Source organism: Xenopus tropicalis, chromosome 3, assembly GCF_000004195.4.
Source record: "Xenopus tropicalis strain Nigerian chromosome 3, UCB_Xtro_10.0, whole genome shotgun sequence".
In the NCBI taxonomy this organism is placed as follows: Eukaryota; Metazoa; Chordata; class Amphibia; order Anura; family Pipidae; genus Xenopus; species Xenopus tropicalis.
The window spans coordinates 129,966,201-130,038,289 of NC_030679.2; the positions used below are offsets into that span (position 1 = coordinate 129,966,201).

The 72,089-nt window shown below is 41.3% G+C and overlaps 2 protein-coding genes across 2 annotated transcripts in view; both read right to left on the reverse strand.

Annotated features, from left to right (window-relative positions):
* Positions 1–3,679: 3,679 nt before the first annotated feature.
* Positions 3,680–36,243, reverse strand: bin3 (bridging integrator 3). Its single transcript, NM_001030490.1, has 9 exons — positions 36,201–36,243; positions 17,684–17,729; positions 16,691–16,731; positions 16,369–16,430; positions 16,156–16,292; positions 14,939–14,979; positions 10,715–10,856; positions 8,380–8,514; positions 3,680–6,799 (listed from the first exon to the last, which is right to left on the reverse strand). The coding sequence occupies exons 1-9, from the start codon at positions 36,206–36,208 to the stop codon at positions 6,653–6,655; spliced, it is 759 nt and encodes a 252-aa protein (NP_001025661.1). The 5' UTR covers positions 36,209–36,243; the 3' UTR covers positions 3,680–6,652.
* Positions 36,244–61,724: 25,481 nt separating this feature from the next.
* The window catches only part of egr3 (early growth response 3), a 12,688-nt gene continuing 2,323 nt past the window's right edge, over positions 61,725–72,089 (reverse strand). The window contains exon 2 of the mRNA XM_002932703.5: positions 61,725–65,166. Coding sequence (XP_002932749.1) covers positions 64,172–65,166 — 995 coding nt within the window. The 3' untranslated portion in view covers positions 61,725–64,171. The remainder of the gene's footprint in view (positions 65,167–72,089) is intronic.

The window sequence follows — 72,089 nt, forward strand, 5'->3', positions numbered from 1 at the left end:
ACCAGCTGGTTTTATGGACAGCTGTGGTTACAGTTACAGTACCCACCCAGTCTTACTGCAACTATCCTGCCAAGATGAGCTGATCCTAGCTTTTTCTCCTGGACCAGGCCCTGCACATACATGGAATCATATCAGGGATAGGCCCTGCACATCCATGGAATCATATCAGAGATAGGCCCTGCACATCCATGGAATCATATCAGAGATAGGCCCTGCACATCCATGGAATCATATCACGGATAGGCCCTGCACATCCATGGAATCATATCACGGATAGGCCCTGCACATCCATGGAATCATATCACGGATAGGCCCTGCACATCCATGGAATCATATCACGGATAGGCCCTGCACATCCATGGAATCATATCACGGATAGGCCCTGCACATCCATGGAATCATATCACGGATAGGCCCTGCACATCCATGGAATCATATCACGGATAGGCCCTGCACATCCATGGAATCATATCAAACCAAACAAAACGTTATTAGAGATGCTAATTCATGAGAGTTTAGAATCAGGCTCTCAGACTTTGTAGTTTCACACCAGTAGCAAACAAAAGTAGGCTCCCCACAGAGATGAGGAATGAGCCATTGTCTTTTGTTGGATTACCCAAGGAGGAGCCGTTCGTTTTGCATTCACTAAGGGGATGTTTGGGGAAGGGCTACAAATCCTATGCTGGTTCAAAGATCCCCAGTAATTTACACACATGCACTAATACGCAGAACTGTCCTACTGTGTATAGAGCAGCATGGGCCAATAGGACAAGGAAGCCAAATGGAGGTCACGAGCATATGGACACCAGAAATAAGCCACACACAGGTGACACCTGGACCCTTCAAAATGATGGGGCTGCAATGTCTAAAGTGTAAGCCTGTATTGTATATTTCTGGTCCCTTTAACTATGTTCCTTCAGAAACGTGTCCTACCAGAGTTGGAAATTATAGCTGATATCTGGTTAGTTCCAGTACGACATGGCTGGGTTACTACCTAAGTCTGTAGGTAAAAGAGCCAGTAAAAATCTATAAAATATCCTTCTGACTCCAGATAAGGCAGCCCAGCAATGGTTGTTACTGTTACTCCCAGTCCCAGTACTGTTACTGTTACTCCCAGTCATCACACCCACAGCTCTATCTGACCAGTGGCATGGAATGGAATACAGGGCCTTATTCACTGGATCTTACACTGGACCCCCGTGGTGAAGTCCTTTTAGGGTGAAGACACACGGAGCTACTAGTAGAAGCTACTCTACGTGTGTTTAAGGCAATTCTCAGTATTGTCTCTGGCAAGGCCTTTTCTGGGGTTTAGTAGACATGAAAAAGTAGCTGCTACTAGTGGCTCAGTGTGTCTTCATCCTTAAAGGTCCCCTATACACGTTGAGATTCGCTCCCTTGGCGAGATCACCAAGCGAGCAAATCTTCACCCAATATCCCCACCTACGGGTGGGCGATATCGGAGAGAGTGTAGGCTATAATTCAATCGTTTGGCCCTGGGGCCAAACGATTGAATTATATTGGCGGAAATGGGGCAGTCGGTTCGGGGACCGCATCAACGAGCAGATGCGGTCCCCAATCCGACTGAATTTTCTAACCTGGCTGATCGATATCTGGCCAATTTCAGGCCAGATATCGGTCGGGCAGGCCCCTTGTTTCTGTCCCTACACGGGCCGATAAGCTGCCGAATCGGTCCAAGGAACAGATATCGGCGGCTACTATCGGCCCGTGTATGGGGACCTTAAGTCTTCGGTCTCCCAAATCTAATGAAAGATGAACTGTTTTCACCCAAATATTGAAATTTGGCACCAATCAGAATTCCCACAAGAGTCCTGCAGCAGGTCGGGTACTGGAAAAAATGTAGGAAATGCGTGTGAAATGGGTATGTTTATAAGGGTATAAGGGTTTATAAGGCTGCCTATCTACATCTTTAAGTACACATTAAACAAAGAACTTCTGTCAATTCTTTATAAGTAAAACAATAAAGAAATAAGAAAAAAAAAGGGAAATAAGAATTCCATTAATGGATTAAGCCTTGCAGTTAGTCATTTCTATTCAACTCCATAAATTTGAGGTCAGTCCTAATACAATGGGAAGCTCAGTGTAGATTTAAAATTGTACGATTGCCAGCTCCTTTGCAAAACCATGAATATGAAGTAACTTGTTCACGTGTATTTGCCCAGCTGCGCAGGAGCGACTCGGCGGGACAACAATGGCACTGGGCCTGAATACAGCCCGGCTACCAGCGCTGCCTCGCAGGGACCAAACTAACCAAGAACTGGCCCGAGTAACACAAGCACTATGGTCAGCCGCTGTCATACACATTCATCCCTCAGCTCTGTATGGCCTGGGGAGCTCAGTGTATTCACAGTCGATAATTAATAAGGCATGATATGCACCTACACTACTTCCTTTATGTATTCAGCATTGTCTGTTAACTAGAAACCCTTTGGATTGTAAGCTCTTGTGAGCAGGGCCCACTGATCCCATTTGCAGTCCTGGTATTTGTAAGATCTCTTGTTATAAATGAATGGAAAGTGCTGTGTGACTTGCTGGAACTATATGAGTAATTGATGCTGATGGTTTGTTCTAGTATATTGGTCATTTAGGTGGATAAGTGAGTGTAGAATTTTTCCATAGATAAGATATGCCCCTCCCCCTAGTCCTTTTTGTTTTATGGGTAAAGGGATACTGTCAAGGGAAAGAAAAGAAAAAAAAGGCATCAGTAAACATCATTACTCCAGCAGAATTCTGTACTGAAATCCCTTATTCTAAAGAGCAAACAGATTTTTTTTTTATATTTCATTTTGAAATATGATGTGAGGCAAGCCATTTACTTACCGTACTTTCCCAATAGCCCTCAGCTAGGGGATTGTGGGATTTGGAGGATGCAGGCTGAAGGCCGGCTTGGGACGATGGGGATGGAACGAGACCCCCAGTAAAATGCAAAAGCACAATGCATTACCCATTTATTATGGTGGCATGAACTTGATTTTTGAGGCTTTAATAGAGATAAAGTAAATATCTCACATAGTGTAACTAATTCAACACACTGGGTTATATTCATAAATTCTATAAAAAAAAACAAAAAACGCCAGCATTGCAGGAACTATTTGAACAACAGCACCATCTAGTGATAATATGTGTAAGTGCATCCAAGATCAGTGCTCCCATTTAGAAGGTATTCATTCACTTTGTTACTTGTTACTTATTTTTCATTACTTATCTTACAGGCCCTCTCCTATTCATATGCCAGCTTCTCAGTTCAAACTGCTTCCTGGTTGCTAAGATAATGTAAACCCTAGCAACCAGATACCGGCTGAAATTGCAAACGGGAGAGTTTCTGAACAAAAACTAAAGTCATTAAACAACTAAAAATAAAAAATTTCGGCCAATTGCAAATTGTCTTATAATATTACTCTTTATATCATACTAAAAGTTATCTCAAAGGAGAACAACCCCTTTAACTAAAAGATACAAATGCAGCTTTGTGTATAGAGCTATGTCTCTATATTTACATGAGTATATACGGAAGTTAAAGGGAAGATACACCGCAGTGCTTAATAATACATGTACACAAATGAAACAATCTCCTCATATGGGAAGGCAGTGTTCCTCTGAGGACAGACAAAGCAAGGACTCCCTTATTCCAAAGTACATTGGGAAAGAAAACAAGAAAACACCACATATGAGAGCATTTTATTTAAAAAAAAAAAGCTTTCAATCTGTAACAAGATTAGATACTAGTAGTAAAATAAAGGACCTTTCTGTACACAGTTTAATTACATAGAAGACATTGCAGTAGCAGGTTTGTAAACTGGCTTGTAAAGGCAAATTATAGAGGGGGGCTACAGAATGATATGTGTGGGAAGGCACAACGGAGATGATGGAGAAAGCAAGATAAAAGGAAAAGAGAACTGGAGGAATGTAGTGTGCATAGGGTTTGGGAAGGAAGAAGGCTGAAAGAGAATGCTGGGAACTATAATCCCCCAGCAGCCACAGGGGTGGCCATTAGTATGTAAGACAGGGCAGGAGAAGGGGAAGAGAGAGGAAAGTTCCGTGCAGATAATTCTGTGAGTGGACATGTGTGTATAGATGGCTGTATCTGTCTGTATGGGGTCAAGCAGCTCAGGTTTGTCAGTAGCACAGCGTGCATCAGTAGGTAATATCGGTGTGTGGATCACTGGACGGATGTGGGGTAATCTTCCTGATAGCAGGACACAGAGGAAAGGGAGTATTGTGATTACTAAGCGAGAGTCTCAGATCATATTGTACAGATACGGATTCAGTGGGACCAGCAACCCTTAGTTTAACCATGAATACCTCTCCAACCCAAGTAACAGGATGATGGAACACAAGGCTTTTCTGCTTGATTATTTCAGTCGGGGGTGAAGCCCCTGAAAACACCCAAGTAGCCCCTCACTGAGTTGGGAACACTGGGCAGTGGCTACACCTGCAGGAGGGAAACATCTTGTGCTCCATCAGCCCTGGGAACCTGTTCTCAAACAAACCCCCTGACATAAAGTACTATAATAAAATCACCTAGGAGAATATTGCCAATGAGCTGCTACAACTGTCTGTAAGCTGCCTGGGGCCCATCTCAGGTTACCCTCAGTATCTTCCTCTTCCCCAGAGCACCCCAAGACCAAGAACTGGTAAACACTTCATATTTACACAAAGATGGACAATTCCTCATTTCTAAATCTCATATCTGATTCCGAGGTGCAAAATATTAAGGCACATAGAACCATGTGTATTCATGAAACAGTCACGTGACACCCCCTAACCCCCGGGGGCCGAACACAATTCACTTGCAAACACTGATGGGCACTACAACATAACCTGTGTGACTGGAGCTCTCACAATTGGAGGTCTCACAGGTAAGCACCCATAGAAAGAGGTCCAATTCCCCAACCAGACAGCAGGGTAATGGAAGCTGCAAGCCTTACAGAGTACAAAACTGTTGATGTTGGTAAATGCTAAAAACAAGCAAATAGTTTTTCTCCAGGCCTATTCTACACTATATTCTAGTTAGTGTTCTACATAAACCGTCTATATAACAATGCTGAAATACATAACTAGGCAGTAATGTATAACTCGGTTAATGCTAACCAGTAGCCCTATACTAGCCTCCCAATAGCTGCCCAATTCCAAGAAATCATGAAAACTACAATTTAGCTAACAGTGGTTCAGTACCTTTGTAATAGGGCAATTTAGTGTTATAACATATCATTTCCCTATACAGGTATGGGACCCCTTTTCCAGAAACCAGTTATCCAGAAAGTTCCGAATTACGGAAAAGCCACCTGCCATAGACTCCATTATAAGCAAATAATTCAAATTTTTAAAAATGATTCCCTTTTCTCTCTAATAATAAAACAGTACCTTGTACTTGATCCCAACTAAGATATAATTACCCCTTATTGGGGTCAGAACAGCCCTATTGGGTTTATTTAATGGTTAAATGATTCCCTTTTCTCTGTAATAATAAAACAGTACCTGTACTTGTTCCCAACTAAGATATAATTACCCCTTATTGGGGGCAGAACAGCCCTATTGGGTTTATTTAATGGTTAAATGATTCCCTTTTCTCTCTAATAATAAAACAGTACCTGTACTTGATCCCAACTAAGATATAATTACCCCTTATTGGGGGCAGAACAGCCCTATTGGGTTTATTTAATGGTTAAATGATTCCCTTTTCTCTGTAATAATAAAACAGTACCTTGTACTTGATCCCAACTAAGATATAATTAATCCTTCTTGGAGACGAAACAAGACTATTAGGTTTATTTAATATTTAAATGATTTTTAGCAGACTTAAGTTATGGAGATCCAAATTACAGAAAGATCCCTTATCTGGAAAACTCCAGGTTCCAAGCATTCTGGATAACAGGTCCCATACCTGTACTAGGAGGCACCCTTGCTACCGGCCTCCACCTCCTATCAAACCTTTAGCTTAACAGTTCAAGCATCTAGTCCCAGTGACAGGTTAAGTCTATAGGAGAAGTTCTGAAAGCTGTAGCTCATCATTATCTAGACCAGTGATACCCAACCAGTGACTCGCAAGCAACATGCTACTCCCCTTGGATGTTGCTCCCAGTGGCCTCAAAGTAGCTGCTTATTTCTGAATTTCAGGTTTGGAGGCAAGAGCCAAACAGAGCCTCCTATAGGCTGTCAGACCACATCTTGTGTTGATCCCCAACTCCCCCCAAAAAGTTGGAGACCCCTGATCTAGATGGTCTCCAATCATCCATGCCTGCTTTAATGGGAATCAGTATCTATTTCAAACATGTTACACAAGCCCATCAATGTCTGCTAATCTGCTCTCTTTCTCTGAGTAATGCCCTATCCCTTTATCCTAATGCCTTGCAATTCCCTAAGAATTTACAGAAATCACCATAATGAAAAACAAAGTTAGATATGAGTAATGGGCAGTCGGTAGAAGCCAAACCCACCAGCTGAGCAATCGTTTGCCATTGCAGACGGATCCCTTTATATAATGGTGCAGTCTCAGCAATAGTACTGATTGCTCATTCAGATGGGACTGGCTGCTCCCAGTGCCTGACTGCCCTAGCTTACAGTTACCTGAGGGTAAAAAACTCTTTATCAGTTTATATTAATTTAAAGATGGAGTGCCTGTGGGGTTCAGTGGTCAGTCGTCTGCAACTATGGAAAGTGAACGCAGCTCTGCCAGTCTGGCTTCATTCTCCTGCTCTCGCTCTGCATCAGATAGCTGCACCTCATCCACCTGCTGTGCCAGGTCCCCGAACACTCGGGACATCTCTGTGTAATAGACTACCTGCAAAAGTTTAATTTGTAATGATTAGCAGGGGCAACAGGAGTAATTATAGGGAAAGGACATATGGAGTAATTGGGAGGGGCTATATGGAGCAATAAGTAATGTTATAAGGAGGGGATGTATAGAGCAACAGTAGGAATTATAAGAGGGTTACACACAATTATAAGGAAGAGATATATGTAGGAATAGGAGGAGTTATAGGGAGGGGTTATATGGAGCAATAGGACAAGTTATAGGGAGGGGTTATATGAATTAATAAGTTATAGGGAGGGGTTATATGTATAAATAGGAGGAGTTATATGTATAAATAGGAGGAGTTATAGGGGTAGAGGGGTTATATGTATAAATAGGAGGAGTTATATGTATAAATAGGAGGAGTTATAGGGAGGGGTTTTATGTATAAATAGGAGGGGTTATATGTAGGAATAGAAGGAGTTATAGGGAGGGGTTATATGTAGGAATAGAAGGAGTTATAGGGAGGGGTTATATGTAGGAATACAATGAGTTATAGGGAGAGGTTATATGTAGGAATAGAAAGAGTTATAGGGAGAGGTTATATGTAGGAATAGAAAGTTATAGGGAGGGGTTATATGTAGGAATAGAAAGAGTTATAGGGAGGGGTTATATATAGGAATTGAAGGAGTTATGGGGGGGGTTATATGTATAAATAGGAGGAGTTATAGGGGGGTAATATGTAGGAATAGGAGGAGTTATAGGGGGTAATATGTAGGAATAGGAGTTATGGGGAGGCGTTATATGGAGAACTGGAAGATGTTATAAGGAGGCATTATACAGAGTAACAGTAAAAATGATAATGCGGTTTTATGGAGGAATATGGAGGGTTATTTGGAGAAATGGAAGATGTTATGTAATGCTACACGGCGCAACATGAGGAATTTAAGAGGACATATACCCGTAAAATTTCTTAAATGGGACCCATCCCCCAAAGAAATAATTCCAAATTCTTTCCTATTGTGCTACAATATGAACAAAATATGCAAATAAACTTTACTTACACCATCTACATTATATTAATCTTTATTCCTTCAGTCTTGGAATTTACAAATCACAGAAAACAGGTAGGCACCATTTTGCGGACACTGCTATTTAAGAAAGTTTTGTATCATTTGAAAATGTTATTAATGTGAAAGAATTAGGGCCTGAGGCACACACCATGCCCAGGATACAATTATAAACAATGAGGAGGGAGGAGCAATGCAAGGAGTGCAGTGACATCTAGGAAGTGCAGAGTGGAAAGTGACTGACTGCCCCACAGGCAATATATGATTGACAACTTAGATCTCTAAATGGGTTTATAACAATAAAAGAATTTGGGTTTCATGTTTATTTTGAAAAGGACTTTTTTTTAATACAGTTTATGTCTGGGTTACAGGTCCCCTGACAGCGCATGACAGAGGCAAGGGGGAATTATTTGTTTAAGCAGTCTAACAATGTATAATGTTATATTAATCTATAGAATGCAGCCTTCACGGGGAGGCTGAGCCTTCATTATTTCTCATTATTATCTGGCTATTAGGAACTTGAATTTCCATGCGAATGACATGTCACAGCATCCTTACCTGCGCCCGGATCAGCGACTGGAAACTGGGTTTGAAGAAATCTGTACGACTGTTATAAAACTTTGGCATCTCATCCAAGAGCTGGCGATTCTTAGCCTCAAAGTCTTCACGGACAGGACGCAGCTCTTCCCGAGCCTAGAGAGATGAGAGCAACATGGCACGAAATAAGCTCAGAGTGTGTTTTGCACTAAAACAATTGTAAGTGATTTTTTAGTAGACTTGAGGTATGGAAGACCCAAATTACAGGAAGACCCCTTATCCGGAAACCCCAAGGTCCTGAGGATTCTGGATAACAGGGCCAATACCTGTACATACAGGTGTCTGTACTTGGCATAAATCATATGTAGCATCCTGTAACTAAGGGGTCTTCCCCATTTGGGACCTTTTGAACCGTGCACCTGTTCTTCCTTATCCCCCTTTTCTGCTCTGCTGGGCCCCCCTCTATGCAGGGGAGAAGTTGCACCTATTTGGTACCAACCAGACTGCACTGGCTCCTTGAAATGCATTATGCATTACCAAATACATTTGGTCTGTTCCATATAAAAAGATTGGATAAACAGGTAAAGCTAAGAATTTAGAATTGGCCCCCAATAGTTACCCCGTATGGCCACCGACAGCACCTCTTTAGACTTATAAAACAATAAAAAGTGTTTATTCAAGCTTGAAAAAGGCCAATGGTAGCCTCAAACGTTGCTATTATCTAAGGTCTAAAGCTGGCCATACACGCACCAATATTCGGTGCGTGTATGGCAAGTCGGCGAGTAAACCGATATCGCAGGAGGCTGCTGATCGACTCGCCGATCGAGCGGGTTAAAAGATTTTGATCGGGCGCCATAGAAGGTGCCTGATCAAAATCTGCCTTCAGGGCTGAATCGGCAGAAGGAGGTAGAAATCCTATTGTTTCTACCTCCTTATCTGCCGTTTCAGCCCTGAACAGTTAGTGGCTGATTGAACGATCTTTCGTGCGACCGATGGTCGCACAAAAGATCGGAAATTGGCACGTGTGTGGCCACCTTAAGCCATGTGTTTTGAATATGGGCAAAGGCATTTTTACGTTGCTTTTTTAAAAACTTGGGTTCAAGTGTAAATACACAAATAAAACCACATTCAACTGATAATGTGCGTTTCCCAGCCAAATGTAGTGAGGTAAGGTGGCCCAGCGTTATTACATAACATAATTCCAACAGGAAAGCTACACCACTAATATGTACGGGCACAACCACCTCGCAAGAGTTTTGCTGCCATTTTGCAAATGTGCAGTGTATTTCAGCTTAGTGTATCTGCTGCCATGTGGATGCCGTGTTGATCTAAGGAACAGAGTTTTGTAGACATATTGACGTTGTGATGGCATAGCCTGGCGGATGTTGGCTTGTAAGCAGCCTGTGTGATTACAATGCTGTATAGCCCATCATTGCCTATAGGGGCTGCATGATGCATATTTACACTTGAATTCCTGGTTTCAAAAAGGCGGCATAAAATCACCCAGTGTGCCCTTGTCCTATAGAGTTTTTATCAGTTTATAAGCCTGGAGAGGAGCTGTTTGTTTGTTCTATAAAGTACTAAGTGATGGGTTATGGCTATTTAGGAAAGTACACCTAACTGTGATTCTGCGTAGATATAAGAGCTGATTCTGAAGTTTGTGACATCCACCTGACAAGAGAACAAAATACTACCTCCAAGTAAGATCCAATTGTATGGGAGCCATTGTTGCATTAGAATAGCAGCCCCAGCCATATAGAGCTGTGACTAGTTGCTTAATAATAGCAAGCCAAATAGTCCCTAACAACCTATGAACATATCATATACGTAAATCATGGCTCACTGACAGGCAGGCACAAATATTAAGGGTGTGGGTTGGATTAGCTACAAGTGGTATTAGCTCCTACACAAAATAAGGTTCCAGGCACCATGCATCACTATGATTCAGTTCCAGCATAAATGAGATATGACTCGCAAACCTATCTGGAACATTTATGTGTATCATGCACTGGGCTGGATTTACAAATGACACATTGTTACAATTCTACTTTTTTTTTTTTATGCATTTGTGTTTTTTGATAATGTAACCACTGACACTTCCAATTCCTGCTGAAACAACACTCCCAGTATCGCAGGGAAAACCCCAGATGGATGCTGTAAGCTTACGCTCTGAAGGCATGATGTTAGGCCTCCTTGCTGACCATAGACAAAAAGCCCCTATTAGAATATGTGGTGTGTACTAAGCAAACCACTCAACTTGCAGTCATTACTAGTCAGGCACCACTCCTTGTCACTGACCCCATCATATATCCCTAGGATGTTTGTAGGATGTTCCCTTTGCCATTCCAAATCTTACCTGGTGCAGCTTTGCAATCATTGCTCCGGTTTTATCTTTTTCCTCGTATTTCTCCACCTTGGTCTGAAGTCGCTTGTACTCCTGAAGAGCCTGCTCCCTGCGCTTAACCGCCATGTTTAGGGAAGGGAAGACACTGCTATACCTGTGGGCCAGATTCTTAGTTTAAAAACAAGTATGGCAGCTGATCTACAAAAGGCATTCACTGACTAAATTAAGTATTCCTCTTATTTATCGTTCCTAACCCTCTTTGTTTAGCAAAGTAAGGGACGTAAGTACAAGCCTTACCCTTAAACAAAGAAATAGCTCAAGGTTATTGATGAAATTACAGAAGAAAAAATAATTTTTCTTCTCTTTTCTCTTGATTGTATAATAGTTTATTCTCAGCCTGTCTAAAGGTCAATGTTCCATAAGGCAATTCTCCATTACCACAGATGCACCCAAAATCAAACAACCTACCCTTATTCTTAGTTGATGCAACCTTAGTTACACTGTTGGTACTGGCAGTTATCGGCCTATATAACATTAATCTAATGCTTTAGCTTTCTGCCATTTTTCCCCACAGTTTTACTGTCCTATACTTATGTAACATTTGAAATCCTGGCAGGGGAGGAGAGACTAAAACAGTTTACATATAGCAGGCAGGAACTATATAACCCACAATACATTGCAGTGTGATGTTCCTTTCCTCATTGACATCATGTGTACAGGGAATTGTGGGATTGGGAGAATGCAGGCTGAAGGCAGGCCGAGGACAGTCGACTACGGTTACATTTCTCAAATGTCTCAAAGTAGTCAGCCAGATCAGCAGGGGAACAGGGGACCAAGCTTAGAGAAATTTCCAAATCATATTATTACATTAAAACCATGAAAAGGCTGTATATTTTTTAATTGATGTATATTGTAATGTTGCTTGAAATTATGTTGACATTTCAAAAAGCTTAAGTTGTGTTTGGGTGGCGTTTCCCTTTATAGGTCTGGAAAGGAGAACTAAAAGAAGGGGAAGTAGACTGAGCCAAAAGGAATTTTAAAGTAAGAGAACTGGCATAGTAAATATAGACAGTGCCACAACCCGAGTTTGCTCACAGTCTGTATTAGAAACCAAAATCATGCTGTGTAATCCCCTCTAATATGTACAAATCATCTTTAAACTTTTTCAGTCCAGACAACCGACCACTAGTTTAATCCATCACACAACAAACCTACACGTTACAATTATGATCTTTCCCACAGTCATAGGAAAGATTGTCTGTCTACTCTACTAACAGTTGAATCGTCAGATATCCAGGTAAAAACAAAGGAATTCTTTACCCCTATCTAATGATTCAGCATTAACATTATGAAGTTCGGGGGCACCTTCAAAGGCACCCAATCAACGAGATGGCCAATATCCAAGGCTATTACTGATATTGATCGGCTTGTCTCCCACCATACGCACACAGATTATATTGTTAATATAATATTGGTGCGTGTATGGCCACCTTTAGTGTTTCAGTTATTCTGATAACAGTAAAGTTTATTTGCAAGCTGGGAGCAATATGGGAGGTTTTTATGGAAACACACTGTGTATGTGTGTGTGTGAAATAAAAATAGGCAGTGTCACCAAAACCCTGTGAGTGCCGACACTGCCTATTTTTATTTTACTACTACAGCTCTGGCACCCAGGTATTGTTTAAGTTTTTCGGTGTGCTCTCCATTCTGTGTTTTGTATATATGTGTGTATGTATATATATATATATATACAGTGGTGTGAAAAACTATTTGCCCCCTTCCTGGTTTCTTATTCTTTTGCATGTTTGTCACACTTAAATGTTTCTGCTCATCAAAAACCGTTAACTATTAGTCAAAGATAACATAATTGAACACAAAATGCAGTTTTTAAATGAAGGTTTACGTTATTAAGGGAGAAAAAAAACTCCAAATCTACATGGCCCTGTGTGAAAAAGTGATTGCCCCCCTTGTTAAAAAATAACTCACTGTGGTTTATCAATTTCAATTTTCAATTTCAATATCAATTTCTGTAGTCACCCCCAGGCCTGATTACTGCCACACCTGTTTCAATCAAGAAATCACTTAAATAGGAGCTACCTGACACAGAGAAGTAGCCCAAAAGCACCTCAAAAGCTAGACATCATGCCAAGATCCAAAGAAATTCAGGAACAAATGAGAACAAAAGTAATTGAGATCTATCAGTCTGGTAAAGGTTATAAAGCCATTTCTAAAGCTTTGGGACTCCAGCGAACCACAGTGAGAGCCATTATCCACAAATGGCAAAAACATGGAACAGTGGTGAACCTTCCCAGGAGTGGCCGGCAGACCAAAATTACCCCAAGAGCGCAGAGATAACTCATCCGAGAGGCCACAAAAGACCCCAGGACAACATCTAAAGAACTGCAGGCCTCACTTGCCTCAATTAAGGTCAGTGTTCACGACTCCACCATAAGAAAGAGACTGGGCAAAAACGGCCTGCATGGCAGATTTCCAAGGCGCAAACCACTTTTAAGCAAAAAGAACATTAAGGCTCGTCTCAATTTTGCTAAAAAACATCTCAATGATTGCCAAGACTTTTGGGAAAATATCTTGTGGACCGACGAGACAAAAGTTGAACTTTTTGGAAGGTGCGTGTCCCGTTACATCTGGCGTAAAAGTAACACAGCATTTCAGAAAAAGAACATCATACCAACAGTAAAATATGGTGGTGGTAGTGTGATGGTCTGGGGTTGTTTTGCTGCTTCAGGACCTGGAAGGCTTGCTGTGATAGATGGAACCATGAATTCTACTGTCTACCAAAAAATCCTGAAGGAGAATGTCCGGCCATCTGTTCGTCAACTCAAGCTGAAGTGATCTTGGGTGCTGCAGCAGGACAATGACCCAAAACACACCAGCAAATCCACCTCTGAATGGCTGAAGAAAAACAAAATGAAGACTTTGGAGTGGCCTAGTCAACGTCCTGACCTGAATCCTATTGAGATGTTGTGGCATGACCTTAAAAAGGCGGTTCATGCTAGAAAACCCTCAAATAAAGCTGAATTACAACAATTCTGCAAAGATGAGTGGGCCAAAATTCCTCCAGAGCGCTGTAAAAGACTCGTTGCAAGTTATCGCAAACGCTTGATTGCAGTTATTGCTGCTAAGGGTGGCCCAACCAGTTATTAGGTTCAGGGGGCAATTACTTTTTCACACAGGGCCATGTAGGTTTGGATTTTTTTTCTCCCTAAATAATAAAAACCCTCATTTAAAAACTGCATTTTGTGTTTACTTGTGTTATCTTTGACTAATAGTTAAATGTGTTTGATGATCAGAAACATTTTGTGTGACAAGCATGCAAAAGAATAAGAAATCAGGAAGGGGGCAAATAGTTTTTCACACCACTGTATATATATATATATATATATATATATAGGTGGCAACCAAAGTCTGAATATATGATTAGTATATTGTTTGCATGCAGGCTCAGCTAATCTAATTCTCAGAAGAGAAGGCTAATTAAAATATAGCCTCCTACTCACAACAATGTGGCCACTGCCCAGGGGACTTCCCACTAAGTGGATAAGACCATTTTCGAGCACAGCTATCAGACTCTTTCTCTGTAACCTGGAATCCCCTGTAAAGACTGGCACAAGATATACCCTTTGCCTTGGAACAAGGAACGCTGCTCTCTAATTTGAGCCGGCAACTTCTCTTCTGCCCACTGCAGCAGGCTACAGCCTCTACCCATCACAGGGAGCACAAAGCACCCAAATGCAAAAAAGGGATGGGGAAATAAATACAATGCTTAGGAGGCAGCCTGGCTACTGTATAGCAGGAGTCAGATGCCACCGATGCAAATGCGGATACTAAGGTGGAATACTGTACTATGCTGCTAAAGGGTAGATAACCTTCATATGTCACTGACACTTGGGGGTTTCCATGTTTCCAAAAAGGGCACAGATCATAATAAGGAAAGGCCCCAAATTGTATCCATTTAGTGGGGAGTCCCCCTGGCTTCTTTATATCCCAAAGTAGAAAGCTGACTACACACCTCACACATGCCTTTCTATACAGCCGGCACAAACACAAATATTACATTTCATAAAGACTGCAATGATGTCTACTCTCTTTAACTCTCACTGAATGCAAACAACAAGCATGTCCTATTCGATGGATCAAAGTTATGGATATATATTTTTAGAAATGCCAATTAAACACAATTCTGAGCATTGAGTATTACAGTGGGGCTCCCCTTACCGCTTCAGAGGATCCATCACAGTCTTCTGGACCTGGTTAACCTGAGAAAGGGAGGCACATTTACTCATCCATAGTTTAAATATAAACCATACATATTGAACAAAAGGAGAAATTCCAGGTATTATATGGCTCCCATTACTCAAGTGTTTTACCCTCAAACAGGAATGCTTGTGAAAAAATATATCATGAATGGCTGGGCCGAAATCTTATTTTTCCTAACATTACTATGTATTTTGAGAGACTAATAAAAATAAACCTCATATAACCTGATGTGGGATAACAGAAATTTCAGGACAGCCCTGCATGTTGCAATTTAAAAACTGAATCTGAAGTTAAACATATATGCTGAGGCTGCCAAATAGAATAGAAACTGGGTAAAGTGGATAAACTGAGCAAAATAAAAAAATGTATAAAATCTATAAAGGCTGGAGTAGGCAGATATCTAACATAATGGCCAGAACTCTACTTTCTGCTTTCAGTTCTCTAAACGCAGGCCAGATTCAAATGCAAACTAACTGAATAATTTTGCCCCATAAGGCCCCCTTCAAGTCAAGGATTGGTTACTGATTGATAACAGCTTAGAAAGCTGAAAGCAGGAAGTAGTGTTCTGGCCATTATGTTAGACATCTGCCCACTCCAGCCTTTATAGATTACATTTTTGCCTAACTAACTACATGGAAAACATTTTTTATTTTGCGCAGCCTGTCTATTTTGCCTATTTTCATTTTTACACGGTTCCTTTACAATCTGTATAGTTGTGAGGAGGTACACATAGCAGAGAGAGTAAAGTATCATTGCCACATACAATGGTACACAAATGGTACACCTTCCTTTATTTGGTGATAAGGCAGAATAAAAACAGGAGATTCAGAAGAGAAACCACAGGAATAAAAGGATGAATGGATTGAAGGGTGGGGGTTAGAAGTGCTGATTTTTGGCTTGTAAGCTAAAATGCTAGCCTTCAGTCTCAGACCAGTGCATCTTAATTAGAAAAAAAAAACAAAACACAATTTATAGACAGGCACTTGACTGGGATTCAAAATAGGCCCTGGTATTTCAACTACGCAAATGACCAAACTGCCCCCCACCAGCCCAAAAAATAGTGAGTGTCTATGGCATGTTACAGCAGCCCCTCTGGCATTTGCCAGAACCCACAGATTGCCAGTCTGGCCCTGGAAGTGCATCAAGTGTACCAAGGCTAGTGATCAGTTATATACCTTTTCCTGGTTGAAGGCATCCATACGTTTCATGGCTGTGTCAAGTGCCGTTACCATCTGGAGGAAATCTGCATCTGGCTCACACAAGGGATTCCCCAACAGATCAGAGGAGATCCTGACTGCTGACTTAGACATTGCTAGGAGAAAGCATGAAGAATTATAAGAAAAGCCCTACTAAATCAGAATGTGTAAGAAATTAAAATTGAAATGTACCTAAATCGGCCTCAATACTTTTCTTCATGTCCTTCTGTAGTTTTTTGATCTGGTCTTCCAACCTGTGAGAAAAAGAGATATAATATTAATATATACATATAAACCAGATATAAATTAGGAAAACAGTAAAAAGCAGGGGAAAAGCTTGTCCTGTGGGTAAATAAGATACAGTTAGGCCGGGAATGTGAAATATAGACGCACGCATTAAAAACATATAGACATGCAGTTATTAGGAAGATGATACTACAAGCAGGCAAAGAAATGTGAATGGTATCAGTAGACAGCAAGGGAATACAGATTGGAAACATGGGATCATACTTACTGCTGGAGCTTGCCATATTCTCGTTCAAAGTCCCTTTCAACCTGTGTGTAAAGACAGTCGTTGAGAAATAATGAATAACAGAGTGCGATATTTGCAATATAATTAAGATACAGAGCCCTGAATCTGCTGGCTGTTTCCATTCCTTCTGTTGCTTCTCTCTACCCTGTGCATGTGTCCCTTTATCCTATCATCTCCATCTTCTTGTGCAAAAAAAACATTTTAAGTATTCATGCAGCCTTCTATTTTGATTAGGCATAACTGCCTTCTGTAGTGGGCATTTTGGTTTGTACCCAGTGACCATTGGCCATACACATTCCAATAATAATCTTTCCTGCAAAACTGTTTGTTTCCTCCATTGATGTTCAGAGATGATATGGAGGTAGAAACAATAGGGATTCTACCACCACCTGACGATTCAGCCCTAAACACAGATTTTGCTTCAAAATCTTTTGACCCGTACGAAACCTAGTTTTGTATGATACTATTGGTGCGTGTATGGCCAGCATAAGGGGACTGTGGATGGAACAATTAACTTGGGTGTAGGCTTTCCTTTTGCTTTCATTCAAATAGTGTGTTTTTATCATAAGGTTGATTATGCATTTGTTGTAGAAGGAACTAATAATAAATTTGCACATTTATAAACCTTGGTTTGGCTCCCTTATTAACCAGTCTGGGTGCCACTGAAATCTGGATGCTCTACTGGTCTATGTCAACAGTAGCCCCTCTAGCCTTTGCCAGTCCAAGTCTCGTTCATGTCTTTCTGAACTGACATGGAACCCCTCCATCTAAATCTAAGGCATTTACATTTAATAAAGCCAGTCTCCTAGAATGCACATGCATATTAGCTAAACTGAAGAAATTTGCTTTTACTTTTAGATGATGGTCTCTCCGTAAAATTTTTTGGATCTGTCACCGACCGTAGCAAACCCTCTAATTCTGAGGCAACTACACATGTATCTTTAATGCAGCTGACCAGAAAAGATAAGTACTTACAGTCTTGGGGACAATCTGCTTCTTAGGTCCACCCTTGAACAAATTCCTAAGGAGAAAGAGAGATACGTTACTTTAGCTGTACAAGTATGGGAAGTGTGAAATACTACTCCATGCACAAATGGCTTCTGATAGTTACTGTGTCGCTACAGGCTAAGGGGCAGATTTATCAAAATGTGACTTTAGAACTTAATAAATAAAATAATAAATAATTCCTATGGGATTTTAGAAGCCTATTTATCAATGGGTGAAAGAGGGAATTTTGGCTTCATTACATGGGGGGGGACAGGCACTGGAGGGTAAAACTGCCCTTGGGGAGGAAAGGACACTAAAGCTGGCCATACACGCACCGATAATATCGTACAAAACCTCGTTTCGTACGATATTCGGTGAGTGTATGGCAAGTCGGCGAATCGCAGGAACCTGCTGATATCGGTCAACTCGCCGATCGGGCGCCATAGAAGGCGCCTGACCAAAATCTGCCTTCAGCGCTGAATCGGCAGAAGGAGGTAGAAATCCTATTGTTTCTACCTCCTTATCTGCCTGTTTCAGCGCTGAAGGTTAGTGGCTGATCTGACGATCTTTCGTGCGACCGATGGTCGCATGAAAGATCGTCAGATCGCCACGTGTGTGGCCACCTTAAGAGAACAAAGGTTTTGACAGACCTCCCAGGGGGTCGGTCCGGCTGTCCCTGGCAGGCTACACCCCCTCCAGGAGGCTGTCCCTACCTAGAATGTAACAAGTAGAACTTTAAGTAGAACTAAAGAACAAAGATATTTCACCATTGTTAAATGTAAATTAGTGAAATGTGATTGGCTGTTGTTGGATCCGCCCACTTTACTAAATTTGGGACGTCACCCATTGCACCCATTGACTGCGCAAAGTTTGGGAACCCTGGCATTAAACCAGTAAAATTCAATAGGTGAAATCTGATCCGATTGGCTGTTGGTTGCCCCACCCATTTTCAAACCTAAAACTGCAGGTTCCAGGTGTTAATACTGTGAGAATGGCAGCAGGTTGAATTTCCCCATTGAAAGTCATTGGGTAAAATCTGATCTGATGGAATTAAAAGCAAAAGATTGGCTCTATGCACACTATCGGCTTACAGGGGGCTTTATTTGGTAGTAAATTTTGTTTTATTTATTTTAGTATCCTTATATACATAACAGAGGGGACTGTACCCCCTATATAATGTTTATGTGCTGTGTATTTTCACCCCCATGCTAGGGACAAGCAGTCAGTTCCCTGGCAGTCAGGCTGGCACTTCCGTTCTGTTTATTCCTAGCCCTGTCTCATCCTCTTCCCTGTGCCCACAGTACCTATAATTATGGGCAGGTAACCACTAGCTTTACCATGGCCTCCATCCTGTTTATTGTTACAGCTCTGTGAGATAATCAACAACTAGGTTCAAAAAAGCTTCCAACCCCATTGGTGTCAGACTGTAACCCTTTCCTCTCCAAAGAGCCGATGGATGCCACCCCTTCCATTTGTTCTGGCCTGAAACTATCTGTACACAGGCACTGGTAACTTTCAGATCTCTCAAATGAATGTCATGCTGTGGGGAGGCTTCCCCTATTAAGTGAAGAATGCAAAATCTATTTGCATTCCTAGACCCCATGTTACACTGAATTTCTATTAAGCAAAGATTACTCGGACAACGCTGCGCGCTGTAGCCTGGCACGATTCCCATTCAGCAGAGGTGTAAGCGGCTGCCTGTGGCAAGAAATATGTGTTATTTATGAAAAGAGTAGGAAGGGACATTAACCTATATTCCCATGTTTACTGCTTCATATGACTAATGAGAAACAGTGGGAGGGAGTGAGAGGGAGTAGGGAATCGGTAGCCAGGCATGGAGGTGGTACTGTACCCATCCTACAAAGGTGAGGGGCCGGAGCCATGTAGGAGTACATGTTTAGAGACGATACAAACATGGGGAATGATGGTAATTGTGGGGAAGGAACAGACAGAGAGCAAGGCATGAAGCATTAAGGCATATAACACATAGTGAGAGACAGAGGCTGAAAAATTATAACAGAGGTCCAAGAGAAGGGGATTAAGGGTAAGGAAATTACAAGGGTAAGGGTAATACTAGAATTGCTTATATTATATTGAAAAACCTAGACAGAAAGATCCTTGTTAAACATGGGCAGTAAGTCTAGGGACATAGAAGTCTAGAAGCATATTTTCAGCAGGCCAGACCACAAGGTACCAACAAATGAGCACCATGTAGCATATGAAGAATACTGTTTGGACAGACATGAGATCAAAATTCTGGAGGTCGGGTATAGCAGGAAGCGCAGGTTCCTGGAGGCCGGGTATAGCAGGATGCGCAGGTTCCTGGAGGCCGGGTATAGCAGGAAGCGCAGGTTCCTGGAGGCCGGGTACAGCAGTAATACAGTACGTTGCGGTGAAAAATTGATGAGATTATAATGAAAAGCAACCAGAAGGTTTTAGTTCTATTAGCTTTAGCTGTGCCTTCCCCCAGCTTTGCCTCTAGATCCAACATGGACAGCCAGCCAAAACAATATATTCTTGAGTAAAAAAACAATTAGGAGCGACATTAACAAGTATTTTATCATATGAATGGAGACACTGATGTCCTAGGTACGATTCCAGCCAGGGCACACTACAAGGAACCACTTTATAAAACAGCACTTTAAGGTGGCCTGAATTACAGAAACGGAGCCTGCTTAACTAACTAGACACAACAAGCCACATTATATGACTAAGTACAGGTATTGGACCCCTTATCCGGAAACCCGTTATCCAGAAAGCTCCGAATTACGGAAAGCCTGTCTCCCATAGACTCCATTTTAATCAAATAATTTAGAATTTTAAAACTGATTTCCTTTTTCTCTGTAGTAATAAAACAGTACCTTGTAATTGATCCCAACTAAGATATAATTAATCCTTATTGGATGCAAAACAATCCTATTGGGGTAAATTAATGTTTTATTGATTTTTTAGCAGACTTAAGGTATGGAGATCCAAATTACGGAAAGACCCCTTATCCGGAATACCCTTGGTCCCGAGCGTTCTGGATAACGGGTCCTATACCTGTAATACTATTCAAAAAATGTATTAAAGAAACTACCGACAGGAAATGTACTGTAGTAAATGACTGGAGTATACCTTAAAGGTATTTACTGTAACTTATTAATAGGTCAGATACACTGCATCACGTGAAAAATATCAGCACATTTTAGGCACTCTCCAAAAATACTCATTAGCAGTTCCTGGCAGTTTTCTGTGCAGAGCAGGGGAAACTGTGGATTTCCATTACATATTAAAGTCACTTAGATTCATGGCAAGCATGCGCTAAGAATGGAATGGGAAATCGCACAGCAAATTACACATAATTGGCACCCGATTTTCCTAATGTGTGATAAGCATCCAGCCACATGAGCTGCACAGAACAAAAGACAGAAGACAATGAGAGACTGCATAACATCTAGACACATACACAAAAGCTCAGTCTGCACCCAGTTTTTGTTGTCATAAACTGCTGAGTGTGTGTATATATGTGTGTGTATATATATATATATATATATATATATAAAATAAGTTCAAGAATGGACAGCACACACTAAAGTGCAAAAAGTATATTAAAAGATCAAATTCATACTGTACACAAAATGCAGTATACAGTGGTGTGAAAAACTATTTGCCCCCTTCCTGATTTCTTATTCTTTTGCATGTTTGTCACACAAAATGTTTCTGATCATCAAACACATTTAACTATTAGTCAAAGATAACACAAGTAAACACAAAATGCAGTTTTTAAATGAGGGTTTTTATTATTTAGGGAGAAAAAAAATCCAAACCTACATGGCCCTGTGTGAAAAAGTAATTGCCCCCTGAACCTAATAACTGGTTGGGCCACCCTTAGCAGCAATAACTGCAATCAAGCGTTTGCGATAACTTGCAACGAGTCTTTTACAGCGCTCTGGAGGAATTTTGGCCCACTCATCTTTGCAGAATTGTTGTAATTCAGCTTTATTTGAGGGTTTTCTAGCATGAACCGCCTTTTTAAGGTCATGCCACAACATCTCAATAGGATTCAGGTCAGGACTTTGACTAGGCCACTCCAAAGTCTTCATTTTGTTTTTCTTCAGCCATTCAGAGGTGGATTTGCTGGTGTGTTTTGGGTCATTGTCCTGCTGCAGCACCCAAGATCGCTTCAGCTTGAGTTGACGAACAGATGGCCGGACATTCTCCTTCAGGATTTTTTGATAGACAGTAGAATTCATGGTTCCATCTATCACAGCAAGCCTTCCAGGTCCTGAAGCAGCAAAACAACCCCAGACCATCACACTACCGCCACCATATTTTACTGTTGGTATGATGTTCTTTTTCTGAAATGCTGTGTTACTTTTACGCCAGATGTAACAGGACACGCACCTTCCAAAAAGTTAAACTTTTGTCTCGTCGGTCCACAAGGTATTTTCCCCAAAGTCTTGGCAATCATTGAGATGTTTTTTAGCAAAATTGAGACGAGCCATAATGTTCTTTTTGCTTAAAAGTGGTTTGCGCCTTGGAAATCTGCCATGCAGGCCGTTTTTGCCCAGTCTCTTTCTTATGGTGGAGTCGTGAACACTGACCTTAATTGAGGCAAGTGAGGCCTGCAGTTCTTTAGATGTTGTCCTGGGGTCTTTTGGGGCCTCTCGGATGAGTTGTCTCTGCTCTCTTGGGGTAATTTTGGTCGGCCGGCCACTCCTGGGAAGGTTCACCACTGTTCCATGTTTTTGCCATTTGTGGATAATGGCTCTCACTGTGGTTCGCTGGAGTCCCAAAGCTTTAGAAATGGCTTTATAACCTTTACCAGACTGATAGATCTCAATTACTTTTGTTCTCATTTGTTCCTGAATTTCTTTGGATCTTGGCATGATGTCTAGCTTTTGAGGTGCTTTTGGTCTACTTCTCTGTGTCAGGTAGCTCCTATTTAAGTGATTTCTTGATTGAAACAGATGTGGCAGTAATCAGGCCTGGGGGTGACTACACAAATTGATATTGAAATTGAAAATTGAAATTGATAAACCACAGTTACGTTATTTTTTAACAAGGGGGGCAATCACTTTTTCACACAGGGCCATGTAGATTTGGAGTTTTTTTTCTCCCTTAATAACGTAAATCTTCATTTAAAAACTGCATTTTGTGTTCAATTATGTTATCTTTGACTAATAGTTAACGGTTTTTGATGAGCAGAAACATTTGTGTGTGACAAACATGCAAAAGAATAAGAAATCAGGAAGGGGGCAAATAGTTTTTCACACCACTGTATATCTGAATTTTTATCTGACGTTGTATGGTATTATGTATATCTGTGATTTTCACTGTATTATGCTAATGCTGCTTAACACTTTTTCAGCCTGATGTTGCCTAACACTGTACACTTTCCAGCACCTTCACTCGCTTTATGGCTCCAGCCACTTTTTGGTAGTTCACGGTGAGGTCACTTCCTATTGGTTTGCTGGCTTTGGCTATTTAAGGATGTGTGTCACAAGGCATGGATACCTTGAGAAAGGTCCTGATGGGGACCGAAACGTTACGTCGGCTGTTCATGTTACTTTAAATATATGTTTTTCACTTTTCACAAGAAATCCCGGTGTTGCTGGTCTTTTTTACACTACTGGAACCTTTTACCGAGCACCCGAGGTATGTTATGTAGCGGTGTGCCATATATATATATATATATATATATATATATATATATATATATATATATATATATACACACACACACATATATATTATATATATATATATATATACACACCTTGAAAAAGGTCCAAAAAGGGACCGAAACGTCGGTTGTACATGCAATTATAATACACTAATATTTGTTTGAACCACAAGACCCTTGGTGCTGGTTGTGTTTGATTTGGTATCTATTTGGTATTCCGTGCACAGGGGCAGCTACATTGTAGCAACTTTCGGAGTGTGGCGCTGTCGTGTGGACTTACTATATATATATATATATATATATATATATATATATATATATATATATATATATATATATATATATATATATATAGAGATATATATATATATATATAGATATATATATATCAAACTCAACAGTAGAAAGCACTCACAGCTAGAGCTGGGCGGTATGACCAAAAATTTATATCACGGTATTTTTCAAAATTATATCGGTGTCACGGTATTTGACGGTATTTTTTTTTCCCCATGCATGATTAGGTGTTAACCCCATTTCCTAATAAATTAGAGAATAATTACTGCAGTATTGAGAATCAGAGTCAGGCAAGCGAAGGATCGGCAACAGAAAGTCGTAAGGTAAATCAGGCAGACTTAGTTTCCCAGGCAAGGCCGCACACAACATAGCACAGGAGGAGGCGTTTGATAGCTTTAAATACCCCCCCACGCATGCGCAGAACCGGCGCGGTCAGCGCGTCATGGACGTGCACGCTTTGACATGTACGTGCGCTTTGCGGAGGCGCGCAAGACCGGGCTGCACGGGTGAGTACCCTGACACCCCGGTATTGCGGTATCTGAAAAATGAATATAGTTTTTAAAAAAAACACCGGTATTCGGTATTAAACGGTATATCGCCCAGCCCTACTCACAGCTACAGCATCAATCAGGTCAGTGATTTATTTCAGCATACCATCTACGCGTTTCGATCACCACAGGATCGTCATCAGGATGATAGACAGGAAGTGAAGTGTCAGGTTAAAAACCCGCAGTATCCAATCAGTGTTTATACAACATTAACCCATTCTTTAGTCATGACATGTGACTTTGTCATGTGTCTTGATAGATTGACTCATATGTGTTTTAAAATTATATTTCACTATGAGTTGTGCCATGTGGCTTATCGCATTGATATATATGGGATATGTCCTATTTTATGCACTATTATGAGTTTAGATGAGTATTGAAGTTAATGGTGATATTTATAAATTCAATTTTTAGTCATGACATGTGACTTTGTCATGTGTCTTGATAGATTGACTTATGTGTTTTAAAATTATATTTCACTATGAGCTTTGCCATGTGGCTTACTACATTGATATATATGGGATATGTCCTAGTTTATGTATTAATATGTCTAGATGTTTGATAATAATTTTATTTTTGATCATATGGGGATTTTTTAAGTGCCTGGTATTTGATTACACTTTGCACATGTTATTGAATGGGTTAATGTTGTATAAACACTGGTTGGATACTGCGGGTTTTTAACCTGACACTTCACTTCCTGTCTATCATCCTGATGACGATCCTGTGGTGATCGAAACGCGTAGATGGTATGCTGAAATAAATCACTGACCTGATTGATGCTGTAGCTGTGAGTGCTTTCTACTGTTGAGTTTGATGCATTATTTTTGTCAGCACCCAGCCTGTGCCCGATACTGGTGAGTGCCGATTCTTTGCAAGACTATACAGTGGTGTGAAAAACTATTTGCCCCCTTCCTGATTTCTTATTCTTTTGCTTGTTTGTCACACTTAAATGTTTCTGCTCATCAAAAACCGTTAACTATTAGTCAAAGATAACATAATTGAACACAAAATGCAGTTTTTAAATGAAGGTTTACGTTATTAAGGGAGAAAAAAAACTCCAAATCTACATGGCCCTGTGTGAAAAAGTGATTGCCCCCCTTGTTAAAAAATAACTTAACTGTGGTTTATCACATCGGAGTTCAATTTCTGTAGTCACCCCCAGGCCTGATTACTGCCACACCTGTTTCAATCAAGAAATCACTTAAATAGGAGCTACCTGACACAGAGAAGTAGACCAAAAGCACCTCAAAAGCTAGACATCATGCCAAGATCCAAAGAAATTCAGGAACAAATGAGAACAAAAGTAATTGAGATCTATCAGTCTGGTAAAGGTTATAAAGCCATTTCTAAAGCTTTGGGACTCCAGCGAACCACAGTGAGAGCCATTATCCACAAATGGCAAAAACATGGAACAGTGGTGAACCTTCCCAGGAGTGGCCGGCCGACCAAAATTACCCCAAGAGCGCAGAGACAACTCATCCGAGAGGCCACAAAAGACCCCAGGACAACATCTAAAGAACTGCAGCCTCACTTGCCTCAATTAAGGTCAGTGTTCACGACTCCACCATAAGAAAGAGACTGGGCAAAAACGGCCTGCATGGCAGATTTCCAAGGCGCAAACCACTTTTAAGCAAAAAGAACATTATGGCTCGTCTCAATTTTGCTAAAAAACATCTCAATGATTGCCAAGACTTTTGGGAAAATACCTTGTGGACCGACGAGACAAAAGTTGAACTTTTTGGAAGGTGCGTGTCCCGTTACATCTGGCGTAAAAGTACCACAGCATTTCAGAAAAAGAACATCATACCAACAGTAAAATATGGTGGTTCTAGTGTGATGGTCTGGGGTTGTTTTGCTGCTTCAAGACCTGGAAGGCTTGCTGTGATAGATGGAACCATGAATTCTACTGTCTACCAAAAAATCCTGAAGGAGAATGTCCGGCCATCTGTTCGTCAACTCAAGCTGAAGCGATCTTGGGTGCTGCAGCAGGACAATGACCCAAAACACACCAGCAAATCCACCTCTGAATGGCTGAAGAAAAACAAAATGAAGACTTTGGAGTGGCCTAGTCAACGTCCTGACCTGAATCCTATTGAGATGTTGTGGCATGACCTTAAAAAGGCGGTTCATGCTAGAAAACCCTCAAATAAAGCTGAATTACAACAATTCTGCAAAGATGAGTGGGCCAAAATTCCTCCAGAGCGCTGTAAAAGACTCGTTGCAAGTTATCGCAAACGCTTGATTGCAGTTATTGCTGCTAAGGGTGGCCCAACCAGTTATTAGGTTCAGGGGGCAATTACTTTTTCACACAGGGCCATGTAGATTTGGATTTTTTTTCTCCCTAAATAATAAAAACCCTCATTTAAAAACTGCATTTTGTGTTTACTTGTGTAATCTTTGACTAATAGTTAAATGTGTTTGATGATCAGAAACATTTTGTGTGACAAACATGCAAAAGAATAAGAAATCAGGAAGGGGGCAAATAGTTTTTCACACCACTGTATATATATATATATATATATATATATATATATATATATAGATATATAGATATATACATACATACATATTGGGCTAAAATTTGTAAGTATGTAGCACCAACCACTTTTTCCTTCAATATTTAACCACATATTTGTATTAATTCAGATTTATATGGCTTACTCTTTCCTAGTTATACACACCAAACCCAGACACAACAGGCCAAGAAGGGGTGCGACTTCCCAAAAAAAAGAGAAAGGAAAGGTGAGAGTTCCGTGCACAGTCTGAGGTCTGACCACTAATGGGTGGTTATGGAACCACAGGAACTCTGCTCTTCCTTATGGGGAATTATTAAACTTCACATAGGGAGACATTGCTGGATGACTACATGCTGGCCCCTCTATAAGCAAAGGGGTGACTAGTATAAGGGGCTGAGGGCAAGCTGGTTACAAGGAATACAGAAGATTTTGCCTTTACCATATATAGTAATTACAAATGTTCAATCATTTTGACGGTATGTGGTTGTTTTAGGCTTGATAATCAGCAGGATTCTGCTACATTGTTTCACATGTCAGATTCATCAGGACAGAGAATAGCAATTATACAAATAACTTTATATTCATTGAAATTTGGTCACTGATGTTGAGAGCAAAGTTGCTCAGAATTAAATTTTTTTTTTTCATAACTACCTACAGATGATTTGATGGTATGTAATACTGGCCCCATACCTTCTGTGCAGGTTATATATTAAAAAATCCTGGCTAACCTATTAGGGGACAACTGACAGACGGGCAAGGGATCCTGTGCTAGCTCAGGTACAGAACCCATTATCCAGAATGCTTGGGACCTAAGGGTTTTCTGGATAAGGGATCTTTCCGTAATTTGGATCTCCATACCTTAAGTCTACTGAAAGATTATTTAAACATTAAATAAAACGATAGGCTTGTTTTGCTTCCAATAAGGATTAATTATATTTCCCGCAATTCAGAACTTTCTGGATAATGGGTTTCCAGATAACGGATCCCATAAAATTATGTATCCTTATACACAGAACTGGGGAAAATGTCGGCAATTTATGAATAAATAAAATGACAATAAATATATAAATGCCAAATTATTAAACAGCGAGAGACTATACAGCATTTAGACCAGGAAATGCCCCAGTGGAGTTTACAATCTAAGGTCCCTATCACATTCACACGCTCTATTGTCAGTTTTATCAGGAGCCAATTAACCTGCCTGTATATTTTTGGAGTGTGGGAGAAAAACTGAAATATATGATAAATATAGATAAATGAAGGGCAAGTGTATCCGCTTACCTGTGTGTCTCTTTTCGCCTGTGCACATTTTTGTGGTACAGGTATGGGACCTGTATTCCAGAATGCTCGGGACCTGGGGTTTTCTAGAAATGGGATCTTTCCATAATTTGGATCTCCATAACTTGTCTGCTAAAAATCCTTTAAATATTATAGAAAACTCAATCGGCTTGTTTCGCCTCCAATAAGGGGTAATTATATCTTAGTTGGGATCAAGTACAGGTACTGTTTTATTATTACAGAGAAAAGCGAATCATTTAACCATTAAATAAACCCAATAGGGCTGTTCTGCCCCCAATAAGGGGTAATTATATCTTAGTTGGGATCAATTACAGGTACTGTTTTATTATTACAGAGAAAAGGGAATCAATTAACCATTAAATAAACCCAATAGGGCTGTTCTGCCCCCAATAAGGGGTAATTATATCTTAGTTGGGATCAAGTACAGGTACTGTTTTATTATTACAGAGAAAAGGGAATCATTTAACCATTAAATAAACCCAATAGGGCTGTTCTGCCCCCAATAAGGGGTAATTATATCTTAGTTGGGATCAAGTACAGGTACTGTTTTATTATTACAGAGAAAAGGGAATCATTAACCATTAAATAAACCCAATAGGGCTGTTCTGCCCCCAATAAGGATTAATTATATCTTAGTTGGGATCTAGTACAAGGTACTTTTTTATTATTACAGAGAAAAGGGAATCATTTAACCATTAAATAAACCCAATAGGGCTGTTCTGCCCCCAATAAGGGGTAATTATATCTTAGTTGGGATCTATTACAAGGTACTGTTTTATTATTACAGAGAAAAGGGAAATCATTTTTAAAAATGTGAATTATTTGCTTATAATGGAGTCTATGGGAGATGGCCTTTCTGTAATTTTCTGGATAATGGGTTTCCAGATAAGGGATCCCATAGCTGTATGTATAACTTCATAATATCATGTATTATTTTCTGTATTTTGGTGATTAAAATTGACTGTTATTAAACCTTTTGCATATTATATAACTATTTTTTAATACTACCACTGTGCCTGTGATTATTTGTGTGCAAGACCTTATTCTAGTTAGAAAAACGGAAATACCCAGAAGATACCCACGCAGACGTGGGGAAAATATATATTACAAATGCCTAGTCTGGCCAGGGCATCCCTCAGATACTGATAGTTAGGCTGAGAAGGCTCTGTTTGTGCATAACCAGGCAAACCCTTCCCACCCAAGCTGGGGGCAGCACTTCACCTTCCTGACACAAGTAATGACCACACTGTACGATAAGGCAATAATATGCCGACAGCCTAGTCAGCGCAGTGCTCATATAATGCTATTTGTGCCTGCCGGCATGTAAAATTCACTTCGCATCCAGCTTTCATCAACCTTGGCCTGTTCCTGAGCCCCTGGACTTGAATTAGGAGACACACGGAGAGACTGTGGTCAGTCCCACGAGACAAGGTCAAGTGCAATGAGAATCCATATTCCTTCTCAATCTGTTTATGAGTTTTATCCCTATATCCCCTTTCCAAACTCTTTCCCCCGCCACCCTGAAAGGAAAAAAAAATAAGCCAGAGTTCTGGCAATTGGGGCTTTCTGGCAGCAAAGAATAATTAGAAAGAAAAAATAATTATTTCAGAAAAAAAAATGATGTACATGGCAACTGGCTTGCTAACAGCCAATGGGATGGCGGCACTGGCTGGACCGCTTTTTGGAGGCTGTCTGTGCCTCGGTATATTTAGAAGGCCTGACTCACAGCTTGTTTACAGTACAGATCTCCAGATGGACTCGTGGAAAGCACAATCCATTGCAAGTAAAATACACAGATATATCACAGCTTTTATCAAATCTCAAGAGAAAGCCACAATTAACCCTCTGATTGCCAAATGGGTGCTAAGCATTGCAAGCCCTGGCCCATAAGGCAGCAACTGGCAACGATGGCACTCCTGCACTTACAGAATCTTTCTGCAACTAAATTCAATGGTGGAATGCTGGGGGTTGTAGTTGTGCCACAGCCAGCGTGCCAAACGTTGCCCACCCCAGCAGTAAAAACTGGTACCTGAGGCACAGAAGGTAAAGTGACGCACACACTTACTGATGTCAATAACAATCAGCCATCGCACTCAAGGGATTCTCTTTCCAAGAAACCTTTATTCAATCATTGTTTCTATGCAGCCTGTACACAAGACAGACAGGCACTGCTAAATATTTGTAGGGTGTAATCCTAAAATAAAAATCATTTCAACTTGACGTGATGCCGAGTTAGAATATCACTTTGCCTGCATCCAGTCCTCACCATAATGGAGATACAATATGCTAAAGGGCATGACCAGCTTTCATAAATAGTACCCCTATGGCATTTACTGCCCACAAAGCTTGGGAAATGCTTCCGGAACTTGTGTCCCCATACCCCTTACTATAACTATACTACACCTATACAATAACTGTACTTACTATAACTAATACTATTACTACTACTACTATAAACTCAATAGGATTGTATATACACCAATATGGATTCATGATGCTTTGTCCCCATATGTTGGTTTATTATTAGAGAAAGGGGAAATATTACAGAAAATTACAATTATTTTCTTAAAATAGAATCTGAGAGATAGCCCCTAATTCATACACAGCTGAATATTAGACATATTCAACTGTCTGCTTTGGGAGAAGCAATGCCATAAATATTGCTTATTTCTGTTCTTTATTCACCTAAAATTCAATGGACATTCTCCTCCATCATGCTCTTAATTAGAGATTGTGCAGGTCTCCACACCTGCTGGCAATGGAGATACTCAGCATTATTATACAGCACATCCTGGTCATTATCAGCATATAGAAATACTCAGCATCATTATACAGAGCAGCCTGGTCATTATCAGTGTATAGAGATACTCCGCATCATTATATAGAGGTACTCAATCTTAATACAATGCAATTTGTTCACAATACTTATATATAGGGATATACTACGCAAGGCTCCGCCTGTTTCACAGATCACTTTAGAACAGTAGGGGGTGAGTAAGGAAAAATGCTGGGGAGGGGGATCTTGAGGGGGATTATGTTTGCCGAGTTTCTTTGGCTGCATTTGATATTTTTCATTTAGCGCTGGAGATGGGCCAGAAATATAGAAGAATGGGCTCTACATAGAAGAATGCTGTGTGTATGCTGGGATACGTAACCCTTGCACTGCCAAGAAATATATGTGCACGTCCAAAAGGCACTGAACATCAGATAGAAGGATTCAGAAGCGACCATACCTGCTTCAGTTAATTGCTTTCTCTTTCACTTGAGCTTTACATTATTATTCTTTGTAAATTGTATAGCTTTGTCATTTTTAAAAAAAGAAATCAGTGCAATAAACAGAAACTCCTATGTCCAAGCAAACATAATTAAGCACCGCTGCAAGCTTATTGCTGTTTCCCCAACAACAAAAGCATAGCTAAATACAATTAATAACAAATACAACCTACCTCTTCCAAAACTACATGTCCCAGCATCCTACTGCTAGCTCAGCCAAGAGCAAGGAAGCCTATGCCTACAGAATACTTCAGGCACCAAGGTGTATAATTTAAATAGACCAAAGTACTAACAATAAAAGAGAAGAATGAGAATAATACCTAATAATGTAGCTGATGTCTCAGGGAAAGGGATGCTATACTTATTTCAGCCTTATGGTGTTAAACTGCAACTTTTAGCAACCACAAGAGCTAAAATCTATGCAGATCATGTGACTTAGGATTCTATATGAATTCCAAGATCAGCGTAAATGGGAAAAACGTCTGTAGTGTGCCCACATAAAAGTAACCTGTGCGGATTTCTCTGTGCAATAGCAATTTGGGCTTGTGTGTCATACGATTGTAGCAGTTACTACTATCACACTTTATCTTCATAACAAACAATATGGCCAAATACCGAACTGAACCCAAATGCTGTTTTGCACAAAATCAAGATTAAAAAAAAAAACTTGCCACATCTGAAACATTGTTTTGTCTTCAGCTGTCCAGGGCTTTAAAATCTCTAAGGGTTTAGTAAACATTATGCTGAATCCAAATGCTGCGGGAAAGTGCTGCAATGCAGCCAGGTTACTAAATTCCTGGTTTGGTACATTCCTAGAACACATGGTACTGTTGTGGATCATTTGGGCTGACGAGCAGTTCCTGGCATTGCACAGAGCCATCATGCACTGCCAAAGGATAACTTATTGGATATGTAATTGTAAGGTAACATTCTAGTGGCAATTTAACTCACAGTCTATTTGTACATTACATAGTTGGACTAGCTCGAAGCGTCACTTTAACCGGGAAGTCCAAACATGTAGTTCCCCCCCTGGGTGTAATTAAAAAGTAAAACATATACAGGTGTAGGGTCAGTTATCCGGGAAACCAGTTATCCAGAAATCTCTGAATTACGGAAAGGCCATCTCCCTTAGACTCCATTTTAATCAAATAATTTAAATTTTGAAAACATTTCTGTAATAATAGAACTTTACCTTGTACTCGATTGAAACTAAAATATAATGAATCCATGTTAGGGCAAAAGAATTCGTTTGGGTTTATTTAATGTTTACATGATTTTTTAGTACACTTGGAAATCCAAATTAGGGAAGGATCCCTTATCCAGAAACCCCAGGTCCAGAGTATTCTGAATACCTGGTTCTATACCTGTATTGTAAGTAGTGAAAAATCGTTCCGTGCGCACTGTGCGACAAAATCCCGCCCCCCAACATTTAACCCTTCCGGATGTAATTAGCTAACTATTCAGTTCGGTCAGGCTGAAACCGAACCCTGGCCAAAAAGAATGAGGGGAATGAAGTAAACTGTATAGTGCTGGTGTTTGTGATCTACCATTTTCAATGGCTGATGGCAGGTACCCTAAGAAGATTTTTTGGCAAAGGGGTGCACGGGCCTGGGGACTGAACTAAGTGGTTATGATCACCTGGGGTGCTAACCAATTAACATCTACAAATGATTAAACCATTCTTTGTTCTTTGATATTTCATATTAACTGATCTAAGCAGCACCAAAACTGATGTAAAACCGATGTGAATGACACGTGGATTTGGGAAAAATAATAATGAGGAAACAACTAGTAGGACACTGTATTTCAAAAGCTCCAAGTCTGTGGGGCAAGAGCAGTGCGGTGCACATCAATGGATTTGGGGGCAATGAAGGCACAAGACTAGGGTTGCCACTTAGCCAGTAAAAATTATGTTTGGTGCCAATTTTATTAACAGGGAAAAAATATGGTATTTTTTCTCAAAAAAAGGTGGCAATCCTACAGAACACTTGGAGCAACAATTGCTCTTGCAGGCGCTAACTGGCAGACTTTTCAGGCATGCCAGAAACAGCAAGCTTGTGTTCTGTTGCCTCTTCATTCACTGTTGCAAATGGATGTCCAAGGACTAGGTCAGGGGTCCCCAAACTTTCTCACTCGTGAGCCACAGTCAAATGTAAAAAGACTTGGAGAGCAACACAAGCACCATAACATTTAATGGAGGAGCCAAATAAGGGCTGTGATTGGCTATTAGGGGCCTCTATGCACACTATCAGCTTACAGGGGCTTTATTTGGTAGCAAATCTTGTTTTTATTCAACCAAAACTTGTCACCAAGTAAGGAATTCAAAAAAACTACCTGGTTTTGGGCCACGAGAGCAACATTCAAGTCGTTGGTGAGCAACATGTTGCCCCTGAGCCACTGGTTGGGGATCACTGGGCTAGATGTACTGTTGGCACAGGCTACAAATGGCTGTTCTGACTTCTGCAGGGGAACCAAAAAAGCTTATAGCTGCAATTGCAGAGGCTCGATCTGGACAAATAACACAGATTCTGTTTATGCAAAGTCTGTTCTATTGTGGAAGCAATCCTTCAAATCTTGCGTTGTATATAAAAGAAGAGTTGTAGAACCAGAATGTTAAGTGACATGAATGCTTGTGGCACAATAGCACCCATGTTTTAAACACACAAAAAAAAACTTTTGCACAGGACAATTTTTTTTATGTTATAAATTGGTGAGATTACTGTGTCATAAAATACTGGGGGTGCTGAAACCAAAAGGGGTTTGAACCCAACTGAGGTACTTGATACAGATCTAGGAATGGTTGGTTATTAAAGCCTTTGGGGCCTTCACCTGTTGAAATAGTGTTCAGCAACAGCTGACAAACTACAAAATAAAACTCCCATACAATGGTGAAAGCAGCTGACAAAAAGATGAATCGGGATATTCTGGCCCAAGATAGTGTCAATATATTGAGATAGCATCAATATACAACTTTGCCAGCTCACTCTTCAGCGACATATTAATTGGTGACCACCATGGTGAACATGTACCACTACTAACTACCACCATGTTGAGAAAATACCATTACCAACTACCATATGCATTAATGCAGTGATCCCCAACCAGTGGCTCGTGAGCAACATGTTGCTCCCCAAACCCTTGGATGTTGCTCCCAGTGGCCTAAAAGCAGGGGCTTATTTTTGAATTTCTGGCTTTTGGGCAAGTTTTGATTGCATAAAAACCAGGTGTACTGCCAAACAGAACCTTCTGTAGCTGCCAGTCCATATAGGGGCAACCAAATAGCCAATAACAGGCCTTATTTGGCACCCCAAGGAACATGTTTCATGCTTGTGTTGCTCCCCAAGTCTTTTTACATATGAATGTTGCTCACAGGTAAAAAAGGTTGGGGACCCCTGCATTAATGTATATTCAGTGTGATTGCAATGGTTTCCCATTCCTTGCCATGCAGCACTAAGATCAGTTTGATTCCAACAGGGGCTATTACTGCTACTGTATGCGTGTTCTCCAACTGATATACAATGTGCAGCATCCTGAAACTGGAGAGACCTGATAAACTATCAATGCCTCTCAAAACTGGCTGGGTCAAGTCCAAACAAGTAGCGTTCCAGTCTAACTCTTTATATAAAATGAGTAACAGTAATTCTCTGAATAAAATGACTAACTGTGTCTATATGGAATATAAAAACATACTTCAGTGTAATTACCTCTCATTAGCATAGCAAGAAGCAATAGATATACAGATTTATACAGAGGGATGGGAGTCCATAAGAGGGTAGTGCTGGGCGGTATACCGTCATATACCGAATACCGTTTTTTTAAAAAAAAAACTGATATTCATTTTTTAAATACCCCCATACCGGTGTATCGGGTTGCGCCCCGGGCGTACGCTACGTCAGTACGCACGGGGCGCAACCCGAAGCGGCAACAGAAGCGGCACGGGCCACATCACTGGCCTGGAGCTGGCTAGCTTGCTGTATGGGGGGGGGGGTGCTTATAAATAATAATCCTAATTATAAGTAATAAGCAGCCAATGGTGCCCCCCAGGCTATGGCCACCTTTCTGTCGCTTTAAACATTTGGACTGGTTGCAAACTATTTAGGGGCCCTGGCCACCAATGTTAATTGGAAAAAAAAATACCGTCAAATACCGTGACACCGATATAATTTTGATATAAATTTTTGGTCATACCGCCCAGCACTATAAGAGGGTGGCCCTGGGGTCCCCATAAGAGGGTGGCCCTGGGGTCCCCATAAGAGGGTGGCCCTGGGGTCCCCATAAGAGGGTGGCCCTGGGGTCCCCATAAGAGGGTGGCCCTGGGGTCCCCATAAGAGGGTGGCCCTGGGGTCCCCATAAGAGGGTGGCCCTGGGGTCCCCATAAGAGGGTGGCCCTGGGGTCCCCATAAGAGGGTGGCCCTGGGGTCCCCATAAGAGGGTGGCCCTGGGGTCCCCATAAGAGGGTGGCCCTGGGGTCCCCATGTGAGGAGGGGGGTTACATAAAATTAAGGGTGCCTAACATTCATGAAAGGGCCCAACTTAAGAATGGGGGGCTAGAAACTGAGTGGCATTTGGCAATACATAACAAGTGGGTGACCAGTTGGGCAATTACCTGGGCATTTCTTTTAGTTCCCACCCCTCACCTTTGGGTCCCCAGTAATGCTAGGGGCACAAGGCTAATTCCCATTCTGACCCACCCTAAAAGTGACCCACACTGTATCTGTATTTTGGCTTCAGAATAATACGTATTAAATGAATATACACTTAAGCTGCTCTCTAGACCTCCCTAAACATTCCCCCTACCCTACAATAGGAATCTCCCGGCTGCCAAAGAAAATTCTGAGCTCTTAACTTTAACAACCGCAGCAAACCAGTCTGGAAAGGAAAACCTATACACATCGCCCCCTTACCAGCTCATTTCTACGAGGTTTAATCGGCTATCTCCGCTTTTCCCGATGTTTACCCCAGCCGCTCACTTCCGGGTTTCCATCAAACTACCTCAAGGAAGATCGAACACCTAGATGCACGTAGGCGGAAGTGACGTCAGACGTGCGGCGTTACAGCCAATAGAATGCTTCTGTTACTCTAGCGTCTAATCTCCAACTCCCCCTGGCAACCAAAAATGGGTAGCAATGACACCATTGGGAGGATATAAAATAAAGTACTGTTTGTTGTGTGCCACTCAACTGCTACCCATCATTCCTTAGCGGAGGCTGAAGTCTTGTTTTGTGTATCTGTGTTTTTCGTTGTGGGAACGCTTCTCCTCAGTTGGGCGGTGACATTTAGCTGTGCACTGTGGGAGTCAGTGAGCAAATAATGAGAAAATATTATTATACGCTGCCCTTGAAGAAATAAGTCACCTCAGAATTATATTTTAGCATGGTGGACACAGCATTTTTCTTTGAAAATGTGCATTAAGACTTAAAAGTTTTTTAAATAATACATAAAAGGTTTTCTTAAAATTTAATATGCTATCTGGTTGCTATGGCCTAATTACCTTAGCAACCAGGCAATATTTTGGAAGCCATGATAAAAGTTCTGTGGGACAAATGTTAGCAGTTACATATAAGAATACAACTGACCCTTCACAGTCTCAGAGACGCCAAGTAGCTTTTTTTATATTTCGGGGGTGCCTTGGATATGTCCTGTTACAGATGTGACCACCATATGCCCATTGATACCTGTTTCTGAGGGAAAGCTGATGCATTTTCAATACTTAACTGTAACTCAAGGGAGCAGGTTACTGTGTTGTTTTAGTGTACAAAACGGGGTGAGTCTGTGTGGCAATCTGCAGTCCATTTTCTTTACTGGATTTAGTGTCCCCAATAACCAAACATTTCCATTTGCGTGCTGGAAATAGGCATAGTAGGAAGGCCATTCAACATTCATACAAACTAAATAATCAAGAGTGTTTATTATATGTTCAACTGCATAATACTAAAAGTTGTTGTAAAAGTGCACATTCCCTTCAGTCTACAGTTTCTTATGTTTCTCTATCCATTTAAATGTCCCTGGTTTTGAAAATAATAATAAAAAAACTACAAAACACAAATACAAGAGTATTGTAGAAATGATACCTATATTGGCTAACAATAAAAATACATTGCAAGCTTTTGGAGCTCTAAGGCCCCTTCATCAGGCAAAATACAAATGAGAACTGAAATGGCACAACATTTATACTGATAGATCAGAGAGAAGTGTTCACAAGCAATAAATTAGGAAGTTACAGATAGATAGAGATAACTTGTGAAGATAGTAAAAGTAATTAAGGTTTATTAGGGTGGGTTGTAAATAGTCCAGGGGTCTGGATTCAGTCAGATCAGATAGTGTGACATTATTGTTAGCCAATATAGGTATCATTTCTACAATACTCTTGTATTTGTGTTTTTTTTTTTTTTATTATTATTTTTGACACTGGCTAACACGGTACTACAGTTTTTGTTTTGTGGTTTTGAAAACAAACCAGTTGTGTGGCTTTATGACAAGAAATTGGTGGCAGCTTGCACTGTTTACACAGCAGCAAGATAAACAATATTTAAATACAGGAATGGAATCCCATATCCAGACCGCTCTGAATTACAAGAGATCTCCCATAGAGTCCATTTTAAGCAAATAATTTGAATTTTTCTAAATGATTTTCTTTTTCTATGTAATAATTAAACAGTACTGTGTAATTGATAGTTACTAAGCTACATAAATCCATACTGGAGGCAAAACAATCCAAATGGTTATTATTATTAAATGTTTTTTCTTTTTAGCAGACATAAGGTATAGAGATCTAAATTATGGAAAATACTTTATCTGGAAATCCCCAGTTCCTGAGCATTCCGGATAACAGATCCTATACCTGTATAAATACAGTGATAAAGGATGCAACAAGTTGCATGCCTCAGTATACCCCCTGAGTATATTACAAGTCATATAGGGTTGCCACCTGACTGATGCTTAATGCATATGCATAATTGTCATGTGGAATAAAAACCATTAACACACTCACAATTCACTAAATATTTTGGTGTTAGGGCAAGTTTTTTGGTGTTAGGGCAAGGACCTAAGGGGAGATTAGTCGCCTGTGGTAGCTGAGTTTGAACAGTGGGTGACTCCCTGTGGACCATGCCCTTAAGGTGGTCATATATGTTGCAATCCGTTCGTTTGGCGAGGTTGCCAAATGAGCAGATCTTCTGTTATACCCACCTAAGCTGGGTGATATTAGGTTAATTCGATTGTTTGCCCCTAGGGCAGGCATAGGTGCCGTCGGACCGAGGACTGCATCAAGGAGCTGATGCGGTCCCTAATCTGATGAAAAATCAAACCTGCCTGTTTGAGATCCAGGGGCGGGCCAAGCCGACCGGGCGCCCTAGGCAACCCGGTCGGCCACCTCGCCCCTGCCCCTTCCTCATTCGCCGCCTCCCCGCCTCCGGCGCGCATGCGCAGTTGAACGCGCGGGGGGGGCGGACTTTCGCGTCGAGATTCTACGGATCATTGCCCCCACCGTGTAAGGACAAGCGGCGGGGGCAATGACTAAAGAGAGTGGACTAGAGGTAGGCAGGAGAGGCTGCCTGGCGCCCCCCAATCGTTGCGCCCTAGGCAGCTGCCTCTTCTGCCTACCCCTAGTTCCGGCCCTGTTGAGATCTGTCGATGGGGTAGGCCTGTTGGGGCCATACATGAGCATATAAACTGCCATAAATCTGCCTGTGTATGGCTATCTTTACTGTCACTCAAAGAGGTAATATGCTAAGGATTAAAGTGATATTTTCAATTTATCCAATAAACCAAAAAACATGTTTTTATCTGTCTGGGTGGGAGAGCTCCAAAGTATGTAGATAAAGGGAGTGGCATGGATTTCAAATAACATCATCGATATAGCTCTACTATAAGTGTTATGAGAATTTACTATATATACTGTATATAATATATAATATATATATTATATAACATATATGTCAAAAACACAGTACAAAACCAATTGCACATATATCCCTATCAACATTTGGCTATATACTTTGCTATAAGGGGGATATTTATATTAGAACTGACCTTGTGAATGACGTATGATGATATTCTCAGGCTGAAGCAGCTGGTCTTCCTTTTTTAAATTTCTTTTGGATTATGGATTATTTATATTTGGACTCTTTTTAACCTAAAACGTAAAAAAAAAACTTGTTGCCAGTGTTTCTGATTTCTGGAACCATAAAGCAGATTATTTCAGAGGATAGATCCCCATTGTTAGTATTAGAGGCCCATAAGCCAGGTGTGGCCCTCCAGGATTTCTTTGCTTCCAAAGTGAGCATTCCATGATTCTTGTCTGATGGCACCTGTGAGTGCCACCGGCAGGAGATTCAATGGAATCAAAAGGGCACTTTGACCACTGAAATTTTCCTAAAGTAACATGTCTGGACTTAGACAAGTAAACAAGTGCCTGAACAGTTCCACACAACCCAAACATAAATCGCTAGTCTATAGCAGTTTACAGTAGCCCCTCTGGCATTTGCCAGAATTTCCATATTGGCAGGACAGATCTACCCAGAGGGGACATAACACATTAGGGCTCATTTACTTAAGGGAGGCAGTAAGCAAAGTGAAAAATTGGGCACAGTTAGGCATTTGTTTGCCCTTTGCACACTGCCTTGCATTGTACTTAATTTGGGGCAGGTCTCTGCTCTCCGTTTTGAAACAGAGAAGCTTGAAGCTGCCCCGTAGAATGTAGCACTGGCTGCATTAAGCAGTGCTATATTAAAGAGGGGCAAGGGGAATATAATTTTTTTAGCTTTTTCATCATTACCATAGAGTTTATCTAAGGGAACAACCATTTATTTGCTGCGTATATAATACTTATACTTAACAGTAATGTATTTATTGAACATGATGTTCTTTCCGTTCTTTGCTTCCCCATAAATATAATTGCGTCAGACCATGACTGGACCAATTTACAGGGCTTTTGTGACAATATATGCCCTATCTTAGGTATGTTTACGCTCATTTTATTTTTCTAGAAATGTTTAATAAAGCATATTTGAATAGGTTATTCTTCCGAGTGTGGATAACAATTATTATTATTTCTGCAAAGTAAGCAGGATGGCAGCACATATCTGTAAACTATGCACAGTGCATCTGGTTATATCAGAATTAGCTGGCAGCTGAAGTTATGCACCTATGTTTCCCCATTGTCTCTCTATTAACAATTGTAGGGACCCATAGGGTTAAGCTCCCTATGGTGTTATCCCCTACCTCTTCACACCTTTATTGTTATTGGGTAATAGCCCCTGTACTTAAGTTACAGTTCTTACACTATTCCCCATAGGTCTATACAGGTTGACAACTCCCCCTGCAGACTGATAAAGTGTCTAGCAGGAGGGAGTGGCTTCCTCTTTGGCTGCTAATGCTTTCAGGCATCAGTCCACTGAGCCTGGAGCACTAAGGCCCCAGTAGCATTTCATCTGATAAGTCGGGGACAGGGCCCCATGAATGAGGAAAAGACAGCATAGCAGTATTTCTAATAGCACCCTCTAGGAGGTGTGAGATCAGTCAGACTTATTTAGTAAGGGCAGCCTTAGCCCCATCCAGAATACTAGGAAAGGAGTAGTCTTCCTACCAGGCCCTCATTGCCTTATTGAAGGGACACAGAAGTGCTAGGGAAGCAGGTTAGCAAATATGCCTTGCCCTACCTCTTGAAGAGAAGGGACTACGCCGGTGAGCTGCCTATACCTATCCTTCTGTTGGTGCTTTGCCTACCCAACCTCTTGAAGAGAAGGGATTACTAGGGAAACATCATATTCTACCTATTGCTCATCTGTGTTATCGATTGTACTTCTGTATGCTGGTCTACCTCAACTCTGTTTGAGTATTTGCTGATCCCTGCATTGATACATCTTGTCTTGGACAATAAAGCTTCATCTAGTTAATCTGCAAGAGCTCCTGGCATCCTATTCCTTTAACTCTTTTACTGCCAATGACGTATGGGATACGTCGTGGCAGTAAAAGGGCTTAAATGCCAACGATGTGTCCCATATGTCGTTGGCATTTAAGAGCTTCTAACAATGACAGCCCCCCTGGGCAATGTGCCAGGGGGGCTGTCATGAGGGTCCTGCGATCGATCGGGTCGCAGGACCCTCCAGGAAGCAGCAGACGTGATCGCATCGCGTCTGCTGCTTCCTGCTTCCTACTTCCCCCCAGCGCCGGCCCAACTGAAGAGGAACGATCAGGTCTTCAGGACAGGTAAGGACTTTTTTTTTATTCTTGCATTTACACACTTAGACACACATTTACATACATTTATACACACTTCCATACATTTACACACACTTACAGCACACATTTTAGCTTTTTTTTTTGTTTTGTTTTGTTTTTTTTTTTCACATTTTTATACACTTATTTACACTCATATACACACTTACACACTATCACACAACTTTTACACATGTACACACATGTATACCACTTTGTTTTTAGTTTCTTTTACCTAAAAACTGTTTATTTTGACAGCGTGACTATTGGATCAGATATTCTGACCACTAATTACACTGTCATGTGACTTATTTTGTTGTTTCACTGATTTGCACAATTTTTGTGGTTTTATCACATTTTATCCCTGTATAAGTGTTCCTAATCTGTTTTTAGCATAGCTTTGCCAGGTGTAACTTTGGTGTACAAAAATAACTTTGCCTATTTTGAATTCATCAGAATGTGTACTTTCCAAAAATATATGGTTTTCTGGGGGTCTCTGTATAGTTAGGGGGGGTTACTGCACATAATACACTGACAGGGGGCTCTGCATATTGAGCATCAAACTGTTCAGTAGGCCTCTGGTGTTCCTATTTGGGGTGACTTGCCTTTGTACGCAAGAAACTGTGTGAGATAAATGCGGCAAATTGCAACATTTTTAGGCGATTTTCTGAAATGTCATAAAAACCAATAACTTTAGGAAAGCTTTGCAGATTGGTACTTTGGTGTAGAAAGGACTCTTTACCCTTGTTGGATTTGTCAGAATGTGTACTTTCCAAAAATATATGGTTTTGTGGGGGTCTCTGTATAGTTAGGGGAAGTTTCGGCACATAATACACTGACAGGGGGCTCTGTGTGCAAAAGCTGAGTTGGCAGGCGAGAAATCCTTATGCGCTATTTTCATTTTGGGTTCAGTACATACCACAGACTTTGGTATATCTATGCATATTGGGCATCAAACTGTTCAGTAGACCTCTGGTGTTCCTATTTGGGGTGACTTGCCTTTGTACGCAAGAAATTGTGTGTGATAAATGCGGCAAATTGCAACATTTTTAGGCGATTTTCTGAAATGTCATAAAAACCAATAATTTTAGGAAAGCTTTGCAGATTGATACTTTGGTGTAGAAAGGACTCTTTACCCTTGTTGGATTTGTCAGAATGTGTACTTTCCAAAAATATATGGTTTTGTGGGGGTCTCTGTATAGTTAGGGGAAGTTTCGGCACATAATACACTGACAGGGGGCTCTGTGTGCAAAAGCTGAGTTGGCAGGCGAGAAATCCTTATGCGCTATTTTCATTTTGGGGTCAGTACATACCGCAGACTTTGGTATATCTATGCATATTGGGCATCAAACTGTTCAGTAGACCATAGGTGTTCCTATTTGGGGTGATTTGCCTTTATCTGATCTTTATCAAGAAATTGTGAGAGATAAATGCGGCAAATTGCAACATTTTTATGCGATTTTCGAAATGTCATATAAATCTGCAAACTTAGGAAAGCTTTACAGCTTGGTACTTTAGAGCAAAAAGAAATGTTTACCCATTATAGATTCGGGGGGATGTGTACTTTCCAAAAATATATGGCTTTCTGGGGTGAGCGTACTTTTTTTGTAGCATTATCCCACAAAAAGTATGTAAATGTGTTGATTTTGCAGGAGCTGAAATGATAGATCATATGGGGGTATGTTCCTATTGGGGCCCCTACATGCCACATACTTAGGTAAACCTATACATATTGGGCATCAAACTGTTCAGTGGACCCCTGACGTTCATATTTAGGGTGTTTTATCTTGGTACCTAATGCTATGTGTGAGATAAGATGCTGCAAAGTGGAAGCTTTGAGGGGATTTTTGGAAATGTCATCAAAATTGCTAACTTTAGAAAAGCTGTGTGGCTTGGTACTTTGGAGTAGAAAGACATGGGTACCCATTTTAGATTCGGGGGAATGTGTACTTTCCAAAAATATAGGACTTTCTGGGGTGAGCTTACTTTTTACTAGCTTTATCCCACATATAATGATGTAAATGTGTTGATTTTGCAGGAGCTGAAATGACAGAAATGACAGTACATATGGAGGTATGTTAACATTGGGGCCCCTACATGCCAAATACTTAAGTAAACCTATACATATTGGGCATCAAACTGTTCAGTGGACCCCTGGTGTTCAAATTCAGGGTGTTTTATCTTGGTACCTAATGCTATGTGGGAGATAAGATGCTGCAAAATGGAAGATTTGAGGGGATTTTTGGCAATGTCATCAAAATTGCTAACTTTAGAAAAGCTGTGCGGCTTGGTACTTTGGAGTAGAAAGACATGGGTACCCATTTTAGATTCGGGGGAATGTGTACTTTCCAAAAATATATGACTTTCTGGGGTGAGCGTACTTTTTTGTAGCTTTATCTCACATATAATGATGTAAATGTGTTGATTTTGCAGGAGCTGAAATGACAGAAATGACAGTACATATGGGGGTATGTTCACATTCGGGCCCCTACATGCCACTTACTTAGGTAAACCTATACATATTGGGCATCAAACTGTTCAGTGGACCCCTGGTGTTAAAATTCAGGGTGTTTTATCTTGGTACCTAATGCTATGTGGGATATAAGATGCTGCAAAGTGGAAGCTTTGAGGGGATTTTTTGAAATGTCATCAAAATTGCAAATTTTAGAAAAGCTGTGCGGCTTGGTACTTTGGAGTAGAAAGACATGGGTACCCATTTTAGATTCGGGGGAATGTGTACTTTCCAAAAATATATGACTTTCTGGGGTGAGCGTACTTTTTACTAGATTTATCCCACATATAATGATGTAAATGTGTTGATTTTGCAGGAGCTGAAATGACAGAAATGACAGTACATAAGGAGGTATGTTCACATTGGGGCCCCTACATGCCAAATACTTAGGTAAACCTATACATACTGGGCATCAAACTGTTCAGTGGACCCCTGGTGTTCAAATTCAGGGTGTTTTATCTTGGTAGCTAATGCTATGTGGGAGATAAGATGCTGCAAAGTGGAAGCTTTGAGGGGATTTTTGGAAATGTCATCAAAATTGCTAACTTTAGAAAAGCTGTGCGGCTTGGTACTTTGGGGTAGAAAGACATGGGTACCCATTTTAGATTCGGTGGAATGTGTACTTTCCAAAAATATATGACTTTCTGGGGTGAGCGTACTTTTTACTAGCTTTATCCCACATATAATGATGTAAATGTGTTGATTTTGCAGAAGCTGAAATGACAGAAATGACAGTACATTTGGGGGTATGTTCACATTGGGGCCCCTACATGCTACATACTTAAGTAAACCTATACATATTGGGCATCAAACTGTTCAGTGGACCCCTGGCATTCATATTTAGGGTGTTTTATTTGGTTACTTTATGACCTGTAGGAGATAAGATACTATAGACTGGAAGCTTTGAAGCGATTTTTTAAAAAAATCACAAATTTTGATAAAAGCCAATAACTTTAGGAAAGCATTGCGACTTGATAGTTTGGAGTAGACAGACAGTTGTGCCTATTCTGGATTCCCCAGAATCTGTTCTTTTCAAAAATGTACAATTTTCTGGGATAAACCTTCTGTTAGTGGAATTTTTGGCCTTGAAATCTAAAGTATGCAGCTTTCTGGAGCAGTGCTTTGGAAATTTGGTAGTGTACTGCTGGGAGTTTTTGACCTATACAAGTGAGAAATCTCCATAAAACTATATATATATTTGGTATTGGCACGTTCAGGAGACATGGGACTTTCCAAATCAGTTGTATATTTGTGCATAAAATAATTTTTGTTTCTAGTATGTGTGATTATATTATGGAAAATTTGGTTTTTTTTGCATTTTTAGACATTTAAAAGCCTATATCTTGTTACAGAATTGGAATTACACAAAAATTCTACCATATTTTGAAAGCTTAGGTTGTTCTGAAAAAAACAATATATTGTTTTCCTGGGTAAACTAAAAGTCCCCCCGAGGAAAGTCCCCTAAAGTGAAACAGTGCAAAATGTTCAAAAACTGTCTGGCAATACAAGTTCCGCTTTGACCAAAATGGCTGGCAGTAAAAGGGTTAATCTATTGCACAACACCAGTGTGAGTTGTAGTTCTACTACACCATATAGCCCCAGACACAGCTCCCATATAGTGGAGGCCCATCCTGGGAAACGGGGTTGCATGTAACACATGCTCTAAGTCCAACTAGCCTGGTATTTACCCCTTATTACAGCCAAACAAGTGTTACACAATCATCCAAGTTGGTCCTTTCCCTTACAATTCTACCTAGTACCCTGCAGGACTAAGATGCACAGGAATTGGATAAGGTGGTGATAAACCCACCCCTGCACTGCTCAGTTCTGCAGGGCACTTAAGTTTAGACATATGGGGGCAAGGTTACAGCAGGTACATTGGAGGTTTGCTGGGTGGGATTCAGTTAAATGCCCAAAAGCACCACTTGTAAAGCTGCAGAACAAAGTTACAGTATATAGTTCAAAAACAACATTTGTCTTATAATACCACTCTATTGTACTGAGAGTTACTTTTGGGGTAAAAGTTCCATTCAAGGGATTTCTTGCTTTAAAGCAGAAGGAAAGCCATTTTGGCATTTTACTGCCAATAGATTAGCCACATTAGTGCAAGCTAGAATGCTATTTTTATTCTGCAGAAAGCTTTACCATACCTGAGTAAAGAGCCCTAGAAGCTCCCTCTGTTTGTTTAAGATAGCAGCTGACATTTTTGCTTGATCTCGTAGAGGGAGGGGAGTGAATTCTTATGGGAGGGGAGTGCAGGAGAAGGGAGAGAGGAGAGAGCTGCGCATACTCAGGTTCAGAAATGAAGGATTTTTCTGAGGAAGTCAGATACCGAAGAACATGTTTAAAAAAAAAGAAGAAAATCCTGTGGTTTTTTTTTATAGAGGACTCGGTGCAGCATTTCTGTGAGTGCTTATGGCTGTATTTACATAGACCTTTCTGATAAAGCTTACTTAGTTTTTACCTTCTCCAATGGTCCTCCACCCAAAAATAGTTTTTACACAAACAATATATAATTCTAAGCAACTTTTTAATTTACATTACAGTTGCTGTTGAAAGCAGGATCTGTTTGTGAGTTTATATTCTATACCCTGCTCCTTGAAAATTGTAGCAGAAACCAGCTAATTAACAGGCCTGATAGAGGACCGAATTCTGATACATTGAGCAATGCAATATTTTAACTCAGTAATATTTTAATTCAGTTTCAGATTTCCTCATAGACTGCAATGGCCTTACCACCTTAGTTTTTCTAGTTGCATTGGATCTGGCCAATTGTTTCAAACAATTAGAACCAGATGACACAAAAGCATGCATAAATACTGCCTTCAGTAGCAAATTAATTTACAAATAACTTTAAAACCATTGATATTGTTTACTGATTGTATATTAAAAGGTTGCTTGGATTTATATTTTTTTTTATTGTGCAAGAAACAGTTTTTGTATGGCAAACCCCTTTTCTAGAAGCCTCCAAACAAAGTTTGCTTTAGTTTGGCCATACACCATAAAATGGGCTTGTATGGCAAGGTTGCCAAAGGAGCAGATCCCTGCCAGATTTAGCCACCCTTAAGCTGGCCATACACGTGGCGATCTGACGATGTTTCGTGCGACCATCGGTCGCACGAAACATCGTCAGATCCGCCACACACCATTCAGGGCTGAATCGGCAGGTAAGGAGATAGAAACAATAGGATTTCTACCTCCTTCTGCCGATTCAGCGCTGAAGGGAGATTTTGGTCAGGCACCTTCTATGGCGCCCGATCAAAATTTTCAAACTGGTCCGATCGGCGAGTCGGCCGATAAAATTTTCAAACTGGTCCGATCGGCGAGTCGGCCGATAAAATTTTCAAACTGGTCCGATCGGCGAGTCGGCAGCTTCCTGCGATATCGGTCGACTCGCCGACATACCATACACGTACCGAATATCATACGAAACGAGGTTTCGTACGATATTATCAGTGCGTGTATGGCCACCTTTAGAGTGAAGACACACAGAGCTACTAGCAGCAACTACTTGTCATGGCTACAGAAACAGACAATGCTGATCATTTACTGATAATTGTCTCTATGTGTGTTTTACCAGAGGCAAATCTCAGTTCTGTCTATATTAGGGCTCTGGCACACGGGGAGATTAGTCGCCCCCTCCCTGTTCGCGGGCGACTAATCTCCCCGAGTTGCCATCAGTTGCCATCCCACCGGGGAAAATGTAAATCGCCGGTGGGATGGATCACGTGGCGGCGCGATTTCAGTAAATCGCCGAAAATGCCTCGCGAGGCGATACATATCTGGAATATTTTGGTCCAGATTTCAGTTGTGCCATACAGGGACGAATAAGTTGCCGACTTGGCCTGGAAGGGTCAAGCAGGCACTTTTGAAACTAAAAAAAACACATAATAGGAAGCAAAATACATTTTCACACTTCTCTGCATACTACACCAATTATAAGCCTTTATGCTTAAATTTATGGCACAGGTCTGATTGCATAGCCCTTTATGTTGGTCAACATAATGTTAGCATTTTTGCCAGTCTGCTATAATATTATTCTGGGAACATTCTTGTGCTGGGCTAGAACAATATGGAGGACAGTGCTCGCTGAAATGTCATTTCATTTGGATAATACCTTTGCAGTCACCTAGGTAACTAAATAAGTAAAAAAATAAAAGAAGTGAAAGGAAAGAAATTGTGGGTTATGGGTGAGGTCACGGCAGCAGAATCTTATAGTTCCTCCCCATACAGGTTCTCATAAAGAACAGTATATCTGTCTAACACAGTTTTCGTTTTACAGTTCTTAACCAGTGCTTATAGGAACACGATCATGAATTTTCCATCATTTCAAATCTCACTGAGAGCCCGTTAACCCCTGTGTGAAAGAAAATGTAAAAGCATTTCAATAAATTAAAACATATCTGGATAAAGTAGGTACACGTAATTGTTATGTAAAAGTGAGATATCGGAAGCAGAGAACAGATTAATAAACACTTGGCTTTAAGGTCCCATGTAAACCAGTTTCTATGGTAATATCAGCTCCCAGGCACCACTTTCACTTATTATACGAAGCTTTACATTTAGTGTGGCAGCCATATTTAATGTAGCACTGTCTATCAAAATTACTAGCAACCGAAAGTTCTAATGCACAGAGTGACCTCTTGCTGGCTGACTGTCAGGACAAGTGCAAATAGTACTGAGTTTCTAGCGTGTAAGATTCTTTATAAGGGAGGGCTCAGATAGTAGTGAATATTCTGTTTATCACAGTGTAAGGTAATGACTACATATTATAAAAACAGACATAGAGGGCTACTTTGTGGTTTTAAGAGCATGTACTGTTACCCTTAGAGAGTCTATACTTCACAGTGAGTTCTGGCTGCAGATTATTAGAACAGGTACAGACCTGGCAGTGTTTTATCTAATGATGCTACGTGGCTGGACTCCAGACCTAAAAGAGCATGCTTAGACAGGGTCACCATCAGAAATCACTTGGGCTCCTTACCATTGGAACAATTTGGTTCCCTTGGGTCTTAGAAATGTTAAGGCATGACACCTGGAAAGCTTTTGATAAGATATCGGTCAGGTAGGACCATCAAGGATCCCCATACATGGGCAGATAAGCTGACGAATCGGTCTAAAGGACTCAAATTGGCAGCTTAAATCTGTCCGTGTATGGCCACCATAAGTTGCATATAACTACTGTAGATCAGCTAGCAGCCCTGTGCATTTAGCAAAAGACACTACCACCTTTGTACTCACCATAGAACATTATGGAATCATTTATCTAACCATTTCCTAAATCATATATTAATTTTTTTAGGATTTTGGCAGTTGTAGAATTACAAGGATCAGCACCCCTGCTTCCTGCCACTGATGCTGGTAAGGAAATAGTTATAGTTGCTCAACAGCTAGTATTGATTGCCAGCCTTTCTCATCTTACAGTTTCTCGAACGAAAATAAATTAGTGACTTCTTAGAGAATTCTTTTTGTCTAAATGCTGAACACATATATTTGTGGTATGTGTGTGCCTGTGTAGTGTCTGCCCTCTGATTCCATGAGCATTATGGGCAAAGGAACCTACCCTCTAGCTGGTGTTTCCCTTTGGGAATTGGAGAACTGGGAAGCCCCACTAGTGATTTGTTATATAACTGCCCTAGAGTATAAAACAAAGAGACTAAAGGTGGCCATACACGGTAAGATCGCGTCGAGGTTGGCAAGGGAGCGGATCTTCTGATATCCCCACCTACGGGTGGGCGATATTGGGCTAATTCGGTCGTTTAGTCCCAGGGCCAAATTATCGAATTAGAACTGCGGGTACAGGTGTCCATCAGTTTGGGGACCACATCAATGAGTTGATGCAGTCCCCGGTCCGACGAAAAATCAAACCTGCCCGATTGAGATCTGGGCAATTTCAGGCCAGTCATTAGTGCTCATACAGAGGCCGATAAGCTGCCGAATTGGTCTTAAGAACCGATATCGGTAGCTAGAATTGGCATGTGTATTGCCACCTTAAATCATATTCACTGTTGGATCAAGAGTGGATCGAAAGATAAGATGTAAGCGCAGAGCATGGGGTATGAGTTCTCAGTGGAGCCATAGATAAGAATGCTGATTCCTGACTTCTTTTGTAGTACTGCATTGCCCGTGTTAGTTTACTAAATATTTGATTTTAAGAACTGGCAGCCATTCATTAAATGCGACAAGGATGACTATACGCACATCCCCTGATAGAGATTATGTGAGAGCCCATTTTTGACTGTTAGGGGTCTAGAGAATTGTCAGCTTTCTAAAAGGGGCATCTTAGGACCACAATAGCAATGTATACACTCATAATCATATATGCTTGCTGTAAATATTCCTTTACTCATGTAATTATTAATACAGGGCGATACTTCAGTGCTTAAAACCTCACCTGTAACCATACTTCACTTATCCTCAGGAATATGCTTTGTTCGCACATCCTTTTATTTTCCCTCTTCACAAAAATCTTTACAAGTACACACTCGTACGGCCATTGCTTTATTTACAATACTGTAGAAACAGTTGTTGATTAGCTTTCTTCTTGCAACATTTCCTTCAGTTGCTACAGTAACAAAGACTTTCTGCACATGGGCAACCAATCACATTACTGGGATCTGCTTTTGGACCAGGCAGTGTGTGGTAGCACATGAATACAACCCTGACCTTATCAGTGTGGTCATACACAAAAATATTAATTAAGAAAAAAACCAGTAAAACAGTATTGTGTGATATTAGAACTGAGTTAAACTGTAATTAATAATTAGATTTTTAACCTACAGTCTCGGGAATGGGAATCTTTGGCTTTTTATGACATGTTAGTACTAGGGTAGGGCGATCAGATCACTTGAAAATTCAGGGACACATCTGATTGCACTGATTGCATTTAAAATAAACTGTAATTAATTTAGTTCAGCCCTGCTAGCTGGATTTTTTAGACGTGTCCCTGAATTTTCAAGTGATCTGGTCACCCTATGACCAAGGGGCATACCTTTTTAACACTTCTAGTGTATAACTTGGGACTATATAGACCACCCCTAGATATAACTTTATCCATTATACATGGCTTTACTGCTGTAATGTTTGTAATATTATAAACAAGGCCACATTGGCTTAGTACTGTCCAGAGTCTCTGTGTAGGGGTTGTATGTTGTAATGGGTCTCTATTTCACATTTTTGGGAATTTTAATCCATTTTTGCTTACCTGTATTGAAACTACATATCAGTCAGGACCTCCAAAGAGTCCCCATATGCCTGATCTCCAACCCCAGGCAGCTACCATGGCTACAGCGTTTTTCAGCTGATTTTCATGCAGTTTGAATGGTTATCTTGTTGCTTACTTTCCATATCACAACAAACAATTTAAGTGAACCTTTGCAACCAGGAAGTGGTTAAGCAACTGGAAGGGCCAAAATAGAAAGATAAACCAAAAGCCATTATTTTGGGATTCAGCCAAATCCTAAATTTTACATGAAGGATTCCATCAAATCCAAACCCTAATTTGCAAAAGCAAGGGTTTAATAAAATATTTTGATTTCCTTCTTCGCTTGACCAAATGTCACATCATTTTGGGTTTGGATTTGGTTCAGCCAAGCACTAGGCTTCATCCAAATCCTGCAAAATCCTGCAAAAAGGCTCAGATTCAGCCAATCCTAAACCGAATCCTGTATTCGGTGCAACCCTAAAGATAAGGGTTTTGGTCGTCAGGGTCAGTGACCCCCCCACCCCATCTGAAAAGTGGAAAGAGGCAGCAAACGAAGGCAAATAATTTAAAAAACTATCCCTGCACAGTACTCTGAATCTTTTTTCCTACCACTTTGTGTCTTGTTTTCCATTTCTGATTTCATAATGGTGAGGATCTGTAGTGTGTAAATAATGTAAATGTAATTTTTGAGGAGGAGACTGTATATAGCCAAGCAGATATCACGCACTGATCCTGGCCAGCAATTCATTTTAATGGAAAGTAAAACGTTGATAAAGAAGTACTAAGGCATGTGGCTATTTTTGGTACTCTGAAAGCTGCTCTCTGTACAAGAACATGCTGCCATGTTATTTGCAAGAGTTGCAATAGTTTTCTTTAGACAGCAGAGGGGGTTACTGCTCCAAAACAGGGGCTTCTTTCACTAAAACTGGGTACCAAGCACATCAGCTAAATATGGGGCATGATGGATAGGTAGTGTTACAAGCTCCAAGCATAAAATAGCCCAAAGGGAAACCATTTGGAGGGAGGGCACTGGTAACTTTTTTATACATGGTACTGTGTGCAGGTTCAGCTTTTTCTATTGTGTTCTCACAAGGACCACCGGTTAGTGCACAAACGGGACAATCCAGTAATTTGATTCATAACATGACATCACTGGGACATCGACAAAAATAGTACAGGCAGGACAGTGCTAGCAAGTACGTGGCATTTGGAATGGACCAGGAGCATGAGTGGGAGTATGGCCAGGGCAGACTGAGCATGTCTAAAACAAGTTGGGTCTTTAAAATGTTGACAGATATTCAGTAAACACCCATATAGCTGTACAAACAGGCATTTAAAACAAGTATTCTACTATACCAGTGGCTCTAGAGGGGGCTGGAGCAGTGTTGAGGAGCAGGGCTCAGCCTGAAGGACATTTTAGAATTAAGGCTTAAGGTGGCCATTTTCCCTCCCTAATTACCAATTTCAGTGCAATCTGTCTAATTATTGTAAGGTCAGTGGGCATATGTGTTGCCCTAGATATTCTTGGAATTGACTAATACACCAACGTCTTTCTATATCTCTAACTTTGTTACAAACTATATGGGGGTCCTGACCAAAGGCTGGATTTCCAAAGGGGGATTGAATTGGAAAGGTCTATACTAAGCAAAAACTATACCAAGGACTATACTAATCAAAATGAAATAAAAAAATGTAATTCATTAGATGCTTTTACATCTGTCAAACTAAGAATGCATTAACAGCGGGCACATGTATATACCCCACTGCAGTAGGAACCAATCAGACATTTACTTTATGTAGACTAATGAAAGCAAGTTGCTTGTTGGTTGCCATGGGTTACTCCATAGGCCAGGATTGAACAGTGTTCTTTGTGATGTTCTGATATTGTTTCGAAGTTAATTGTAGAGGAGCAATTTATTCATGTTTGCCAGATTTAATTTTTTTTTCCATGATTTGCCAATTCTGCAAAACTGCACAGTTTTTTGCAGGATTCATCTGACCTTAGGACCTGCATCAAGCGAATCCAAACCCTTGTTTTCTTGTAACCTTTTCAGGCACTGGGCAACCACCCTTTGCTCATATTTGTATGGATCATGTACAGCTCTAGGTAACTAAGGGGCAATTAAACCATTAAAGATGTCTCCCATGTAATAGCCCCTGCTTGGGATCTGTAGATCAGCTCTGTAATAATAGGAGACCCCTGAGAAATCACCCCTTTCTATCTAAGATGCACAGAAGCGTATTCTTCTTCCTGCACATTTTTAAGAGGTTCTTGAGTCAAAGACCCATAATCCAAATTTTTTTTGTTTTTTGAGAAACACATTGAGGAACTTTCCCAAGAACCACACAGAAATCATCCAAAATCATCCAAGGCAATCTAGAGGCAGGTAAGCACAACACCATCTCTCCCTACTATACCTGCTATCCCACAGCCCCAGTCCCTTCCCAGAGGCTATTATCCCCCCACTGCTACTATAGGCACCATCTCTCCCTACTATACCTGCTATCCCACAGCCCCAGTCCCTTCCCAGAGGCTATTATCCCACTGCTTCTATGGGCACCATCTCTCCCTACTATACCTGCTATCCCACAGCCCCAGTCCCTTCCCAGAGGCTATTATCTCCCCACTGCTACTATAGGCACCATCTCTCCCTACTATACCTGCTATCCCACAGCCCCAGTCCCTTCCCAGAGGCTATTATCCCCACTGCTACTATAGGCACCATCTCTCCCTACTATACCTGCTATCCCACAGCCCCAGTCCCTTCCCAGAGGCTATTATCCCCCCACTGCTACTATAGGCACCATCTCTCCCTACTATACCTGCTATCCCACAGCCCCAGTCCCTTCCCAGAGGCTATAATCCCACTGCTACTATAGGCACCATCTCTCCCTACTATACCTGCTATCCCACAGCCCCAGTCCCTTCCCAGAGGCTATAATCCCACTGCTACTATAGGCACCATCTCTCCCTACTATACCTGCTACCCCACAGCCCCAGTCCCTTCACAGAGGCTATTATCCCCCCACTGCTACTATAGGCACCATCTCTCCCTACTATACCTGCTACCCCACAGCCCCAGTCCCTTCCCAGAGGCTATTATCCCCCCACTGCTACTATAGGCACCATCTCTCCCTACTATACCTGCTATGCCACAGCCCCAGTCCCTTCCCAGAGGCTATAATCCCACTGCTACTATAGGCACCATCTCTCCCTACTATACCTGCTATCCCACAGCCCCAGTCCCTTCCCAGAGGCTATTATCCCCCCACTGCTACTATAGGCACCATCTCTCCCTACTATACCTGCTATCCCACAGCCCCAGTCCCTTCCCAGAGGCTATTATCCCCCCACTGCTACTATAGGCACCATCTCTCCCTACTATACCTGCTATCCCACAGCCCCAGTCCCTTCCCAGAGGCTATTATCCCCCTACTGCTACTATAGGCACCATCTCTCCCTACTATACCTGCTATCCCACAGCCACAGTCCCTTTCCCAGAGGCTATTATCCCCCCACTGCTACTATAGGCACCATCTCTCCCTACTATACCTGCTATCCCACAGCCACAGTCCCTTCCCAGAGGCTATTATCCCCACTGCTACTATAGGTACCATCTCTCCCTACTATACCTGCTATCCCACAGCCACAGTCCCTTCCCAGAGGCTATTATCCCCCCACTGCTACTATAGGCACCATCTCTCCCTACTATACCTGCTATCCCACAGCCACAGTCCCTTCCCAGAGGCTATTATCCCCCCACTGCTACTATAGGCACCATCTCTCCCTACTATACCTGCTATCCCACAGCCACAGTCCCTTCCCAGAGGCTATTATCCCCCCACTGCTACTATAGGCACCATCCCTCCCTACTATACCTGCTATCCCACAGCCCCAGTCCCTTCCCAGAGGCTATTATCCCCCCACTGCTACTATAGGCACCATCACTCCCTACTATACCTGCTATCCCACAGCCCCAGTCCCTTCCCAGAGGCTATTATCCCCCCACTGCTACTATAGGCACCATCTCTCCCTACTATACCTGCTATCCCACAGCCCCAGTCCCTTCCCAGAGGCTATTATCCCCCACTGCTTCTATAGGCACCATCTCTCTCTACTATACCTGCTATCCCACAGCCCCAGTCCCTTCCCAGAGGCTATTATCCCCCCACTGCTACTATAGGCACCATCTCTCCCTACTATACCTGCTATCCCACAGCCACAGTCCCTTCCCAGAGGCTATGATCACTGGCACTAGAGGCTTATGCTATTGAGTTTCAGTTCACTCATACTCATCTACAACTGCTGTTACACTATATCACTTTAAAAGAGATCTTACAGTGACTGATTCATTCCACTACTAGAATGCACCAAGCACACAAGACACAGCATCTCATATTCAATTAAATCAACAAGACATAAATGGATGCCATTTTTATGGCCCCCAACTAACATTATTTATTTATCAGCCCGATGAATCCGTTTTACAAAGGGAAAAAAAACGTGGGGTCTGACAGACTGGTCTGTACCTTAATAACCTTTTTCTAGCACAGGGAGGTGCTCAGAATACCCCTCTGCAGGGAAAAAGTTAACACATAGGTACTGTAAATATATATATATATATAGCACACCTTATTATAAGGTACATAAAATCTATCTGGGAATATAAACAGCCACAAAATATAGAAGACATCTTCCTTCACTTTCATACAAGATTATACAAAAAATAAGTGTTTTAAACAACTTTCTGCAGCAGTTCCCACTCTCCTTTCAGTCACCCATGAACATGAACCCTTGATTAGGGAATATCCAAACTGAGTATAGGTATGGGACCCCTTATCCGGAAACCCGTTATCCAGAAAGTTCCTAATTACGGAAAGGCCAGCTCCCATAGACTCCATTATAAGCAATAATTCTAATTTTTAAACATGATTTCCTTTTTCCCTGTAATAATAAAGCAGTACCTTGTACTTGATCCCAACTAAGATATAATTACCCCTTATTGGGGGCAGAACAACCCTATTGGGTTTATTTAATGGTTAAATGATTCCCTTTTCTCTGTAATAATAAAACAGTACCTGTGCTTGATCCCAACTAAGATATAATTTATCCTTACTGGAGGCAAAACAATCCTATTGGGTTTATTCAATATTTAAATGATTTTTAGCAGACTTAAGTTATGGGGATCCAAATTATGGAAAGATCCCTTATCTGGAAAACCCCAGGTCCCGAGCATTCTGGATAATAGGTCCCATACCTGTACTTATACAGTGCAACCTAGTTTTTATCAGCGTATAGAGATACTCATCATCATTATACAGAGCAGCCCGGTCATTATCAGCGTATAGAGATACTCATCATCATTATACAGAGCAGCCTGGTCATTATCAGTGTATAGAGATACTCAGCATCATTATACAGAGCAGCCTGGTCATTATCAGTGTATAGAGATACTCAGCATCATTATACAGAGCAGCCTGGTCATTATCAGTGTATAGAGATACTCATCATCATTATACAGAGCAGCCTGGTCATTATCAGTGTATAGAGACACTCAGCATCATTATACAGAGCAGCCAGGTCATTATCAGTGTATAGAGATACTCAGCATCATTATACAGAGCAGCCTGGTCATTATCAGTGTATAGAGATACTCAGCATCATTATACAGAGCAGCCTGGTCATTATCAGTGTATAGAGATACTCAGCATCATTATACAGAGCAGCCCGGTCATTATCAGTGTATAGAGATACTCAGCATCATTATACAGAGCAGCCTGGTCATTATCAGCGCATAGAGATACTCAACATCATTATACAGAGCAGCCTGGTCATTATCAGTGTATAGAGATACTCAACATCATTATACAGAGCGGCCTGGTCATTATCAGCGTATAGAGATACTCAGCATCATTATACAGAGCAGCCTGGTCATTATCAGCGTATAGAGATACTCAGCATCATTATACAGAGCAGCCTGGTCATTATCAGTGTATAGAGATACTCAGCATCATTATACAGAGCAGCCTGGTCATTATCAGTGTATAGAGATACTCAGCATCATTATACAGAGCAGCCTGGTCATTATCAGTGTATAGAGATACTCAGCATCATTATACAGAGCAGCCTGGTCATTATCAGCGTATAGAGATACTCAGCATCATTATACAGCACAGCCTGGTCATTATCAGTGTATAGAGATACTCAGCATCATTATACAGAGCAGCCTGGTCATTATCAGCGTATAGAGATACTCAGCATCATTATACAGCACAGCCTGGTCATTATCAGTGTATAGAGATACTCATCATCATTATACAGAGCAGCCTGGTCATTATCAGTGTATAGAGATACTCAGCATCATTATACAGAGCAGCCTGGTCATTATCAGGGTATAGAGATACTCAGCATCATTATACAGAGCAGCCCGGTCATTATCAGCGTATAGAGATACTCAGCATCATTATACAGAGCAGCCCGGTCATTATCAGCGTATAGAGATACTCAGCATCATTATACAGAGCGGCCTGGTCATTATCAGCGTATAGAGATACTCAGCATCATTATACAGAGCAGCCCGGTCATTATCAGCGTATAGAGATACTCAGCATCATTATAAAGAAGTATATAATGGTGACTGGGGATACTGGACTTTTGGGTACATCCTTTGACAAATATGACACACATATGCTGTAAACCAACACCTAATAAACGGCAGTATGTGGTATGTGGACATAAATTAACATATTTATTTACCCCTTCTCTGTCAGATTAATATCTCTGTGTATATGCTACAGACCCACAAAGTCCCTTAGTGCACACATATACATAGATTTGAGTGCAGCATATTTAGTCATAAAAAGTGTATGCAGAGAGAAAATCTATAGTGATGAGTAAATCTGTCCCCTTTTGCTTCTCAATGGGCGTTTTTTGCAGCAAATGTTTGCATACTCTGTGACTTTTTTTTTTTTGCTGCAATAGGAGTCTATGGGTGTTTTTTTTTTGCAGCAAAACCTGGCAAAAATGTTTACCCATCACTAAAATTCTGTTATCCAGACCTTCTGAAACAGAAGCGTATACACATCCACAGTATGTAAAGTGCAGCGATCACTCCCATGGAAAGCACAGCCTCTGTATCTAAGCAGGCTTACATTCCAAGCATTCAGGTACATTGCTGAGTATACAGAGCAGTACATTTATGTAGTAGAGGTATGGAATCCCTTATCCAGAAAGCTCTGAATTATGGGAAGGCCATCTGCCATAGATTCCATTATAACCAAATAATTTTAATTTTTTAAAAATGATTTCCTTTTTCTCAATAATAATAAAACAGTACCTTGTACTTGATCCCAACTAAGATATAATTAATCCTTATTGGAGGCAAAACAATCCTATTTGGTTAAATTAATGTTTTATTAATAGACTTAGTATGAAGATCGAAATTACAGAAAAACCCCTTATCCAAAATGGCCTTGGTCCCGAGCATTCTGGAAAATGGGTCCTATACCTGTACAGCCAATGCAGACAAACAGTACTACAAGGATGGGACTACAGTACAAAGTGCAATGTATATTCACAGCAGCTGTGAGGTGCCAAGACACACGGAGCTACTTAGTATCAGCTATTTGCCACAGCTAATCAATGCCAGAAAATACCCTGCCAAGACTGAGAATTGCCTCTGCTAAAACACATGTAGAGACAGTTATCAGTAAATGATCAGCATCGTCTATTTTTGTAGCTATAACAAGTAGCTGCTACTAGTAGCTCTGTGCGTCCTCACCCTTAGACATTACTCTATATATGAGGAAAATGTGTGTGTGGGAGTATAATGTACCAAGGCAATACACATGAAGTGCAGCATTCTGACCCCAGGGTGTAGATGGGAGACTCAAAGTATACAGGTAGGCTCATGTATAAACGCAAGCGCAAAAACTGAGCACACATTGATACTATTCAAAAAGGTACTTCCATCCATACGTGCTCCTTTGCATTTTGTGGCAAGTGTAAATATGCCCGTTCTGCCTCTTTATGAATTACACGCATTCAACTGCATGCAATGAAGCAAGATATCCCTGCAATTATCATGAGCCTACGACTGATTTCAATGCCAGGGTTCCCGAGTTCCCTTAGTGGGGGGACCCGTTGCTAAAGGGAGAGGAGACTGGTCGTGCAAGTGTCACAAAAAGTTTTGAAGCAGTGACTCTGTTATGGAGGCAGAGCATTTATACCAAGAACACAACATGCACTACAGGGATGGAAAGAGCAGAGAAGTGAGTGTGTAGTTAACCAGAGCAATGAATGTGCATAGTAGCATTATCTAACCTAGCTTAAGAGTGCAAAACTGCAGTAACCCATAGCAACCAATGAGCAATTATTTTGATCAGTCTAGTGCAAATTGGACTAATAAAAAGAAAGATCTGATTGGTTGCTATAGGTTACTACACTTGTGCAAATTGGTAACTGTGTTAGTATAAAAAAAAACCCTTGGTGCAATCTCTGATCCAGGCACAGTTAAGTTATTTTATTAGACTGACATTTATCTTGCTTTATATATATATATATATATATATATATATATATATATATATATATATATATATATATATATATATATATATATGAATCTCTTTTGTCACTTGTATCCCATGATCAAATCTCCTCTCTTCATATACTGCACTCAGGCTATTAAACCCTGAGATCTTGCTGAAGGTAGGGGGATGCTCCAAGAAGCAAGGCTGAGGTATCACATTGAGTTTGGACAACACACAGAAACAGAGAGATGTATGACCCCAATGAATAAAGGCAGGAAGTGTATTGTGTGTAAATTAATATGTTCTGTACATGGAGCAGCCCATGTGGATAAGAAGTGCAATGTTGGTAAATAGGAAGTGCTATACGTTGAGAGATAGGTGTATGCAACTGCAAGGAAGTGCAATGCATGGAGCAGCTTGTGGGTAGGTGTATGCAAATGCAAGCAAGTGCAATGCATGGAGCAGCTTGTGGACAGGCGTATGCAACTAGGAAGTGCAGTGCATGGAGCAGCTTGTGGATAGGTGTATGCAACTAGGAAGTGCAGTGCATGGAGCAGCTTGTGGAGAGGTGTATGCAACTAGGAAGTGCATTGCATGGAGCAGCTTGTGGACAGGCGTATGCAACTAGGAAGTGCAGTGCATGGAGCAGCTTGTGGATAGGTGTATGCAACTAGGAAGTGCAGTGCATGGAGCAGCTTGTGGACAGGCGTATGCAACTAGGAAGTACAGTGCATGGAGCAGCTTGTGGATAGGTGTATGCAACTAGGAAGTGCAGTGCATGGAGCAGCTTGTGGACAGGCGTATGCAACTAGGAAGTGCAGTGCATGGAGCAGCTTGTGGGTAGGCGTATGCAACTAGGAAGTGCAGTGCATGGAGCAGCTTGTGGACAGGCGTATGCAACTAGGAAGTGCAGTGCATGGAGCAGCTTGTGGGTAGGCGTATGCAACTAGGAAGTGCAGTGCATGGAGCAGCTTGTGGACAGGCGTATGCAACTAGGAAGTGCAGTGCATGGAGCAGCTTGTGGACAGGTGTATGCAACTAGGAAGTGCAGTGCATGGAGCAGCTTGTGGGTAGGCGTATGCAACTAGGAAGTGCAGTGCATGGAGCAGCTTATGGATAGGTGTATGCAACTAGGAAGTACAGTGCATGGAGCAGCTTGTGGGTAGGCGTATGCAACTAGGAAGTGCAGTGCATGGAGCAGCTTGTGGACAGGCGTATGCAACTAGGAAGTGCAGTGCATGGAGCAGCTTGTGGACAGGCGTATGCAACTAGGAAGTGCAGTGCATGGAGCAGCTTGTGGGTAGGCGTATGCAACTAGGAAGTGCAGTGCATGGAGCAGCTTATGGATAGGTGTATGCAACTAGGAAGTACAGTGCATGGAGCAGCTTGTGGGTAGGCGTATGCAACTAGGAAGTGCAGTGCATTGAGCAGCTTGTGGACAGGCGTATGCAACTAGGAAGTGCAGTGCATGGAGCAGCTTGTGGACAGGCGTATGCAACTAGGAAGTGCAGTGCATGGAGCAGCTTGTGGACAGGCGTATGCAACTAGGAAGTGCAGTGCATGGAGCAGCTTGTGGGTAGGCGTATGCAACTAGGAAGTACAGTGCATGGAGCAGCTTGTGGACAGGCGTATGCAACTAGGAAGTGCAGTGCATGGAGCAGCTTGTGGACAGGCGTATGCAACTAGGAAGTGCAGTGCATGGAGCAGCTTGTGGACAGGCGTATGCAACTAGGAAGTGCAGTGCATGGAGCAGCTTGTGGACAGGCGTATGCAACTAGGAAGTGCAGTGCATGGAGCAGCTTTTGGATAGGTGTATGCAACTAGGAAGTGCAGTGCATGGAGCAGCTTGTGGATAGGAAACGTAGTGCATGCATCTAGGAAGTGCTGTACATGGAGCAGCTCATGTGGATCAGGAGTGCAGTGCATGTAGAGCTGTTTATCTGTGTTATTAATTTTTTTTTTATATCTGCCTTTAGTAGTATGCCTTCAGAGTATGAAGCTGTGCAGCCAAGAAAAATACAGTTATGCTGACAGTGAAGGGGTTAATGCGATATCCCTTTTTTTGCACCAGAATCATTACAGCATAGCAGCCAAACTTACCAGGAAAAAGAAAGAGTTAATTTCTAGAGCTGTCATGCAGACATGCAAGAGAGAGAGAGAAAAAGAGAGAGTGGTGGGGAGATGGGGCGGCTCACCCCAAACCTGCCCCCACCCATTCATATCAAACTGACAAACACATCATTTTATAAAGAGAAAGGCAGGAGAGCAGGCAGACATATCCGAGGGAAGGAGGGGAGTGAATGACAGCAAGTGAAGAGGGACTGAGCAGTAATAAGTGCTAGTAAATGAGAGGGAGGGGAGAAGGGAGGAAGATAGGAAGCCCTCCATGTGGAACTACAACTTCTCTCATGCTCCCATTAGGACTGCTCATTTGGGGAAGATGAAATTTGTCCTTCTCTACCTTTCCTTCCGTTCCATCTGTCTGAAAATATAAACAGTGTAATGGAGAACTTTGTGTGACCAATGGTGGGATATACAGATAAACTAGTATGAAATGTTAATTGGGAATTTAAACAGAAAAAATCAGATCATTTAAACCCCAAAATGCTCAGCTTCCATTTACTCTGTTGAGGCTTTAAGCCTGACACCCACAGGTGCAGAGGTGTCTGTGGGCCCTGGCACCCACAACCCACAAAGCAGTTATTCCACTCTTACAGGAGTACAAGTCTGTTTTGCCTTGGGCCCTTCCCTTAAACCTTGCTTGAACCTTGCTTGGCTGCACTGGGATGCTACATTCTGCAGCGGAGCAGCAGCTACCATAGGGAATAATGAGTTAAATACAGAGATGGAGCGTGCAGATGTGGGCATAGATACACATTTTGCAAATCGTGCACCAGGGTGAAGTTTTCTTGAGCTGTGAGAATGGAAAAGAATGCAAGAATAGTAAGGAGATTTGGGAGGAACAATGAATGAATGGCATAAAAAGGAAAATGAGTTGCCAAATAATGACAAAGGTACAGACTTAAGAGCCAGATTGAGAAGGAAGGACAGGGTAATAGACAGGGTTATGGTGTACTATATGCTGTGGGTATACCAGGGGTACCGACATGCACACACTCAGCCATAACACTGGTCATTCCAGGATCCAACTATTATCATGATAAAAATGTAATCAATAACTAAAGCTTCAGATAATTTCACTAACATGTAGTGGATAGGCCTAAAATGTGTCACTGACCACAGCCGTAGCACTGATCCCACAGGACACACAATCACTGCCACGCTGTTGCCTGTTCACAGCCACAATCTCACACACTCACACACACACGGTGACTCAAGCTGTAGCTGTTTTCTTTTCCTAATAAAACTGTGTGACAGACGTTAAAAAGAAAAGCAGGGGGGAGCATGTACGAGAGAGAGAGAGAGAGAGAGAGAAGAAAATGAGAGTAAGAAAGGGGGATGGAGAGCGGAATTCTCTGAGAGGAGAAAGAAAGAAAATATACCAAAGATGGATGTAACTGTTGGAAAGAGAGATGTGAGAAGATAAAGGAAGAGATCAATCAGATAGATAGCAAGAAAGATAGATAGATAGATAGATAGATAGATAGATGATAGATAGATAGATAGATAGATAGATAGATAGATAGATAGATAGAAGCACCCTGGGATATAATTGTGAAGACACACAGAGCTACTAGTAGCAGCTACTTTTTCACGGCTCCTAAATGCCAGAAAATCCCCTGCCATAGACAATAATGAGAATTGCCTCTGCTAAAAAACACGTAGAGACAATTATCAGTAAGTGATCAGTATTGTCTATTTTAGTAGCCACGACAAGTAGCTGATACTAGTAACTCCGTGTGTCTTCACCCTAACAGTTGGAGATACAGTAGCAGCAGAATCTTATCTAGGCAGCATTTAGGGACCAGAAGCCCTCACAAATTATGACCCTGTTTTTAGAATAACCTCAGCTTCTCTGTACTTCTGACAGGGGCACACAAATGGAGGATAATTCTGTGTGCTAAATGTCACTATAAAATGCATTGTGGGTACAGAGAAGAGATGGATGAATGATCTGTTAGTACAGCATATTAGGGGCAAGGTGGATTCTGGCCTAATGGATGAAGTCATGATCTGCATGTGTTCACAGCAGTGGTAATGGAGTGCAAGTCTAGCACTGCTGGGTAGCTATTAAGGGTGAGCATGGAGTAATATGCAGTAGTATAGATCACTTGACAGAAAGGAGCAATGCTCTGCGGGTCTTCAACTGATGCCAATGCTCAGCTAATATTTGTCCAGGAATGAATGCATGGGGAATGTTCTTTTAAACACATTTCCCTGAGGCAGGGATGCATGATAATGTGTTCTCTTCACCTTTAGTTATACCCAGGGCTGGGCAGAAACAGTCCTTAAGCACAGGTGGTTACCACTGGTGCCCCACCCACAGAAGGTGAGCAGACAGCCTTGTCCCCTCCCTTCTTATCTTTCTGCTTGAGATGAATCTTTGCATGCCTTTTCCTCTCATCACTACGTGCAAATTTGCGTCCACAGAAATCACAAGCGAAGGGCTTTTCCCCAGTGTGAGTGCGAATGTGGGTGGTGAGGTGGTCAGAGCGGCTGAAGCTCCGCATACAGATGCGACACTGAAAGGGCTTGTGTCCCGTGTGGATACGCAGATGGCGAGTGAGCTCATCTGAGCGCGAAAAACGACGGTCACAGCCTTCTGCAGGGCAGGCATGAGGCCTTTCATGGAGAGGGGTTTTACTAGGACGGTTGGGGTACTTTCTGGGACGGATGGGTTTCAGGGTTAGAGGTGGTTGGTGGCCCATGCCTCCAAAGCTGGGCAAAACCTGCTTTTCCTTAAATGCCTTAATGGTTTCCAGTGGTGTTATAGGTGGTGGATTGACCCTTATAGCCTCCATATTCTGAAAAGGCTTTTGGTCCACTGGAGGCATCTCTGTGTTGTGATGGAACAAATTATAGTCTGGTATCATAGGGAAAACACCAGAGTCCAAGCTCTGTTTGGCAGATGAGTAATCCTGAGAGGTGTAGGGTGCCATGCCACCTCCTTGGAAGCCCACTTGCTCATGGTATAGGTCACCACAGCCAGCATATGATGGTAAACCATGGAACATAGATTCCACATCATTTTGATTTTGTCCCATAAGGCCACCGTTACCTCCACCGTTTCCAGTTCCTCCGCCATTTGGTGCTTGTGAAGTCTGCACGCCAAGGATGCCGGAGCTCATGAGGCTAATTATGTTCTCCTGGCACCAACTGGAGGGTGAGTCAAAGGAAAACTTGCCCAAATAGGTGACAGTCTTATTACCTGGCTGAAACGTGCCATTGTAGGAGAGATCCTGGGAGTTCTTGTCATTGTTCAAGCCCAAGTCAATCACATTATCTAGAGGAAAACAGAGACAATATGGCTCTCAGGTATATATACTGTACATGTTTTATCATTACTTCAGCAATTGGTCTGAGGCCCTGAAACAGGAAATTGCAATAGGACTCATTTACTTATGCTATGCCCAAAAAAATTCTAAACTGCACCCACTAAAATGCATCACAAATAGCACCTACATGCAGTCATCTATGCTAGCACTGTGCTCTATTTTAGTGCAAGGGAAGTGCAAAGTGCAGCCATCTCCACAAGGGGGCCCTCTTCCTTAACATCTATTATTACAAGGGGACAACATATGTTTTTCCCACCACATTTTGTAATTTCACATTTAATTATTTGTGCAAAAATATCTTGTTTAATTTAAAATGTAATTTATTGCACATTTCACATTTCTGTTCCAAAAGTTTTGGAAATTTCTAGCCTGTTCATAAAGCATTTCACCAGACATGTTGACCAAAGTTTTCTAAAATGTAATCTTCACACAAGGGCAGATGAATCGCATTAGGAGTAATTTATGGTACGCCCAGGTAGAAGTACTAGAGCACCAAGGGAAGCAAGTGCCTTCCCCAACTGCCACCTTAAATGAATAAAGTGCTGCTGAATGCAGGTACCACTGTATTCATGGGGGTAGCCACAGGGCATTGTGCTCCAAGCATAACTGTTTAAAGCAGGAATGTTGGGTGCAAATTGTGTCCATTCTTTGCACTTAAGATGTAAATGGCCCCTTGTATTTCCTAGGGATATTGAAATATATGTTTTTGCTTTTTTAAAAAAATACTGAAATGTCTCAAAAATATCATTTTTAGTTTTATCTTGATACTATAGAAAACACTGTCATAGTGTTTCGTTCACTAAACTCAAAAATGTCCTCTAAGTTATCTTTCTGCCCATCACTTATTGGCTCAACTTCAGAAGGTACACAGGAGCTCTGCCTGCCAATGAATAGAAGAGGCCACGGGCTCTTTACACATAAACAGCATAAAGGGAATAGCAGAGGAGTGTGTATGTGAAGCATGTGGGTACTTGTAGCAAGACCCACTATATGGAGGGACACCATGCCAGTGAAATATATCTTACATCTGCCTATCCCTAGAAAGAGAGAGTGACAAATATAAGAAGGTATATCTAATTAACTCTGTATTGAAAGCTATTACCTATTACATAGATCATTTCCACTGTGCACATTCCTATATCAAAGAGAGAACTATATATTATGTTCTCCATAGCCCCAAGAACTTGCACAAAAGGAGTTGGTATTTGGAACAATACTATGTACTTCAGTGATCCCCAACCAGTAGCTCGGGGGCAACATGTTGCTCCCCAACCCCTTGGATGTTGCTCTCAGTGTTATTTTTGAATTCCTGACTTGGGGGCAAGTTTTGGTTGAATAAAAACAAGGTTTACTACCCAATAAAGCCTCCTGTAAGCTGATAGTGTGCATAGAGGCTCCTAATAGCCAATCTTAGCCCTTATTTGGCACCTCTATGCACTTTTATGACGCTTGTGTTGCTCCCCAAGTCTTTTTACATTTGACTGTGGCTCATGAGTAAGTAAGGTTGGGGATCCCTGATGTACTTCATAGGGGGTCAGGAGAGCCAAAACTTTTGACTGTTCTGCCCCAATAAGGGGTAATTATATCTTAGTTGGGATCAAGTACAAGGTACTGTTTTATTATTACAGACAAAATCAAAATCATTTTCAAAAATGTAAATTATTTGATTTATTTTGATTTGAAAAAAAAAAATGAATCTATCGGAGACGGCCTTCCCATAATTCAGAGGTTTCTGGATAACAGGTTTCCAGATAACGGATCTCATACCTGTACTAAATATTATCAGTTACATACCCTGTATGCACACACTGACCCCCACTTCCAAGTGCATACTTGTATACATGTACAAACTGCAAAGCCTAGTGAATGATTGCCTTGGTGCATACTTACTCAGATCTACATGGCTAAATACACTAAGATACAAATGGTATTAACCGTATATGTGTAAGGCGTGGGCACTCATTATTAGGTTAGCTCCTATCACTTTTGTTGGTTATCTATGTATCTATCTGCCAGTCTCTCAGCCTGTCTATCTATCTGCCTGCCTACTTGTTTGTAGTCTGTCCATCTTTCTTAAGAACATATCCAGTACTACTCAGCTGGGTATTTCATTTGACAGCAAGGGACAAAGTATTTACATTATGTCACCTAGGAAGATTGTACTTAATAACAGCTAAGGCACGCTCTGCATTTCCTCCGCTGACATTTATTGCTATATTTTTTAACCATTTAAGATAATTCCTGTGTTGACTATAAACACCTGCAAGATAGCAAGATAGTGTTGGCCACAACTTGTATGTGATGAGCCAACAGTGACACAAACTAGCACATATTTCAGGGGATGTCTATTCGAATGCAGTTCTACTAATGGAATTGAGTCCAAATCACTTGGAGCCATTAAACTTAAGGAACTAGGAATGTTCCCTTGCTTCTACGCAAGCAGTTCATCAGATCAGGCAGAATGGGTGCAATGGTGCTCTCCACAAGTTGCTTGAACAATATGAAGTGTGAATAGTGTCAATGTGCACTCATTTATCTGTATTCATGGTAGCACTGTGCACTTGTGTCTGTAAATGAGCAATATAATGTTTAGTATATTCCACCTTGTTAGCCCAAGATGCAATAAGGCACCAAGAGTTAGCATATGATTTCCAGTAGATGGTGCTAGGTGACTAACAGGTTAATAAAGCACCTAGGGGGTCTGGATATTTCAGTCAGTTAGTCTGTGTATTAGATATAAGGGTTAAAATATGGCACCCAGGAGTAACGTGCTGTACCTGGGAGATATTGCTTTTTAAGCATCCAAGGCCACATTATCTGATAAAGACTTAGCTGTAAAGGTCCCGCACAAGACATACCAAGAAGCACTGCCAGAGTTGGGCTACTTTTTAGCGGTGCTGTGCTGGCAGTGAATTGGTTAAATGTGGAAATCCCCCTACCCCGCAGTACACCTACTCACCCCCTTCCTGTGAGCTGTCACCAGCTGCCCCCACTGTCACCTCCCCGCTTAGTCTCCTGCCTTCCCCACACAGGGCTGGGAGCTCCCCCACCCCCACAGTCGTATTTAAAGATTTCCTCCCCCCCCCATATAATGTTTGGTGTATCTAAAGAGGGGACCAGAGCTTCTGTCACATCAATAAGGCACTGAGGAGATGGGTTTCCCAAGGTGATGACATATGTGACTTACTAGGTCACTGATTGTGCCACAGGGACCCTCAGAAAGTGAATAAGCCTAAGCTGTTGTGACATAATGGGTGTGTTTGTGGTCAGTGATCCTCAGCAGTGAGGCAATTGGGATACCCTCTGTGATGCAGCAGAAAATATAAATACCCGGTAGGTGATTGGTCGCCATTGAAAAATAAAGTAACCCTTTCTGTTCTGCAGAGTTGCCGGTGCACATTAGGGAATTTGAAACCAATGACACCCAAACTTTATTCTGCAGCTTTAGTTCGAGATCAGCAGAACACAGGATGCCTCTGAGCATTTAACAGCAGCACAACACTTAAAGTGGCACTGCATACAGATTCTGCCCAAAAAGCACCACAGGCACCGCATATGGAGCAGCCACCAACTCCAGTAGGTGTGGCACTGACAGCACTACTTGCGCTGATAGCAGAGCCTGTACATGGCAATACAGAGACTGTCCATAACAAAAAAGCAGACCTGAAAAAAAAAAGCTGAAGCATCACAGAATGCACTTGCATAATACTGACACTATTACTTGACAATAGCCAGAGCTTTATCATACTGGGAATCACTTGTAAACACTATTTGCACTATTACTCACCACCAGGCAGCTACAAACAATGAGAAACCATAGCTTTACCTCAGCACGTGCTACTACTTATTAGCAAATGTTACCATACTGTGCACTATTACTCAATAGGCAGATCTTTATGCACACTACTACTCATAGCATTATTCAGTATCAAAATAACAATACATGTGTCATACTAGGCACAAAAGTTAGTTTGTGCCGCGGGGGCGACTAACTGCTCCGAAATGCCTTTCCACTGACAACAGTAGGAGTCACCGGTGAAAAGGCCTACGCATTGCTATGGCTTTCCGAAGTTGGACAAAGTTGCCTTTAGGAGGAAAGTTAAGCTCAAATACAGGCAAAGCTTTATTGTACGGCTACGTTATCATATGGGTACTAGAACTCAGGGAGAACGTTATCATATTGGACACTAGTACTCCTCAGTAAGGAGAGCCTTATACTATGCACTAAAATGCAACAGTAGTGAGAGCTTTTTATTCTGGGCACTAGTACTCAAAAGCAGGGAGAGTAAATCATATGGTGAATGTTTACTCAGAAAATCATATTGGACACCAGCACTTAACAGCAGGGAGAGCTTTATCATACTATGTACTAGTACTCAGATGCAGGGGGAGCTTTATCATTGAGTACTAGTACTCAATATCACGCTGGATACTAGTACTCAACAGGGAGAGCCTCATCATAATATGTGCTACTGTGCTACAGCAGGGAGAGCTTAATCATTCTGGGCAATAGTACTCAACAGCAGGAAGAGCTTTATCATATGGTACAATAAAACTCAGCAGCAGGGAGAGCTTTATCATACGGTACAATAATACTCAGCAGCAGGGAGAGCTTTATCATACGGTACAATAATACTCAGCAGCAGGGAGAGCTTTATCATACGGTACAATAATACTCAGCAGCAGGGAGAGCTTTATCATACGGTACAATAATACTCAACAACAGGAAGAGCTTTATCATATGGTACAATAATACTCAGCAGCAGGGAGAGCTTTATCATACGGTACAATAATACTCAGCAGTAGGGAGAGCTTTATCATACGGTACAATAATACTCAACAACAGGAAGAGCTTTATCCTACGGTACAATAATACTCAGCAGCAGGGAGAGCTTTATCCTACGGTACAATAATACTCAGCAGCAGGGAGAGCTTTATCATACGGTACAATAATACTCAGCAGTAGGGAGAGCTTTATCCTACGGTACAATAATACTCAGCAGCAGGGAGAGCTTTATCATACGGTACAATAATACTCAGCAGTAGGGAGAGCTTTATCCTACGGTACAATAATACTCAGCAGCAGGAAGAGCTTTATCATACGGTACAATAATACTCAGCAGCAGGGAGAGCTTTTCATAGTGAGCACTAACACTTAACAGTAAGGAGAGTTTATCATATAGTAAATGGTTACTCAGAACATCAAGCACATAACAGGGAGAGCTTTATTATTCTGGACACTAGTACTGAACTTTAGGGAGAGCTTTAGCATAATGTGTACTAGTACTCTGCTGCAGGGAGAATGTTTTGTATGTATGTATATCTTTATTTATAAAGCGCTGTACAGAAGAACAATAAATTAATACAACAAGGGCGTTATTAAAATAAAAGATAGATACTAACTATGGTAATAAATACAAGGTACAGTTGCAATAAGTTAAGAATCAAAGAGACAAGAGTATGGAGGTCCCTGCCCCATAGAGCTTGTAATCTGTTTGTGAGGGTAACTTACAGACACAAATAGGAGGATATTAGTGCTGCAGGTTACAGTGGGTGGCACTGCAATATAAGTGCTAGTTCCTAGATCAGGTGCTGTGCCAGTGCCCATATTGGATAATAGTATCATACTGTGCACTAGTACTCAACAGCAGGAAAAAAACCATTGGGATATTGGACATTAGTACTTAACAGAATGGAAAGCTTTATCAGAATATACACTAGTACCCAACAGCAGGGAGGGCTTTATCATAATGTTATCAAAAGTTATACATACATACATACTGTGCACTACAGGGAAGGTTTATTATACCGGATGCTACTGCACAACAGCAGAGTGAGCTTTATTATACTGGGCACTGGTACTCAACAACAGTGAGAACTTTATCATACTGGGTAATAGTATTCAACAGCAAGGAGAGATTTATCACACTGTGCACTAGTGCTCAGCAGCTGGGTGAGCTTTATAGTACTCTGCACCAGTATTTAACTGCAGGGAGAGCTTTATCATTTGGTGAATCATATTGCATACTAGTACTCAACAACAGGGAAGGCTTAATCATACCGGGCACACTGAGCAACAGCTTTATCATACTGGGAACTAGTACTCAACAGCAAGGAGAGCTTTAGCATACTCGGCACTAGTACTCAACAGCAAGGAGAGCTTTAGCATACTCGGCACTAGTACTCAACAGCAAGGAGAGCTTTAGCATACTCGGCACTAGTACTCAACAGCAAGGAGAGCTTTAGCATACTCGGCACTAGTACTTAACAGCAAGGAGAGCTTTAGCATACTCGGCACTAGTACTCAACAGCAAAGAGAGCTTTAGCATACTCGGCACTAGTACTCAACAGCAAGGAGAGCTTTAGCATACTCGGCACTAGTACTCAACAGCAAGGAGAGCTTTAGCATACTCGGCACTAGTACTCAACAGCAAGGAGAGCTTTAGCATACTCGGCACTAGTACTCAACAGCAAGGAGAGCTTTAGCATACTCGGCACTAGTACTCAACAGCAGGGAGAACAGACAGAACATCTTTATGATACTATACAATACCATGTGCCGCCACTGAACAATATACACAATTATAGTGCTGTGCATAATGAATCAAAAATAACTTGCAATAGAGTGTATGAAACAGCAACAGTTGTAGCAAAACAAAAAGTTCTGACCCAACAACAGGCTGAAATGTATAACACCATCTCATCAGTCATGAGTTTTACTAGTCTGCATACTACTACTGAATTGGTGAACTGATTTACAGTGTGATGCCATGTTACTAGATACTAACAATACACAGCAATACTATAGCTACTTACTATAGCTACTTACCAAGAGAAGTTCCAGGAGCTTACACTGCTACCCAGAAACTAA

Bases quoted from the DNA above. Each gene is read 5' to 3' on its own strand.
- bin3 (NM_001030490.1), bottom strand. The intron at 16,293-16,368 runs GTACATTTCAAT...GCTTTCTCCTAG, and splicing joins AAGTATTGAGGCCGATTTAG to CAATGTCTAAGTCAGCAGTC. The intron at 8,515-10,714 runs GTAAGATTTGGA...TCATCTCTCTAG, and splicing joins TGATTGCAAAGCTGCACCAG to GCTCGGGAAGAGCTGCGTCC.